This window comes from Tasmannia lanceolata, unplaced genomic scaffold, assembly GCF_043159265.1.
Source record: "Tasmannia lanceolata isolate RefF3 unplaced genomic scaffold, GAP_Taslan_0.1 ptg000008l, whole genome shotgun sequence".
NCBI classification, from domain to species: domain Eukaryota; kingdom Viridiplantae; phylum Streptophyta; class Magnoliopsida; order Canellales; family Winteraceae; genus Tasmannia; species Tasmannia lanceolata.
Window position 1 is genome coordinate 67,151,765 of NW_027518685.1, and position 72,089 is coordinate 67,223,853.

Below are 72,089 nucleotides of genomic sequence, written 5' to 3' on the forward strand. Positions count from 1 at the left end.
TGTTAGATTAGTTTGTATGCTTTATTTTCTCATCACATATACTCAAACTTAATCTAACAAAACCTGAAGGCATCATAGATTGCGCGAACTTATTGCACACACTTACATCACTTTCATCTAAACCCCTGCATCTCACATGCACACACGTCCTATTTTAGGAACCCGGAGTGTTATCTAGCATGGTTGACTGGGATTTCATCACCTGGTGCCTCTGTGCTAGAGAAGCATTCCACCCTTAGCCTAGTACCTTTATGGTACGTAAACGGATCTCTTGTTCACGTACTGATACGCCGGACACTGGTACAGTATATCGAACATGGATTCGCGCTAAGGGGACTCTTGGCCTTACCCCTAGATTAACCCACACATGCATGCAGTATACGAACACATGTGCACCACATGTGTGAACCTAGTTTAGGATATCCTACCCATTTGTGTCTAGATTAGGCCGTAGTCCATCTTCCAATGGCTACGATCGGTCCTAGGTACACAAACAAAGTCATGAGTCGAGATCCTCTCTCCACTCCGCTAGATTAGGATTAGGGTTGATGCCTTCAGGTAACACTGTTAAAATGTGCGAAGACTAAAAACTTTTCCTTTGGGGTTAGGATATAAATCCCATCATTTCTAAAGATCTCATAGGATTAGTTATTCTTGATCTACCCGTTGAAAGTAATCCTATGCAATCTCACATTTTGATCATGTGTCTATCATTCGTCTCTTGTGGGATTCGATTATGTCTTCATTGGCGGAAATTGTGTCTCAATCATTTGATCGTGCAATCTTGATGATCCAATCTTGCCTGTACCCTTGATCTCTTCCTCCTCTAGGGGCTACCTTTTTCAAGAATATTTCTGCTAAATCCTTCAGAGTTTACTCTCATAATCCTTGAACTAAGGGCATTCCCCTCATCATTTGGATTCATTCTATTGTCCCAATTACTTGCTTAAATGTGTAATATTTTTCAGTCATTGAGAAGAAACACTCCATGAATGTCAAGCTCATATACCTCGTGTTCATTATTTCCATGACAGGGCCAAAGACACCATAGCTAACCCTACTACTCCTTGGGTTCGGGTCTCTTCTCGATTGCAGAGGAAATCTGTATCCCCGCCACCTTCTCTAAGAACCCCAGCATCTCCTTCTTTCCCGTCCTCATCCTCACCAATGGCAAACAACCAAGATGGTCTTCCACCCACTGCTATTACCGATACTCTTACCTTGATTCTCCAACAGCTTCAAGAACTCAAAGAAGAAAACCGAGTTATCAAGGCTCAGCTTTCTGAAAAGTTGGGACCTTCGTTGTCCAAGGATAAAGGGCCTGTGCACCAAGCAGCTACTTCAGCAGCACCTGTCCAGCCAGTGTTCATCAATATCCATGATAAAACCGAAGAAGATTTGGAAAAAGAGCAGTATAGCGAGAATCGCAGTAGACCTTCTCAGTCCATGGTTGATAAGTCTGTTATGGAGAAATTAGAGACTCTTACCAGAAAAGTTCAAGACATTCAGTTTCAAGACCAGGGTAGTTTCAATCCCAGTGATCTTACTCTATTTCCCGAAATCCGCCTTCCTGCTAATTTTCAAATGCCCGATTTCGACAAATATGATGGTGTGGGTTGTCCAATCACACATTTACAAATGTTCACCATCATGTGTCAGCCTCAAGGCTTATCTCCTGAGCAAATGGCTCAATTGTTCCCAGTTTCCCTAACCAAGGTTGCTAGGAGATGGTTCATGGTCTTGGACAAGACTCGTTACAGGACATGGAAGGATATCGGCGAGCAATTCATCAGGCAGTTCAAATATGATGATGGGACAGAAATCACCAGAAAGGATTTAGAGAGAACAAAACAAGACTCGAGAGAATCCTTTCTGATTTTTGTGAAAAGATGGAGGAGAATAGCAGCTCAGATGATGGAGCGCCCTTCTGAGGAAGAGCAGGTCCAAATAATCATGAAAAATATTTCCCCCCAGCTCCAGTATCACATGTCGTTGCAGTATTATCCGGACTTCAAACACTTTATCGTGGCAGGCACCCAAATAGAGGAGGCTATGGCTCAAGGTGTGTTCAACCGAAGTAACCCGAATACCAAAGAATTCAGGAAGCCTCCATCAGCTGAAATTAATAACCTTTCCCGCTCCAAGCCTCAGCCTTCAAAACCTCAGAACCCCATGGTGATGGATTATACCCAACCTGCTGTCGCACCTCGGCCACAGGCCCAGACAGAATTTACCCCTCTCCCTCTTCCACCATCTGTGATACTCAAGGAGTGTCTAGCCTCAGGTCGCATAATCCTGCCCGACATTAGGGCTCTTCCTAATCCTTTACCAGCAAATTGGCGAACAGATCAACACTGCGAATACCATAGAAATTCTGGCCATCTCACTGATAATTGCATTGCCCTAAAATTCAGAATCCAGAGGTTGCTCGACAATAAAAGCCTTGTGTTTGAGCCAAGTCCCGTTGCTACCAATAACCCATTATCAAATCATGCAGTACTGCCGCCAGCCGTTCGCAATGCTTAAATAACTGAAGGCTCAAAGGGGCACAGGTCCGGTTGCAATGAAAATCAGAAGTTGAAAGTACCATTTATGAGCCAGCTTTCGCCGAGCCTCCGAAGCTAGACAGTTGCGGCAGTTAAAGTTTTAGTCGTTTATTATTTTATTTTGAGTCAGCCATCATGGTCAGTACAATTGTTGAGTCCGGTTCTACAGTTCAAGGTTAATGCCTAGTCCAGGCAAGTTATCTTTTGCTTTTCTTTTAGAGTTGTGAATCCTGAACATGTTCAGGATAGGTTGTGAGATGTAGTATTTTTTTCTTTAAATAAAATTTCAGTTCCAATAGTTCACTTGTGTCTATTTCTTAAGTGTGCTTCTGATCTTAAAATAAGACTCCCTCCTCAAATGAGGACAAAATTGACGAAACTCCACTTGAGTCACAACGATTACTTGAACAAGAGGAGGAGCGCCAATCTCAGCCTTTCAAAGATGAAATTAAAGTGGTAAACACTGGCACTGAAACCTTGATCCAGTAAATGCCGATTGAAAATACATTACCCTCTGAAAAGTGTGAAGAATTGGTAAACCCATTTTGAGGATAAAAAGATGGTCCGGTAAGTGTTACCATTAATGCCAAGAGAAAGACCCAGATAGAAGGTTCAAGAAAGAATGAAGTGAATATCATATGCTATGCAAGGGGCATGGAGTGGAAACAACTTTCATATTTCCAATCAATGACCTTGGTTCTCAAATTCATAACATGAAGCCATCAAATTCGAGATAAGAAGTTCAAGAGCAAGCATTGGAAAGTGATCATCAGATAACAAGAGTTACAAATCCATAGATGGAGGATGTCGAAGAACAAGTTTCGCTCTATGAAAGTCGAAGGCACGTATTAGAATCTTGAAAGAAGAAGATTTATTATCTCTTACCTGGAAATGCCGTCAAACTCCGTAAAAAAAAGAAAAAGAAAATAAAAAAATAAATAATCAGTACCAGAGGGACTCTAGTAAACTAGATCGACTCCCAATCTGAACATCGGAAGGCCTCCTTTGGCCGAATAAATCCCAAAATCAGAACCCAACGTCAAAAGAATACTGGTTTGCAAACCCTTCGAGCCTAAATGAAATTTTCTTGAAAACCCATCAAACTAGGGGCATTCGCCCCGAACTACGCGAGACCTGATCCCTACACTGGGGTACGTAGGCAGCTCGGTTAAACTGAGTTCGGTCAATTCAAAAAAGAAAAGCAATTCAATCAATCCAAAAAAAAAAAGAAATTCAATCCTTTCAGAAAAAAAAAAAAGGGGACAAGTTCCTAAAGAAGAGAAGTCAATTATTCCAGAAAGAAGAAAAAAAAAAGAAAAATCAATAAACTTTCGAACAATTTATCTTCAAACTAGGGGCATTCGCCCTGAACTATACACGACCTGATTCCTACCTTGGGATATGTAGGCAACCTATTCACAGGTTCGGTCGAAATCTTTGTTGAACCTTAAGCCATTCTTTGAAAAGCCCTATCCTACCTATAAAGTCCTTCCGGTGTTCAGAACTAATGATCTAGGTCCCGAAACAAAAACAAAAAAAAATGATGATGAATAAAAAAAAATGGAGTTTGAAGATCTGCTAGACTGAAAACCTGAAAGGGCGGTTTAGGCAAAATTTAAGATCATTCCCCTGTTAAGTTGAAAACCCGAAAGGGCGGCTTAGGCAAAAGCTAAGGGGATAGCCTGCTGAATCGAAAACCTAGAAAGACGGTTCAGGCAAAAGTTAAGGCTACCACGGTCCGCCAAGTTAAAAACCCTGAAGAGGTGACTTGGTCACGGTAAGAGAATCATTATAAGAAGGCTACAGCCAGTATCAAGACTGAAGATCAACTGAAGTTCAAGCAAATTTATAAGAAGGTTACAGCCGGTATCAGGACTGAAGATCAATTGAAGTTCAAACAAATTCAAGTGACATCCTCAAAACTGGGGGCATTGGAGCTAAGCAATCCTAGGAGTTGTAATTAAATCATTGAGGCATTACTGTTTTAAGGAAAAAGTCCAGTGTTTACCAATTGAAAAAAATATTCCTTGAAAGGATAGACTTACCAAATAAAACGTTAACTAAGTCAGAAGCATTACTGTGTCTGTCAGTGTAGTTAATCAATCATTGTTATTCTATGTTCACTCCTTTAGAGCTCCTCAATCCTTTGAGTAGTGCCTTTTATCTAAGTTTTCTATTTAAAAAGAGTCAATCGTCATCCATATGTCCAAATGATGCAACTGTCTCGGTGAAGGAGGCCCGGCCTCGTCAGCTCCCTGCGATTGTACCTGAAAAAGTTCGAGAATCTAGTCAAACAGCTATATTTCAAAGATGATCAACCCAGAAGAATTCAGAAGTAGAAACATCAGAAAGCCCAGCTTCCGTAAAAAGATCATACCCCAGGAAGGCATCTTAAGCTTGGAAGAGCCTCAGATGCAATGATGGTCGAGCCAATTTCTCAGAAAGATGAACCGTTAAAATTCAGAATTTCCTTCCAGTTAGTTAAATACTTTCCTGGTCAAGAAATGTTTATCTAAACACCTATCAAGAGGCAAGTCCCACTTTTCCATGATTATATCCAAGAGAGCCGTTGTTCTAGATTACCAATTTCAAGTGTCTTGTTCAAGGTTTCAGTCATCCAAATCCCCAAAGACAAGACCAGCAGTCTCTTTGAGAAAAATCTTGTTGAAGTTTCATAAAAGTGTTTCTAATCCATTCTTGTTAGTAATGGTTCTTCGGTTTGCCGTTTCATCATTCGTCAAAGTCCTAGTTTCCGATATCTTTGTCAAGCACGATCTCTAACATCCCCGATTTCATTAAGTTCAAAAAATCAAAAATTAATTAAATCCAATCCTATGTCAAATTCAAGTTCATGAAAAATCTCTAAATTCTTCATTGTTGAATTCATCAATCAAAGCTATCTTGTTTCCTTGAGCCCGTTTGTGAACGGTGCCTCATTTTCTGAGTCCATTTGTGAATGGTCTCGTGTTCTCCTTGAGCCCGTTTGTGAACGGCGCCTCATTTCTGAAGTTCATTTGTAAATGGTCTCATGTTCCCCTTCATCCCGTTTGTGAACGGTGTCTCATTTTCTGAAGTTCATTTGTAAATTGTCTCATATCCTCTTCAAGCCCGTTTGTGAACGGTGCCTCATTTTCTGAGTCCATTTGTTTATGGTCTCATGTCCTCCTTGAGCCCGGTTATGGACGGTGCCTTATTTCTGAAAAATCAAAAATTCATCAAATCCAATCCTATGTCAAATTCAAGTTCATAAAAAAACTCTAAATTCTTCGTTGTTGAATTCATCAATCAAAGCTATCTTGTTTCTTTGAGCCCGTTTGTGAACGGTCCTCTTTTCTCGAGTCCATTTGTAAATGGTCTCGTCTTCTCCTTGAACCCGTTTGTGAACGGTATCTCATTTTTCTGAGTCCATTTGTGAATGGTCTCATGTCCTCCTTGAGCCCGTTTGTGGACGGTGCCTTATTTCTGAAAAATCAAAAATTCATCAAATCCAATCCTATGTCAAATTCAAGTTCATGAAAAAACTCTAAATTCTTCGTTGTTGAATTCATCAATCAAAGCTATCTTGTTTCTTTGAACGGTGCCTCTTTTCTCGAGTCCATTTGTAAATGGTCTCGTCTTCTCCTTGAACCCGTTTGTGAACGGTGTCTCATTTTTCTGAGTCCATTTACGGTCTCATGTCCTCCTTGAGCCCGTTTGTGGACGGTGCCTTATTTCTGAAAAATCAAAAATTCATCAAATCCAATCCTATGTCAAATTCAAGTTCATGAAAAAACTCTAAATTCTTCGTTGTTGAATTCATAAATCAAAGCTATCTTGTTTCTTTGAGCCTGTTTGTGAACGGTGCCTCTTTTCTCGAGTCCATTTGTAAATGGTCTCGTCTTCTCCTTGAACCCGTTTGTGAACGGTGTCTCATTTTTCTGAGTCCATTTACGGTCTCATGTCCTCCTTGAGCCCGTTTGTGGACGGTGCCTTATTTCTGACAAATCAAAAATTCATCAAATCCAATCCTATGTCAAATTCAAGTTCATGAAAAAACTCTAAATTCTTCGAGCCCGTTTGTGAACGGTGCCTCATTTCTCGAGTCCATTTGTAAATGGTCCCGTCTTCTCCTTAAGCCCGTTTGTGAACGGTACTTCATTTTCTGAGTCTATTTGTGAATGGTCTCATGTCCTCCTTGAGCCCGTTTGTGGACGCTGCCTTATTTCTGAAAAATCAAAAATTCATCAAATCCAATCCTACGTCAAATTCAAGTTTATGAAAAATCTCTAAATTCTTCGTGGTTGAAGCTATCTTGTTTCTTTGAGCCCATTTGTGAACGGTGCCTCATTTCTCGAGTCCATTTATGAATGGTCTCATGTTCTCCTAGAGCCCGTTTGTGAACGGTGCCTCGTTTCTCGAGTCCATTTGTGAATGGTCTCGTCTTCTCCTTAAGCCCGTTTGTGAACGGTACCTCATTTTCTGAGTCTATTTGTTAATGGTCTCATGTTTTCCTTGAGCCCGTTTGTGAACGGTGCCTCGTTTCTCGAATCCATTTGTGAATAGTCTCGTCTTCTCCTTGAGCCCGTTGGTGAACGGTACCTCATTTTCTGAGCCCATTTGTGAATGGTCTTTTTATTCTCCTTGAGCCCGTTTGTGAACGGTACCTCATTTTCTGAGTCTATTTGTGAATGGTCTCATGTTTTCCTTGAGCCCGTTTGTGAACGGTGCCTCGTTTCTCGAATCCATTTGTGAATGGTCTCGTCTTCTCCTTGAGCCCGTTGGTGAACGGTACCTCATTTTCTGAGCCCATTTGTGAATGGTCTTTTATTCTCCTTGAGCCCGTTTGTGAATGGTACCTCATTTTCTGAGTCCATTTGTGAATGGTCTCATGTTCTCCTTGAGCCCGTTTGTGAACGGTGCCTCGTTTCTCGAGTCCATTTGTGAATGGTCATGTGTTCTCTTTAAGCCCGTTTGTAAACGGTACCTCATTTTCGAGTCCATTTGTGAATGGTCTCGTCTTCTCCTTGAGCCCGTTTGTGAACGGTACCTCATTTTCTGAATCCATTTGTGAATGGTCTCTTATCCTCCTTGAGCCCGCTTGTGAAAGATGTCTCATTTTCTTTTTAAGAAAAAAAAAAAAAAAAAACCGCTTGAGAACGATCTTTGTTCTTTCTGTTCGGAATCCATTCGAAAGTGGTATCTCATTCTCTCGTTGCCCGTTTGTGAACGGCACCGCATCAGGATTTCTTATTATGTTCTAATTCTAGGATTTCATTTAGGGCCTTGCATTAGGTAGTAAATGTTTGCGTCTAAGTTCCGTTTGTGTAGAGTCTTTTGTCGATTAAAGCTACGCAAAATGGCTCTGTCATTTTGACTTTGGTATTCGATGACTACGTCATCTCTACCAAAGAGGGGCATCTGTAGACACCCCATTTTGCTCTACCTTAATCGATAAAGAAATTAGGGTTTGTTTTCCGTCGGTTTTCCAATGTCTTTCTTTCCCGCATCCGTTTGTTACATTTCTAAATATTTTTGGTCGTTTCCGTCGTGTTTCGTATTTTCCCGCTAAATGTTGAGAAGGATTATTCAGAAAAATCTAAACCAGAGAGAATTGGGACCCGTTTGGTGGGCCCGCATTGGGTGCTTCGATTAAATTTGGATCGAGAAAGTTGGACCCATTTGGTGGGGCCGCATGATGCATTTTGATTAAATTTGGACTCGTTTGGTGGGCCCGCATTGAACATTTGTTTAAAATCGAATCAACCGAGGGCCCACATTGTGGGGCCCGCGTTGTGGGGCCTCAGTGGGGCCTCTTGTGAGGCCTCTTATGAAGAGCAATGATGGTAGCTCTCCACTAAGACAACATGATGGGCCCTCCACTAAGAGCAATAATGATGGACTCTCCACTAAGAAACATGATGGGCCCTCCACTAAGAGCAATAATGATGGACTCTCCACTAAGACAACATGATGGGCCCTCCACTAAGAGCAATAATGATGGACTCTCCACTAAGAAACATGATGGGCCCTCCACTAAGAGCAATAATGATGGACTCTCCACTAAGAAACATGATGGGCCCTCCACTAAGAACAATAATGATGGATTCTCCACTAAGAGGGACAACATGATGAGCTCTCCACCAACATATCTCTCTCTCTCTCTTTCTCTCCCTATATATATCTCCCTTCCCATCCATAAGAGGAAAAGGAAAAAAAAAAGAAATTTATCTTCCATTATCTCTTTCTCTTCCATTATCTCTTCTAATCACTCCCTCCAATCCCTTTCCTCAATATATTCTTTCATCCCTCTCCCTAATATTCTTCTTCCATTATCTCTTCACTCCCTCAATCACTCCCTCTAAACACTCCAGAGAAAGCGAAAGACGGCGGAGCGGATCGGCGGCGGCAGGATTTTTTATATTTTTTGGATTGGGCGGAGATCTTCACCACAGGTAGGTGCATTGTTCTCAAAATATTTCTGTATTTTTCCGAATTTTTCTGATTTTTTCCGCAAATTGTGTTTTAAAAATGGAAAACTCTTCAAAAAACATCTTTTGACGAAGAAAAATTAAATTATATACCAAACAGATTCTAAAATTAATGAAATTTCGTGGGAAAATAATATGTTACTGATTCATTTTACCATGAATTTGTAAAGATTTTTGGAGTTTATTTGGTATATTATTTAATATTTTCTTTGAAACTTATCAGATTTTAGGAGAATTGTTACTAACATCAGATCATCATTAAAATTCATAAAATTTTTACAGTAGTCTTATCTTCCATATTACTTGTTACTGTAAAATTTTCGTGTGATTTGGATCTGTTTTAATATGGGATGTAGTGTTAATTTATAATCTGGTCTGGAAATTGTAAAATCCGAAATTGGTAGTAAATAATTTCTAAAATTCATGAAAATCTCACTGCATGCTATTTTGATTCATATAGTATTTCTGTAGAAATTTCATAGAATTTAGAGTTATATTTCTACTAGTTTATGTGTTAATTGTGCAATCTGGACATTTAATGGTTTAATCAAGATTAAATGTGAATTTAATGTAAAAATATGCAAAACTCATCCTGTAAGCTACATACATTTTCATCTTGCTGCTGTAGAAATTTCAAATCATTTCGAATTTATTTGCAACAATTTCACTTGTAAAACCGCTCATATGCTTAAAATTGATAAAATCCATGGAAAATTCGAAATTAATTGAAAATCATATAAAAATTCCTAAAGAACTTTAAAATTCTGTCACATGTTCACTCCTTAATCCATTGAAACAGAAATTTTAGGATCTTTAGATTCTCCTGGAAAAATGGCCCGTGCATCCATAATCGTATCCCAATTGCAACTTGATCTTTGACAATTTGAATATTTAAGTTATAGCATGTTGTTGGCTCCGAGGTTAGTGTCCACGGAAATCCTGAGATTCTGCCAGGCAATAAGATGCTATAACCTAAGTATTAAATTGCACAAGGAAAGAGCGCACGATTCCCTCCTTTGGATGCCATTCAAGGCCGAAATTGGTGAACCGTAGAACCATTGGTAATCCTTAAATGTCTAGAAACTGAAAATCTTCGAAATCTGAAACTCATTAACCTCGAGAACTTAAATCGATTTATCTTGTGTCTTTCGGAACCATTGGATTATGGTTTCCAATCTAAGAACCATTAGAGCCCAATTTAGGAACACTGGTGTCGTGCCGTGTCCTAGGTTTTAGGGAGTCCTAGAGTTAGGAGTCCAGCCTCATCACGGACGCTTGCTATGAATAGCAACCGTACCATAGGTCTAGTTACACTAGTCACCCGATCTTTCCCTAGGACAAGCCTAGTAAACTAGGATGTAGGCAAAACCTGCATTAGTCTAAGGGACAACTTGCATTCAGATAAGAATCATATAGCATCTTAGATGAAATCCTAAGATAATAAAATCCTCAACTTGAATTAAATAATTCCTCTTAAAACTGTTGAAACAGTCAAATCCGTCTAAGTCGGTGTCCTAGTTGAGTTAGGCATATGTAGCTTAGCTTAGGTGCACCGAACTACGTCGACTCTGATCCCAGTGAGGCTTGGGTACGTAGGCAGCTTGGATGTCTGACGGCATACCACCCGCGAGTCGGCACCACAACAAATTGTGGTGTTTTGTATATTAATTTTCTTGTAAATACTTAATCAAATCAGTTAGGGTTTTCCATGAAATTAGAATTCTAGGAGAACTTTCACTTAGAATGAATCCAGACAAATTAATAAATCAAGATACACATCTAGGATTCACATTGAAATTAGATTCTAGGATGCATGTCACTTAGTTCGCACATTAACATAGAGTTGAATGAGCCATTTAAAATAAATTTAAAAGAGTTAGCTTTTGGAATCGAAGACCGATTATCGGACAAGAATGGTGCATGTGGTGGATAACTCCCCATACCTTCCATTCTCGTAACCAGGTAGCGAGTCTAGATTTCTGGTTAATTATGGGTCCTAGATCCCACATCTAGGTGGCGACTCTGTCAGTCTCTTTCGTGTGGAATTCGGATTGCCTTAGTGATCCCAAGTCCACAGGAAAGACGAATTCAAATCAATATTAAAATGCACACGCCAATCGCGTGGGAACGAGAGACCAAAGGAGAGCGCGCGGCGGCTCGCGCCCCACGCCCCTCTCGCGGGATCATGTCCCACAATAGGCAATCTTCCCCATCATTTTGTTCGCCTTCGCTTTCAATCTCCTCATCCCATGTGGCGGACATTCCTTTCTTGCCTTCTCTTCTCTTGAAGCGGTTGTTTGAAGTAGGTTCATTGTTGAGTGGACAATCCGGGCGAATGTGTCCAAGCTTCTTGCAACCGTAACATCGGGGTTGAGAAGATCCATCACCAACTTCTTCTTTCTTCTTGAATGGAGGATTGGTCCTTCTATTTCTCATGCCTCCCATGTTTCTTTGCAAGAATTTGATCCTTCTTGTTAGGAGAGCTACTTCATCCTCGATGTCTTCCTTTGCATCTTCACTTTCACCTACATTACAAGCAAAAGCAATTCCTTTTCCTTTTTCGATTTTAGTTTCGATTTCGGGTGCTTTTGTTTTGAAAATCATTTCATGTGTGATCAAGGACCCTATAAGTTCATCTAGGTTCAAAGTGTTCATGTCCTTGGCTTCGGTGATTGCGGAGGTTTTGGATTCCCAAGACAAAGGTAGGGACCTAAGAATTTTAGTTACTAAATCTCTATTGGAAAATTGTTTTCCAAGTCCCCTTAATCCATTTACAAGATTGGTGAATCTAGTGTACATGTCGGCAATTGTTTCATCGGGTGTCATTTGAAAAAGTTCGTATTGCCGAAAAAGATGGTTCATTTTAGATTCTTTAACTTGATTGGTTCCTTCATGGGTGACTTCTAGAGTGTCCCAAATTTCCTTAGCCGAATTCAAATTTGATACTCTATTGAATTCTCCGGGAGATAGAGCACAAATGAGAGAATTCATGGCTTTGGCATTATAATTCGAAGCTTGTTGTTCGGCTTCGGTCCAATCATTTAAATTTCTTGTGGGTAGGATATATTCATTATTAATTGCTCTCCACATTTGATAGTCTTGAGTTAAAAAGATTTTCATTTTAGTTTTCCAAAAACCATAATTTGTACCATCAAAATAGGGTGGCCTAGTGTTTGAATAACCTTCATGATGTTGAGGGTAGTTTGCCATTTTTGAATCTTTACTCTAAACCGGTTAGGGTTTTCAAAAAAAATAGAGACGAGGCTCTGATACCAATTGAAATAAACAAGAGGGGGGGTGAATTGAATTTTCCTCAAAATTAGGCCTTTTGAGAATTACCTATGAACCCTAATTGGAATTTTCTTCACTTAATTAAATATTTGGTTAGTGCAAATATAATTGACAAACAAAATGAGATGCCAAACCAAACAATAATGGAAATGCAAGAGTGAGAAATGACACACCGATATATAGTGGTTCGGCCAACGGCCTACTCCACTCTACTCAAGGTCGCACTTGAGGGATTCCACTATAGGAGACCTCCACGATGCCCGGCTCCGAGGCGGTTACAAATCCAAGGGATATTAAACAAGGATGCCCTTACACCTTTACAAAGACTCTCCTTCTCCGCCGAGTTCTAAGCGGTTGCTCTCTAGGGAATTAAAAAAGGGAATGCCCTAGCCACCTATACAAGATTTGAAAGAGAATAGCTTGGCTTCTTCTTGAAAGCTTGATGCTCTTTGTAGACCCTTGATTGCTCTTCAAAGATGGTGATTTGCAAGTGAAAGCACTACTATATCCAAACTCAAAAGATTCACAAGTGAAAGGCAAGTTTGGGATGAAAAACAAAAACTCAAGCTAAAATGGATTGCAAATGTCTTTGATGCTTAAGGATGTTTTTCAAAGATCAAGAGAGTGGAAATAATCCTCTAGATATTGTATAAATAGTCTCTCCTCAAAATATGACCGTTTGGGGGTGTAGATAACAAAAAACAAATTTTAATTCAAAACCCAACGGCTCTTTTTTGAGCTGTCGCAAGGTTCTCGGAGTTCCGAGAACCATTCTCGGAGTTCCGAGAATTCTCGGAGTTCCGAGAATTCTCGGAGTTCCGAGACAACGGCCAGAAGAAATAAAATTTCTACTGGACCATTTCTCGGAGTTCCGAGAAATTTTCTCGGAGTTCCGAGCTCGGAGCTCCGAGAAAAAATCTCGGAGTTCCGAGAAGCCTAAAAATCCACAGATTTTGATTTTTATTGCTTATTTGATTTTTAGCTTTTGGAACTCAACTCCTATGATTATTTTGGAATGTTTATGAGGGTCCCAACATGTTGGTCCACCACATAACCATTCACTAATCCATTTTAAGTTCTTAAGTGTTCTTTGAAAACCAAGTTGAAAACACTTTGAAAACGTTTTGCCTTGACTTGAGAATCTAAAGAGAAAGGATGTACAATGATACCTATGCAATCTTCGATCCCTCTTTAGCTTTGGTCTTCAAATGATCTTCCATCTTTGGATGCTTGCTTGAGTGATGATGTGAGCTACACTTAGCTCCTTTGGCTCTTGTTTGGTACACCTTTAAGCATGACCAAGTTGAGTGTTGGTTTCTTCAATGATCAATCCTATCTTAAACACAACACTTCAAAGCAAATTGATTAGTATTCAAAAACACAATCAATTATGTTTAGAATCATCAAAACAAGATAGGAGAGTAGACCCTTGGGCTTACAATACCCCTAGAACAAGGTGATTTTACAACCTCCTACCCTTAGCCTCTACTTGCCTTTTCTTCTTATCAATGGGCACCCCTACTTGATTGTTTCACTCCCCTCTTCTAAAAAGGGAAAATATATATGCCTCCCCTTTCTTCCTCGGACAGCCCTCTTTAGCATATTTTCTAGCTATAGGGGAGGGGTAAGCAAAAAAAAAGGGGAAGAGTGAATTACTTCTTTTTCTTGTACCTTTTCTTAGGGAAATGATATTGACACACTCGTATTTTGATAACGACACCAACCCACCCGTCTTTTCTTATTTAAACTCATGAAAATGTAATGGTCATTTAATCGTGATTTAAACACAAAAGACAAGGTAAGTTAGTGAAAATATAAAAGCGAGATTGTGTCAGCATCATCTGCACTTGGGAGGTTCGTGCAGAGGGGTGCCAATACCAGAACTCAGGATATTTTGCCTTTTTTGTAAATTCCGGAAAAAAATAAAAATAAAAAAGGGAAGGTCGGGGCGATGGAACGGATGATATCAATGGGGTTTGATTTTTTCAAAAATTTTGGGATTCGGCTCCGGGATCTCGACTCAACTTCGGGATTGGGGACTTTATTCGATTTCGAGAATTTATTCGATTTTGGGGGAAAATGATCCGGTCAAAATGGAGTGTCTACAGTAACCCTTGTGAGGGATTTTTCGTTTCTTTCTTTCAACCTTCGAGTGTTGTATTCGGGCAAGTATTCGGAGAAGCGTAGCTCATTCTCCGTGGTGTGGATAGCCACCAAGGTTAAAGCTATTGGGGTGAGGATAGCCACCAAAGTTAAAGCTATTGTAATTGGCATTCGATCTTCGCCAAGGTTAAGAAGATCAAATAGTGAAGCCATCAACGGGTTTGGTTGGTGGAGTGGAGTAGGCCTCGGATTTGAGGACCGAACCACTTTAAATCTCGGGTGCACTCTTTCTATCTCTTTGCTCTTTTATTTGCATTGCACCATTAGATTTAACTTGTATGCTTGAATATTAATTCTTGATCTCTTAATCTTAAAATCGGTTTAAAAGTTTAAAATTGGTAGATTCTATTTCTTAAACAACCATATTCTCCCTCCTCATTGTGTTGCCAATCAAGTATAACTTGGGACCCCCCTACATCGTTTTTTCAAAACCATTCTTTAAAAAATCCCACAGCGAACTATGCGGACCTGATCCTCCATTTTTGGGGTACGTAGGTAGTCTGGCTAGACCAGATTCGGTCCAAATCCTTAGAACCTTAGGTATTCAACCCTTTCGAACCCATGCTCACCTAGAAAGTCCTTCTGGTGAAACAAGTAAAGGTTCGAGGCGAATGAAAAGAAAAACAGAAAGAAAAGAATGAGAGTCTGAAGACCCACTAGGTTGAAAACCCGAAAGGGCGGCCTAGAGAAAGGTGAAAGTCGTTTTTCTTGCTTAGTCAACAAGCCAAGAGATTGACTTATCAAAAAGTAAGGGTAGTTGTCTGCTGGATTGAAAACTTGAAGAGACAATCTAGTCAGAGGCAAATACTTCCCATGAAAAGTTGAGTTGAATAGAAGCAGAAGGAGTTCCTCAGTTACGTTGAATTCCCAAGTTTGAGTGCAAGCAAAAGTTGAGATAAGTAATCTTTTAGACTGAAAGCTTGGAAAGAAAAAGTTGAGATAAGTAGTCTTTTAGACTGAAAGCTTGGAAAGCAAAAGTTGAGATAAGTGGTCTTTTAGACTGAAAACTTTGAAGACATTAATTTTGACTTCTTCCGAAAAGAGAAATCAAGGAGACCGAGGAGCAACCTCTACACAGGGCAGGATCCTGGAATCCGAGTAGTGTCAGCGAGACTTACTTTAATATCTTTTTAAACTAGGGGCATTAAAACCGAGCAATCCGAAGGGGATATAACCATGACGGAGATCCCGATGGAGGAAATTAGGTCATCTTGACATAGTTTTTGAGACTACTCTGAGAGTGGCTGACCTTACCATTTAAAAAATGATACATTTGATTTAAGAGTGAAATCAAAATTTAGTCAAGTCCCTTGAATATTGTAAGTCTTCTTTGAAAGAGTCCTCAGGAGTCTGTTCCTTGTTTCTCATTGTTTTCTTTTAGAATCCAAAGTGTTTGGCACTGGAGAAAATGGGTGTACACCTTCCGACATGTAAAGAAAAATCTAAAGTAGATCCTGGTTTAAGAAATCAAAGAAGGGCAAGAGATTTGTTATTCAGACCTGCCTGAAACATCAAAGCCTCAAGCACTGAGCAAAATAAATAATTCTTGCGTTCAGCCTTTGTGGAGATGGTTTTACCACTATACCAAAGAAAGAACCCATGCAAACTCAAAATTTTCATACTTACCTTGGTTCTGCTCTCTTAAGACATTGTCATGGAAGCACATCATACTAGGGGCATCTTTTATGACTTGCGTCATAAAAGATATTACACAATGATAACTGGGATATCTATTCTTAGCAAATAGAAACCAGAGAAGCTTGAGCATACTCTTTGAGTTGAATTCCTTGATCAAATTGTTCCTTCAGGAGTCAGTTTTAGAAACTTCAATTCCCAGCGGAGTATAGAATCTACTCCTGCATCCTTCAAACCTCATCAGAATACTTTTCACCTATTAAAGAGGGTCAGCACCTGAAAATCTCATCAATCTACTTAAGTTTTGCTTTCAGTAAAGATCATGCGCTCCTAGTTATTCTCGGTAAGAGATAACTGGCCCATTAGTGAAATCAATCATAGATGGTAAATTCTTCATTCCTTTTGAAGGTTTTTAATAAGGATAGAAATTTATGGTTCCGTGTTCCACGGTTTGGTTTTTCTTCCATGGTTTTAGAAAGTTTTCAATAAAGGAAGAAATTACTATATTCTGTGTTACACGGTTCGATCTTTTCTTCCATCATAAAAAAAAAAAAACCTTTGGTTTGCACTTGTTTTGACAAAATTTTTAATACAGCAATAAAAAAAAAGCAAAGCTCTTTGAGTGATTAGTGTGTACTTATCTGATTTGTACTCTTTGAGTGTTTGGTTTTTGTTTGCTTTGTCAATTCAATGAAAAAAAAAGATAAAAATTACCGAACCTGTGTTACACGGTTTGGTCTTTTTGAAAGATTTTTAATAAAGGAATTCGTTGAACCTGTGTTACACGGTTTGGTCTTTTTTGAAAAGTTTCAATAAGGAAAATATTTCTGATCTGGCGTTACGCAGATTGGTCTTTTCTTCCTTCTCCCGGGTATTTAGTACCCTGATGATTAGTAATGTAATGTCAAGTAGTGACTTACCTAATCATCGTTCCGCAATGTGCAGCTTCCTAACGTGTTAGGAGTCATACGTATCTGCGAAGAGATTTGTATGGGACTGTTTAGCAGGACATACGAATTTGGGTTTACGTGGAACTGTTTAGCAGAACCGCGTGATCCGGAGTGATTCGCTACCTTGAAAGAGAGGAGTCAGAATTACTCTGATAGTTAAACAGATTTATTTTCAGCAATGATCTGTATATCTATCGCCTGGCTTGAGACTTAGTCTCGCCTCGGTATTAGAAGTTTGAGTTTAGCTCAAATATTCGAGTACCCTAATAATTGGTCAAATTTTAGACTGATCTGCATGATATAAAAAAAATGGAAACTCTTTGAGTAATTGAAGTGATTGCCTTGTTTGTTTGGTTTGTGCTCTTTGAGCAATTGTTATGTTTACTTCGGCTTAGCCTGATTAAAAAAAAATGTATGTTTGTGTTTTTATAATCGTTCGTTCATCTTTGTTAACTAGTTTAGATAGTTGAGTCATGAGTATTAGGGAGAGACTATTTCTTTGAGATGTCTTAGTTGCAGAGTTAAGAGTCGGTGAGAGGCTATCTCCTTATTGTTAGTAGAGTTTTACCTTTGTGTATATCTTTTTAAAAAAAAACGAAAACCCAAAAATTTGTTTTGCTTTCGGGTCGGTCAAAATGTGTCGTCTGTTCAGCTTTGCCATTCGCGTGTTGTACATGCTCTGCCAAAGAGGGGCATCTGTAGACACCCCATTTTGACCGGACCCGGGTTCGAGTTGCTTATACAAAGCCTCGTCAAATCGGTGAGTGGAGTCCTAAATTGAACCCTAGGGTAGCTTAAGGTCTCACCGGGGTCCCCGCCAAATTTCATTGAAATCCGACTCGATTTGTTAAATAGGACGAGCCGAGAAGGAAGCGTAGTACGAATCCAAAAGGGAGGGTGAATCATCTTAAAGGGGGTTGTCCACGGAAAAGGAGGACAAATATATCATTTTTCGTAGAAATGGAGGAATGCATTTTCGTTGAAATTTCGAGAGAGAGGAGAGGAAGGATTTTGAAAAAAAAAAATCTCAGATCTGGATCTGAGATTTTGAGAGAAAATCTCAGATCTGGATCTGAGATTTGTAGAAATGAAAGAGGGATTTTCTTGATTTTTCGAAGAGAAGGCAGGGAGAAGGGATTTTTTTCATTTTTTCGAACAGAGAGGGGGAGATTTCTGGTTGGATTACCTCCGGCCATCAACCCCATGCCCGCCGGCCATCTCGTTTTCTCCGAACCCCACCACCATCTCATCATCTTCCCCTCTCCATTTCTGTCCATTTCTCCACCTACAAACCCCAATCGTCATTAAATCTGACCTCTCTCCCGCCGGCCATCTCCAGCCAGCCACCTTTACCCACCTCGAAAACCCGACCGACCCTCTCTACCACCACTTCTATCAAGATCCACCTCCTCTGCCATTTCTGTCACCACTAAACCCACTTCAAAATCCCCATTTTCGTGAGAAACACACACAGAGAGAGAGAGAGAGAGAGAGAGAGAGAGAGAGAGAGAGTCTGGATCTTGTCTCCTTCTTCATCTTCTCCGGTGGCTCTTCCGGCGGCTTAACCGGAGCTCCGGCCAATCGAATCCCACCACCATCACATCCATCTCTTCCTCTTCAAAAAAAACCACCCCACCATCTTCCCAACCCCCTTCTCATTTTTTTATAACCCTACCATCTTCAACTCCACCCAGATTTAAGCCTATTCCATCAAAACCCATCTCAACCATCATCTTCAACCTCAAACCTTTTTCATTTACCTCACCTCCACCATTACCATCCCTCAGGCATGGCATCTCTATCTTCTCCTCCATTACCAAAACCCTATATATGCCCTATTTCTGCAACACCAAAAGATAGAAAAGGGGGATTTGCTCATTTTCGTGCAGTGAAGAGAAGGTTTGAGAGGAAGAGGCGAAAATAGAGGGGAAAGCTAGGTAATTATTCTTGTCCCTTCTCTTGCGCTATTAATGTTGTCATTCTTCCATGATTTGTGAGGATTCATCCCTGATGATCGCTCAAGTAGTATGCGATAGCTGTTATGCTTAAGCTGGATTTGATTTTCCATAGTCATATAGCACAGCTATATGATTATAATTTTGAACAGACTGATGTTGGGTTTAAGCCTTGATAAAACTGTGTTAGTTGATTTCTTTGTGCCTAACAAAAGGATGCTATAAATATGATGAGCTGATTTGAAAATAGTTGATTTACGAAAATGGATTTTAATGTTCTCTTTACTTCCAGTGATTTCAAATGGATTTTGATAATGCTTTTACTTGTCAACTCAAATTCAGCCTTAATGTCTTTCCAATTATCCATAAAACTGTTTGGTATTGGCATTCATCAAAAGGTCTAAATAGTTGTACATGAGCTGTATTGGTTATGAATGCATCAATCACAACCGTTTTACCAGGAGGGTTAGTAATTGGAATTATCATGATGAGTGGAAATTGTCCTTGATTTAATTCTAGATTTTCTTTTCATATGATAATTAGGTTTTAACAGCTATGATTGCTGCTCACATCATGTGTTTGAAAAGAATTCTTATTCTCTTCAATTTAACCCATTTCCTGTTGTTGTGTCCGATGAGGATTTGGCATATGCAAAATAGGAAATTTATTGCCAGCTTGTCGTGTCCTAATAGTTGTGCATAACTGATTTGTTTCAGCCCATGTTTTGCATCATCCCTTTGTTCTTTTTGAATGAATCAATGAAGTTCTGTAGCTCTTGTTTCAGCCTGGTTTTGGGTCAACCATTATAACAACACTTTCTGTTGTGGCCAATCAAATCGGCCATCTTTGCTTATGTTCAGTGCGTCAAATTGGTGTTTTCACAAATCGAATCAATTTCTTAGTGCTTGCATAGCTGCATGTAGCTGATTTCAATAACTTAGTATTTGGAATTTCACAATTCTCTTGATTAATTGTTGACCGAGTGGTAATCTGATCCTTGGAACATAGGGGTTGGGAATTTTTCATCTTTCAGAGAATTAAATAGCTTTAAAGCTGATCTTATAGAATTTTGAAGTCCCTGCTTGTTGCTAATGAACACATGTCTCTTCATTCTCAGTAGGGATAGTGTGGTGGCTATATAGTGGTCAGGTTTTGTCTTCTTATGGGTGTATGTTTGGAGTTTTTAAACTCATCAATTGAATAGCTCTCTTTAAGCTTTGAGAATTTTCCAAAGAAATCCTGATCAAGAGCTCTGTATTAACAAGATACAAGGGCGATGAAGGCGATAGCCCAAGCCCATCTTTAGGGGACTCGCTCAATCCAAGTAGCGCTCCCCTCTTTTGTTTAGTAGGCCTACCCAACTTTTTGGATTTCTTTTAACCATTTTTTAAAAAAAACCCTTCTCTGGGACGTCTTTGTGTTTTGTGGCTCACCGTTTTTTGCACTTGAATCTGCACAAGTTGATGCCCCCTGTTATGCACCAAAATTTATAAAAATCAGAAATATCATTGCATGCAATTTGTATAATTTGTTGAAAATTTAAGATTATTCTTTTATGTTAAGTTTTGAGTTACGTTCTGAAGATGAATGGACTGTTCAGGTGAGACTATCTTGAAAGCTTATCATAATTTATTTTATTTTAAATAAATTGTTTAATTGAAGAAGGAAATCAGATGATTTGCACTATTCAATGTCCTTGACACGAATATCGTCTGATTTTAAGGCGGTTTGTAGAAATATTATACGTGTAGGAAATCAGATGATTACTTTGGCATCATCTGATTTCATTGGAGTCCCCGTATTGGGGTTTGTGGTTGACTTTGAAGTGTTTAATATCATTTTTTTATTTCATTAGGCTACCCAGCGGCTGGTCTGGGCTAATTAATTTTATTTTAAATAAATTGTTTAATTGAAGAAAGAAATCAGATGATTTGCACTATTCGATGTCCTTGACACGAATATCGTCTGCTTTCAAGGCGGTTTGTAGAAATATTATACGTGTAGGAAATCAGATGATTACTTTGGCATCATCTGATTTCATTGGAGTCCCCGTATTGGGGTTTGTGGTTGGTTTTGAAGTGTTTGATATTGTTTTTACTTCATTAGGCTACCTAGCGGCTGGTCTGGGCTAATTAATGTTGTTTATCATGCTATTTGAATTTGAGATTGCCTAGTAGCTCTTTTCTGCTCTCTTGGTGGACTAGCGCAGTCTTCTAGACTTCTTTAGATACTAGAACCTGTACTAGGAGGCATATTCTGTCTCATTAGGAAATCCTCCTTTGGAGGCAAGCCTCTTTTTTTAGCTTAACCTCAGGGAGGTTGCTTTGATTTTGATAAATGGTGCACCCATATGAGGCATGCCTTGCCTCATTTAAAGAGCCTTTGAATCATTCGTTTGTGTGGTGATGTTATCGGGGGAGTCTTTGACTCATTTGATCTTTATTGATGTTATTAGGGAGTCATTTGTCTTGGCTTTGTAAGTAATTAGCCTTTAGAAGGCCTGCTTGGCCTCATTTGTAGAATCCTCTCTGAGGTTGCACCTCAATTCGTTCCTCTGTTAATTAGAGACCAATTTGGTCAATTAGTTGTCTTAGCCTTGCTTATCCCCCAGGGCAATGATAAGGTTACTTGGAGCCCATCTTTGTGTGTGTTTGGGAGACCCGCCCGGTCTCATTCTCTCGCTAGTTCTCCTCTTTGTGCGTCGTTTGGTTTTTGGGAGAACACCCTACTCGGCTTGGCTTCATACTCCTACCCTTATGGGGTACTGGGCGCACATTTGTTGCACCCTAGGGCTAAGTAGCTGTCCGGCCCGGCTGGGTGTTTTACCTCTGCCAAATGTGCAAATTCTTGTTCCTTTAAGGAGTCTCTGACTCATTTATCCTTTGGTTAGTGTTAGTGGAGTTTTTGACTCGTGTTCCTTTTCTTTTAGGGAGTCTCTGACTCATTTATCCTTTAGTTGGCGTTAGTGGAGTCTTTGACTCGTGTTTTCTTTTCTTTTAGAGAGTCTTTGACCCATCTATCCTTTAGTTGGTATTAGTGGAGTCTTTGACTCATGTTTCTTTCTCTTTTAGAGAGTCTTTGACTCGTCTTTTCTTTAGTTGGTGTTATTGGAGTCTTTGACTCATGTTTCCATTTCTTTTAAAGAGTCTTTAACTCGTCTATTCTTTAGTTGGTGTTAGTGGAGTCTTTGACTCATTCATCTTTGACGCTTTCGTCTCTTAGTCCGTTTTATTAGAGAATCTTTGACTCACTCATTTTCTTAGTTGGTATTATTAGAGAGTCTTTGACTCACTCGTCTCTTAGTTGGTGTTATAGAGAGTCTTTGACTCATTTGTTCTTGTTAGGGAGTCTTTGACTCGGTTGTTCCGCTTAGCAGTGTTATTAGAGAGTCTTTGACTCATTTGTTGTTATTAAGGAGTCTTTGACTCCATTGTTTTCTTTAGTTGTTTTATTAGAGAGTCTTTGATTCGTTTGTTCTTATTAGGGAGTCTTTGACTCGTTTGTCCTTATTAGAGAGTCTTTGACTCGCTCGTCCTTTGATAGCAGTATTAGAGAGTCTTTGACTCATTTCCCCATCCCTTTAATTGTTTTTAGGAGCTTCTCCTTAGTGTTGTCGTCGCTTTTATTTGTTTGAGACTTGTCCAGTCTCATTAGAGCTTTGCCTTTTGGGTCTTAGATCATTTCGTTACTTTTGATAGCTAGCTTGTTCGGTTTAGGGGTTTCCCCTGTTAGCCCTAGGGTTTTACCCTAGGGTATTGTTTTACATTTTTTTTCTTAGGTCTTTGACCAAAAGTGTGAAATCAGAAATTTAAAAATCCAAAAAATATTGAAATACTTTAAAATCCAAAAACATGTTAAAACATTTAAAACTCAAAAACATTAGAAATTTAAAACATAAAAAACATTTGAAAAACACTAAAACCATTAAATCATTTGGAATGTTTGCTTTTAGTGATAGTTAGAGAGTTCGTTTCGAACTACATTGGCTTGATCCTCTTCCGAGGTACGTAGTGCAGCTTGGGATTTATATCCCAAGTCCAGCCAAACTTTTGTAAATAATATTTTAAAACCTTTTTGAATAAGCAACCTTTAAAACCTTGTTTTCAAAAGATCCTCCTCTAGAGTTAGGAGTTTCTCCTAGATAGAGAGTTTCAGAGTTAGGAGTTTCTTTTGATAGGTTGTTTGTTTGTTTGTTTGTTTGTTGTATGCTTGTTTTAGAGTTAGGGGTCTGTCCTAGAGTTATAGGAGCGCCTCCGTCCGATCAGTCGGCGATCCACATCGCCGAGTGATGACTAGAGTAGGATATGCTAGTCCACCTTTGGTTTTCCTTAGGAAATACAGCCTAGTTACACATAGGTTGTAGGAACCACCTGCATTAGCCTAGGGCTAATCTGCATTTAGTTAGGGCATATAGGGTGTCCTAACATCCACAATTCACTGGAATTTAAATAATCGTACAATAAACTTTAATAATTGGTCCGGTCTTTTAGATCGAGTCTAGGATAGAGGTCTAGGTGTCTTAGGCATCCTAGCTTAGAATAGGCGCGAAGAACTACGTTGCCTTGATTCTCGTGGAGGCGGGGATACGTAGGCTTCTTTGGATGAATACCAGACCATCCGAGGACTCGGGCTAATAATTTAGAGTCTTAGGATTTGTTGTATTGTTATTATATGTTTTAATGTGTTTTTCTTACTTTATCGTACTGATCCTATACTTTTAGCTATAGCTTGCATGTGTTTGCACATCAGAATTTAGACACCCATTAGGTATGTCACTCATAACCTAGCTATGCTTAGGTGACACATCTTTCATTTTATTTTATGTGTGTTTATTATTTGTATTCTCAGGAAATGCATGCTTAGGTAGACGACTCCTGAGGACTGTTCCCATTTCACATGATTTTTACCCAAACTTCTTTGGAGTTAATGAAAATGGCATAAGAGGCCAAGTGCTTGCACTCGGACGAATTGGGGGTGCTCTCAGACCTTCCCCATTCGTAACCAGGCACGAACCCATATATATTTCTGGTTATCCATTGCACAGAGGATTTGATTTTAGGGTTCCATGGCATATCCATGGATGGCGACTCTGAGTTTATTTCAGGTATGTCTTGGTTTCGAGCCTTGGCTCCGGATCGAGACATATCTCTTTCTTTTTATATCGCCACTCATGCTATGCTATGAGGGTGGCATCCGTTTCGAGAGTTCCTTGGCAGAGCTCTCCATTCACACGTGGATGATCCAGAGGAGGGTGTAGGGACACGTTCCCTCGCTCTCGCCTCTATCTCGGATCGGGGTCCACAGTAAGCTTTTTACTATTGCTTTAAATACTATTTTTGACTTCCTATTCAATCTAAAACTAGTACAATCTAAGTTTTCAAAATCCTTAAAATTTGAAAAGAAATCCAATTCACCCCCTCTTGGGTTGCTGAGTGGAATTTCACTTGGTATCAGAGCATAGGCTCTTACATAGGATTTCTCTTTGAAAACCTACAAGGGAAAGATCCAAATGGCAACATTTTCTCATAGCAATGAGGGGCAATCCACTACTAGACCTCCCTTCTTCAATGGCTCAAACTATCCATATTGGAAAGCTAGAATGAGAGTGTTTTTAAAATCTTTAGATTTTGATGTTTGGGGAAGTATCCAAAATGGATATAATGAACCTAGTGCTGATATGGAACTATGTGATGAAAATGAAAGAAAAGAGTCCACTATCAATGCAAAAGCAATGAATGCCTTGATTTGTGCCTTATCTCCCGAGGAGTTTAATCGAGTTTCTACTCTTGAAACCGCTAAGGAGATTTGGGATATGCTAGAGATAGCTCATGAAGGGACAAATCAAGTGAAAGAGTCCAAGATGAATCTTCTCTTTAGAGAGTATGAACTATTCATGATGGACCCTAATGAAACCATTGCCGAAATGCATACTAGGTTCACAAACATAACAAATGGGTTGAGATCATTGGGTAAACAATTGTCTAGCAAGGACTTAGTTCCCAAAATACTTAGGTCATTACCTAAAGATTGGGATCCCAAGGTCACCGCCATTGAAGAAGCAAAAGACATATCAAAAATGGGCTTAGAAGACTTAATAGGTTCCTTAATAACTTTTGAAATGGTTTTAAAAGGAAGAGAAACCTTAAACAAACAAAAGGAAGATACAAAAAGGAAAGGAATAGCTTTTAAAGCAAGAGTTGAGAGTGAAGAGGAAGAGAGTGAAGAAGACACACAAGATGATCTTGCTCTCTTCACCAAGAGATTCAAGAAATTTCTCAAGTTCAAGAGAGGAGGCAACTCTAGCCAAGGAAGAAATAGGCCTTCAAGCAAAGAGGAGATGAGATGCTATAAGTGAAACAAGGTTGGTCATATAAGGCCAAATTGCCCACTCATCAACAACAATGACAAGGATAAGAAGAATAGAAGAAATGGCAAAAAGGCTTTGTGTGCGGCGGCTTGGGATGAAGGGAGTGCTTCATCCGGAAATGATTCCAATGGAAAGGATGAAGATGACCTTTGCTTCATGGGACTCGCCGATGTGACACAAGATATCTCCGTATCCGAGGTAAATGATGTTGATGATATGTCTCATGAATTCTCTAATGATGAACTAATATTTGCTTGTGAAAAACTTCATGAAAATTTGGATTTACAACTTGCCAAAAACTAAACAATGAAAAAGTCCTTACAAGATATCACTAGGGATTTTGGGTTATTGAAAAAGGAATTCGATTTGCAAACCAATACAAGTGAAAAATTGATTTTGGAAAACAAAGCTTTGAATGAAGAAGTAGACAAATTAATCTTTGAAAACAAAAGCTTGAAAGAGGAAAATGAGAAACTTGTTTTGAAATGCAAAGAACTTTATTTAACATTTAGAAAATTCTCATGTGGCAAAAACAAACTAGATGAAATTCTTGAAAATAAGCTTGTCTCTTTAGAAAAAAATGGTCTTGGTTACCAACCCCTTTCTAAAGAAAAAGCCTCATTAAAAAATAAGTTTATAATGAATTCCTCCCACATCCATGCTAACACTAGTGCTTTTATTCCTACTTGTCACTATTGTGGTAGAATATGACACTTAAGGTTTGCATGCAATGTTAAGAAATCAAAAGCATCTAAATTTATGTGGGTTAAAAAAGATGAGCTTTATGATGTTGCTAACCTTGAAGGACCCAAGAAAAAGTAGGTACATAAATCTTCAACATGAGCTTTGATTCTTGTAGGTGTGCTTGAAAGGAAAACCCTCAAAGGACAAGTGGTTCTTGGATAGCGGTTGCTCAAGGCACATGACGGGAGACGTAACCAAGTTTGCCTTTGTCACGATGAGTCATCAAGGAAATGTCACCTTTGGGGATGATACAAGAAGCAAAATCATCGGTGAAGGTACCATTAAAATTAAGGACATTAAAGTTGAACATGTTTTGCTCGTGGACGGTCTTTCATTTAATTTGATAAGCATTAGTCAACTATGTGATCTTAGTCACAAAGTTCTTTTTGAAAAAGATAGTTGTAAGATTTTGAAGGCTAAGAATAATGAAGTTGAATTTGTTGCATATAGAGATGGCAATATGTATTCGTTAGCATTAGAAGACCTTGAAAATCAAAACATCCAATGTCTCTCCGCCATGGATGATAACCCTTGGTTATGGCATAGGAGACTTGGTCATGCTCATATGGATTTGATTTCAAGATTATCTTCTAAGAATCTTGTGAGAGAGTTACCTAAACTCAAATACATTAGAGATAAAATTTGTAGTGCTTGCATTCATGGAAAACATGCTAAAGACTCTTTTAAACCCGTAAGTGTATTATCTACCTCTTGTCCACTACAACTCCTTCACATGGACCTATTTGGTCCCATGAAGACTAGTAGTAGAGGAGGCAGTAGATATGTATATGTGATTGTTGATGACTACTCTAGGTTCACTTGGGTGTTGTTTTTAACTAGTAAAGATGAAACCTTCAAGAAATTTTTCAACTTGTGCAAGCGAATTCAAACTGAATAAGGGGTTTTCATAACTGAAATTAGAAGTGATCATGGAACCGAATTTGAGAACATTGAGTTTGATACCTTTTGTAATGAAAATGGAATCAAGCACAATTTCTCGGCTCCAAGAACTCCCCAACAAAATGGGGTAGTTGAAAGGAAAAATAGATCACTTATTGAAATGGCTAGAACCATGTTAAATGAGCACAATGTTCCAAGAAATTTTTGGGCAGAAGCCGTTCACACGGCTTGCTATCTTTTAAATAGGGTACTCATTAGACCTCACCTTAACAAAACACCTTATGAACTATGGAAGGTGTCTTTCATGTTTAATATAAAGCATTTACAACCGAAAATCCGATGAAGGTATCTTCTTAGGCTATTCAACCCATAGTAAAGCCTATAGAGTCTATAACAAAAGAACTCAAATTGTGGAAGAATCCGTGCATGTCAAATTTGATGAGTCATTTGAACCTCCTAAAGTCATTAATGAAGATGATGAAGATATCAATTTTCTAGAGCCTCATAGCCAAGTAGAGTCTATTGTTCAACCCTTAGAAAATCTTGATTTAGAAGGTCAACCTATAGAAGAACTTCAAGTTGAAGGTCTTCCCAAACATAGTAGAATCATGTCTAGTCACCCTTCTACTCAAATCATAGGTGAAACCTCATAAGGAGTTAAGACAAGATCTCACTATAGGAATGTTTGTGCCAACATGGCCTTTATCTCCCAAATAGAACCCAAGTCCATAAAAGAAGCTGAAAATGATGAATTTTGGATGATTGCTATGCAAGATGAACTAAACCAATTCGAGAGAAACCAAGTATGGAGGTTAGTTCATAGGCCTAGTGATCACCCAGTTATTAGGACTAAATGGATGTTTAGAAACAAACTCGATGAGCATGGAGAAATTCAAAGGAATAAAGCTAGATTGGTAGCCCAAGGTTACAACCAAGAGGAAGGTATCGATTATGATGAGACCTTTGCTCTGGTTGCTAGATTAGAAGCCATAAGGATGCTACTTGCATTTGCATCCCATAAAAACTTTAAGTTGTATCAAATGGATGTGAAGAGTGTATTCCTAAATGGGTATAGTATGGAGGAAGTTTATGTTGAACAACCTCCCGGTTTTGAGGATTTCAAATACCCTAATCACGTATATAGGTTGGACAAAGCCTTGTATGGTCTAAAGCAAGCTCCTAGAGCTTGGTATGAGAGGTTTAGCTCCTTCCTATTAGAGCGTGGCTTTCAAATGGGCACGGTTGACAAAACCTTGTTCATTAAAGAAAAGGAAAAGATATGCTTATTGTTCAAGTCTATGTAGATGATACAATATTTGGTGCTACAAATGATAAGATGTGTGAAGAATTCGCACAATCCATTCAAAAAGAGTTTGAGATGAGTATGATGGGAGAGCTTACCTATTTCCTAGGACTTCAAATCAAACAATACAAAAATGGAATTTTCATCAACCAAGAGAAGTATACTAGGGAACTCCTTAAGAAATTTGGCATGGATAGCTCACAAATCAAGCCAACTCCTATGAGCACTTCCACCAAACTAGAAAAGGATGAAAGTGGCAAACCGGTTGATGAGAAGAAGTTTAGAGGAATGATAAGCAGTCTATTATATTTGACCGCTAGTCGGCCGGATATAATGTTTAGTGTGTGTATTTGTGCTAGGTTTCAATCGGGTCCTAAAGAGTCTCATTTGAGTGCCGTAAAGAGGATATTCAAATATCTCAAAGGAACTCCTTCTTTAGGTTTATGGTATGAACGATCGAATGAATTCAACCTAGTAGGATTTTCGGATGCCGACTTTGCCGGTTGTAGAATTGATAGAAAAAGCACAAGTGGCACTTATCAATTTCTAGGAAGGTCTCTAGTGTCTTGGTTTAGCAAAAAACAAAACTCAGTAGCCTTGTCTACTACTGAAGTAGAATACATTGCGGCCGACGCTTGTTGTGCACAAATCCTATGGATGAAGAACACTCTCATGGACTACAATCTTGCATTTAGTAATGTTCCAATCCATTGCGATAATACAAGTGCCATCAACTTGACAAAAAATCCAATTCAACATTCTAGAACTAAGCACATAGAGGTAAGGCATCATTTCTTAAGAGATCATTCTCAAAAAGGGGATATTGAAATTAAGTACATCCACACCAATGAACAATTGGCAGATATCTTCACAAAACCCCTTAATGAGGATCGATTTTGTGACCTTAGGAGTGGACTCAACATTTGGAGTTTAGATCAAGACAAAGAATTTGCACATGAAGCATGAATAGAAGACACAATTCTCCTTGTATATATATATATATATATATATATATATATATATAGAGAGAGAGAGAGAGAGAGAGAGAGAAAAAAAGGTTCCTACACATATGTGTAGATAAGTTATCTACACACTAGCTTAAAATACAGTGGGGGCCACATTATTTGGGTGATCCAATCCATTCATTTTTAAGGCCCTCACATAGATAGGGTGTCCACAAAAAATCAGATACATAGGATCATCCTAACCATTCGAACTGTGGAGGCAAAAAATGGACTAATTTGTGAAGGTTTAAAGACATCCATTATACCTCCACAAATCGTAGGGTTGGGATGATCCTACGGATCTGATTTTTTGTAGACACCCTATCTATGTGAGGGCCTTTAAAATGGATGGCTTGGATCACCCAAACAATGTGGGCCCCCACTGTATTTTAAGCTAGTGTGTAGAGAACTCTCTACACATATGTGTAGGAACCGTTCTCTCATATATATATATATATGGTTTTAGATGATCCAACCCTAACTCTAAAACTCACTCAATTGGTACCCATAGCCCACTTCATTTCAAGGGGGAGTCGGTACCATCACCCTTAATTAAGATACCTAAAACCTTGGCCACGTGCCATCATCTAAACCTTCGGTAAGTCATATGTGTAATCCATTACTTGCAATGTCACCTACATGCTTTGTACATGCATTGGATCATGTAACTATGTTCTCCTTACATTCAAAAAAAAATAATAATAATATAAATTCTCGAAACTCCGAGAAAATGGATAGAGGGAACCTGGAAAGTTCTCGGAACTCCGAGATTTCGTCCAGGTGGTCCTCGGAGCTCCGAGAAAATTTCTCGGAACTCCGAGATTCGGGCCAGTAGAAAATAAAAAAAATTGTGTTTTCTCGGAACTTCGAGAATATTTCTCGGAGCTCCGAGAATCGGGCCAGGAGCGTTAAAAACCCTCGACCCGGTTCGTTTTTTCTTACTTTTCTCTCTTCTTTCCCTCTTCCTTCCACTACTCTTCAAACCCTAACTCCATATTCCTTGTTTTTCTTCATTTTCCCCCTACATCCACCTCCCAAACCCTCTTCTCCATTCAAAATCCCTCTTTTCTTCCTCAAATCTCTTTTTTTTTCCCTTCAAACCCTAGGATTTCACCCCTCTTTCGTTTTTTCTTTCTTCCTTTCTCTATTTCTCCTATTTTCCTCCATTTTAGGGCTATTTCTCTTTTTTTATTTTTTCTCCACCCACATTTCCTCTCACAATGCCTCCTAAAACCAAAAATCTCAACATTGGAGGCTCCTCCCAAGTTGCAGACCCCGAATATGTTCCTGAAGACGTTCCTGAGGACGAAGGGCCTTCACGGAAGAAGGCGAAGGCGAAGACTATGGCGGCCGAGGTTGTGTCCAACTCTTATTTCACTGGGGATAAGGCCAAGAAACTCTGGGCCGACGTCGGCACTAGGGGCATTCTCACCGGCAGGTACACTGATCCCCCTGTCCTTCACAATTTTGATTTAAAGGCCAAATTTGATGCCCTTCATTGGACACCCATCCTTCACCTCAACGAACCCGTTTACCCTCGATTGGTGCGTCTCTTCTATGCCAATCTCACCATTTCCCCATCCTTCTTTAAAATCGAATCTAAGGTCAAGAAAACTATGATCAAACTCTCCTATCACACTTTTGCCACACTTCTTGGGATTAGCCATGAGGGCCTCTTACACTATTTTTGGCCGAAAGATGGGACACACTCACTTGATGATATTGATTATGACACTGTCTATGGTCGGATCACACAGCGCTACTACCCTAATATGCCCGTACAATCTGCCGACCTCATTCCGGTTGCGCGCATGTTCCATAACTTCATGTACCACATCTTCATACCTCGTGCGGGGATGCGTGAAGCCCTAAGACCCTTAGAGGCATATCTTATCTACAGCATCCTAGAGGGCCGCCAGCTTTGTCTGCCGTATATCATGTTTCGCTATATGTTTTAGACTCCTGGCCGCTAGCGCTCATTCTTGCCATTTGGCATGATTCTCACCCGTGTCTTCCGCCACTTTGGCATCATCTTGGATGGAGAGATGACCATGACTCCTACTGCCCCGTTTGATGTTCAGACCTTTAACCTTATGGCTCTTAATCAAGCAGTGATTGACATTGATTCGGACGATGAAGGAGGCTACGAAGCCGAGGACGAGGCTGCACCGGCACCCCAGCCGTCACAAGATACCTCTCAGTTCTGCACTCGCCAGGATTTGGCTCACATGTAGGAGGCCATTGAATGATCCATGGCCTCACAGTTTGAGCGGTTGTCCACCCATGTCGACTCTGAGATTTCGGCTCGCTTCCAGACCATGTCTACCCACGTTGATGACCAGTGGGCTGCCTATTATCGCTACATCTCCAGTGGCCAGTGGGGCCAGGCACCGAGCAGTTCTTCTCATCAGTCACCGCCTCCTCCGGAGTAGTAGATGGCTCTCGTTCTCTGATGATGGATCCCGTCTTGCTTAGATTTCTCTTTATATTAGGCTTATCTGTATCTTTCTATTTGCATCAGTCGTCTTGGATTACAAGTTGGTTGTATGGATCCTATTTAGCTAGATGCTTCAATAGTCAGTTGGATCTTTTTTTTGGGATGTATTCTGTTTAACTAATTATGTCACTGTTATGGTGTGTCATGGATGCTATGTCCTTTGACTGGTTGTATGCACTTTTATGTATGTCATTTCACATTATATATATATATATATATATATATATATATCTCTTTGGTTTACTGTGCGGTGTGCTTCTCTGTTCTATTTTTTTTGCTCGCATACCTTATCTTTTGCCTGCTTTCTCTATTGCATTGCAATTCACTTGTTTCATTGGCTCACACCTGCCCTCTTTCCTTTTGTTCCACCTTTTTGGTGATGACAAAAGGGGGAGAATATTTGAGCTCCCAAGTCATAATAACATGCATATATTAAGGGGGAGCAAAGCTCTATGCTTATAATTTTGCAATCAAATTTCAATCATTAAATGTAATGCCTTAAATGTTCAATTAAACCAAACTCTTAGGGGGAGCACAAATTGTTTTATTCATCCCTAAAGGGGGAGTTCCTACCCTAAAATAAATTATGTTTGTCATCATAAAAAAGGGGGAGATTGTTAGCCCAAGGGTTCAACAAGTACTCCCATTGAAATGTTTTGATGATTAACAAACTCAATTTGTTATAAAATAAAGGTTTTATATACTAATGATTTTCATTGGCAAAGTTATGATGTTCATAGCGTAACATCCTCAAGAGTGCATGACAAATGGCAAATCATTCAAACTCAAAGTGATATCAAAGGCACGAAGAAGGCATCACCATCTCAAAGGTATTCAAAAATAAGGTTGAACTCAAGCACAAGAATGGAAATCATCTCAAAAGTTCAAGCTTGGCTCAAGCATCAATGGAGTTGAATAAAGGCATGTCAAAGCCTCTACAAGGTGCCAACAAGATTGAAGACCAAGTAGAAATTAAAATGTAAATGGTCCTTCATGTATAATCTAGGTCTATGGCACAAAGGAGAGTTAAAATCAACCTAGATAGAATTTAATTGGTTAGTGAATGTTCATGGTGGTGTCCCAACATATTTGGACCCACATAACATTCCATTTATCATGTTTAGATTGAGTTCCAAAAGCCCAAATAAAATCAGCAATAAAAACAGATAATTTCTGCTGATTATAGGCTTCTTGGAACTCCGAGAATATTCTCGGAGCTCCGAGAATTGTTCCAAGTTAAAAAAAAAAAAAAAGACTCAAAGCTCCGAGCCCGGAGTCCGAGAAAACCGTTGGGGAGCTTAAAATTTGTGTATTTTTCATATATATGAACCTAGGGACTCTTGGAACATTACTTAAGGAGTTTACAAATATTTTAAGAGCACTAAAAGGCATTCATTCTCCTTCTCCTCAAGATCTTCACTCTCCATCTCTCTCTTATGCCATTTACTTTAGATTATTCTTGAGAGACTTTAGGACTTTTATTTGTTCATCTTGTTCTTGTGAGAGTGAGTGAGCTTTACTTTAAATTAGCCTATTTAGAGGCAAGCAAGCAACAACCTTTCATCTTCTTTGTATTTGGCACAAAGGGCACCATAGAAGACCCTTGGAGCGTGAAGCTGGATTTGTATAAGGCGGAAGGAACGCCGTATTTAAGTTCCTTGGAGAAGATAGTGGAATCCTCAAGGAGAGTAACTTGAGAAGAGTGGAGTAGGTCTTGAGCTAAGACCGAACCACCATAAAAATCTTTGTGTCAAAGCTTCTTTGCCTCTTCACCTCTTCTCTTGTGGTAAGATTTTTACTATTGCTTTAAATACTATTTTTGGTTTCCTATTCAATCTAAAACTAGTGCAATCTATGTTTTCAAAATCTTTTAAATTTGAAAAGAAACCCAATTCACCCCCTCTTGGGTTGCTGAGTGGAATTTCAGAAATCATTGTTGGGAAGGTGTGTATTATCTATAGCTTGTTTATTGTATTATCTTTAGGTAGAGTGTTCGTAGTCTTTTAGGTGCCCTTAACCCATAAGTAGCCCATTCATTGCAAGGGCAAGGAAAGAGTCATCTAGAGCCCTATTAGGAGACATACCTTGTCTCATGAGACAGTTCTCTTTTGAAGACAAGCCTCATTGTTTAGAGTTTATCTCTTAGGGTGTATACCTTGGATTTAGCATTAGAGGAGTCCACCCATAGGAGACAGGCTTTGTCTCATTTATAGAGTTCATCCTTTTAGGAGGCTTGCCTAGCCTCATTTGTGGAACACCCTCATAAGTAGAAGACTAACTTAGTCTTTTTAGTTGCCCTGACCTTGCTTATCATTACAAGGGTGATGATAGGGGTACTTGGAGCTCACCTTTGTGTCTAGGAGGCATGCCTTGCCTCGTTTATAGAACCCCTAATTGGAGACAAGCCTTGTCTCATTTAGAGAGTTTTCCCTTTAGGAGGCCTACCCAGCCTCATGTTAGAGTCTCCCCTTTTTCTAGAGTAAGTTTTTGACTTATTTACCCTTGTTTTGATAGTGTTATTAGAGTCTCTGACTCATTTGTACTCTCTTCTTTAGTGTTGGTAGCTAGGGGTTTCTCCTTTAGAGTTGTTGTCGTTCTTCTTTATTAGAGACTAGCACAGTCTTATTAGAGCTTTGCTTACTTAGGATTTTAGATTGTTTTCTTTGTTCTTGGGGCACTTGTTTACTTGTTCGTGGATTGTTTCATCTTATTTTGGGATACTAATTTGTTGGTTTGGGGTTTCCCCTTTACCCTAAGGGTTTTATCCTAGGGTGTTGCATTGTGTGTTCCCTTTGGCCTTTGACCAAAAGGGTGAAAGCATTTGAAATTTTAAAATCCAGAACATTTGAAGTCTTAAAATCACAAGAATATTGAAATCATTTAAAATCACATAAACATTAGAAATTTGAAACCAAAAAACAATTGAACATTTTAAAACCCAAAAACATCAAAAATTTAAAACAACAAAAACATTTGGAAAAACATTAGAAGCATTTGAAAATCAAAAACATTTGAAAACATCAAAAGCCTTAAATCATTTGGAGTGTTAAATTTTAGTGGTAGTTAGGAGAGTTTGATTTTCGAACTACGTTGGCTTGATCCTCTTCCACGAGGTATGTAGTGCAGCTTGGGATATTTATCCCAAGTCCAGCCAAACTTTGTAAATAAATCATTTGAATTCTTTAAAAAGCACAAAAATCTTTTAAAACCTTATTTTCAACAAGATCTTCCTCTAGAGTTAGGAGTTTGTCCTAGATAGAGAGTTTTAGAGTTAGGAGTTTGTCTTTTGATGTGTTGTGTGTTTTGTTTGTGTTTGTGTTAGAGTTAGGAGTTTGTCGCGTCTCCGTTCAGTCTGTTGGCGATTCACATCGCCGACTGATGACTACGTCTAGGATGCGTTAGAGATCCCATTGTTTTCCTTAGGACACACAGCCTAGTTACACATAGGTTGTAGGAACCACCTGCATTAGCTTAGGGCTAACTTGCGTTTAGTTAGGGCATATAGGATGTCCTAAAATCCACAATCCACTGAAATTTAAATAATTGCACAAGAAGCTTTAATAACTAGTTCGGTCTTTCAGGTCGAGTATAGGATAGAGGTCTAAGGCATCATAGCTTAGAATATGTGTGAAGAACTACGTTGCTTTGATTCTCGTGGAGGCGGGGATACGTAGGCAGCTTTAGATGAATATCAGACCATCCAAAGAATCGGGCGAAATCATTTAGAGTTTAGGATTTGTTGTGTTGCGTCTTGTGTGGTATCAAGTTATATTGCATGTTTTGTTGTGCTTTCATATTTTCCTGTGCAGACCTTATACCTTTAGCTATAGCATGCATGTGTTTGTCCACCAGAACTTAGACACTCATTAGGTATGTCACTCATAACCTAGTTGTGATTAGGTGACACTTCTTACGTTCATCTCGTATGTGCTTATTATTTAATCCCCGGGACATGCATGATTAGGTAGACGTTTTCTCAGGGATATTTCGTTCCCATTTCACATGATTTTGCCCAAAATTCTTGGAGTTAATAAAAAATGGCATAAGAGACCAAGTGCTTGTATTCGGATGAATTGAGGGTGCTCTTCGGTCCTTCTCCATTCGTAACCAGGCACGAGCTCATATATATATATATATATATTTCTGGTTATCTATTGCACAGAGGATTTGTTTTGGAGTTCCATGGCCTATCCATGGATGACGACTCTGAGTTTGTTTTAGGTACGTCTTGGTTTGAGGATTTATCCTTGGATCAAGAGGTATGTCATTTATCACCACTCGTGCTAGGCTATGAGAGTGTCACTTATTTTGAGAGTTCCTTGGTAGAGCTCTCATTCACATGTGGAGATCTTTGAGGATTGTAGAGGATCTCATGTCCTCAGCACCCATCCTCTCGGATCGGGGTCCACAGGTAGCGAATTTTATATAAAGTTATCCTCCTTACCAGTTCTCCATTCCCTTAGCAGCCTAACTCCCAAGTTATGAATGGATCAAGAGCAAAGAAGAAATTTTTTTAGGTGTTTACAGTTAAAATTTGTCTGACGGATTCCACATAACTAAGCTGGTTTCCGAATTTTTTATTTTCTCAAAATTTGAACAAGTAATCACACTCGCTCATGGTAAAGATCTCAAAGTAATGTAGGTTATTTGCATACATTATAGGCTTAATTCAGTCGGTAACAGTGTTCAACTCTATCAAAAAATATTTATTTTCACTTGTATGATTTGTTATTGTCAGTTCATTTTGAGTTTCCTCACTTTTATAATTTCATGTAGTGAAAAGTTGGATCCTTCAAAATGCATCAATGCTCTGGTTTATATTTTCACAAGTAGTTGATTGGATTTACTTTTTCTATGTTTGAAACTTCCTTTGGTCAATCATTGACTCGCACAAATCAACTTGATTTCAGATCTACTGAGTCAATAAAACTCGTTGATCCACCCGATGCAATCAACTCCCTGGGTAAATCATTGACTGCATGATTCAACCCACTTTTGCTTTGGGTTGACTTCTTGAGCAATGATAAGATTTTAAGCACTACCATATCTCTCTCTAAATGGTGTCTTTCAATCACTAGTTATATTTTTAACCTAATTCATAAAACATACCAAGTGATTTTTCTACCTACGTAAGACAAATTTGGGAGCTATAGCTCATGAACTAAAGTAAATCAAGAGGACAGTAAATTACAGTTTTCTTGTAATGTCTATGTCATTAGAGTTTCAGACATGGGCATCTCGTAGGAGGATTTCAGATGCCATACATGTACTCACGAATTAAAATAAATGAAAAAGACAAAAGATTTGGACTGTTCTATTTAATGTCCCAGAAATAGGGATAACATTCCCATTTTCATATGTTGCAGTAACCTTTCCTGATTATGGTGTATCTTACTGGACCAATATACAATATTTGAAAAACTGGAAGTTATTATTCTTTTCTGACTTTGGGTGATGATTCCATCGTCATATCTCCATGAATTTGATAGAATTTTGTAAATTAATATGGTTAAAACATCATCTCTACTAGACACAAACTGCTTCACTTTCAATGTTGACATCTGAATAATTTCACATCATCTTGGCTTCTTTTGCAATTTTAGCTGTACAATGGCTGGCTCAGTGACGGATCAGTGGTCGTGGTGAGATGTCTGAAACTAAAGCAAAGGCATGCTCTTAAAATCTTAAAACAGCAAATGGAAGTAATTTCAAAGCTCAGACATTGCCATTAGGTCAGCATTCTTGGACATTGCTTTGTCACTTATGAGGAATCCCCTAATGCCACTGATACCATCTTTCATGTCTTCGAATACGTTTCAAATGGGACACTGAGGAGTCATCTTACTGGTAAGGGGAATAACCATTATCCTATTGCTTTTCAGCCATTAATATCTGAAATATCATAAGATTTCAATTCTTATAATTTATTTGGCAGAACGACGAAAGTAAGAGATGCTGAAATGGCCACAAAGATTAGCTGCTGCTACGGGAATTGCGAGAGGAATCCAATTCTTGCATACAAGAATTATGCCTGGTTTAAGAAATAATTTTAATATAAAGAATATTTTGTTGGATGAAAATCTCATAGCCAAAATTAGTGATTATAAGCTTCCAAGACCATTTATCAATAAGATCACTAAGGTCAGCTCCACTTAGAGTGAATAGTTCAGTTTTTATTTTTTGTTAATATGAAGTATCCACATTTACTTAATGCACCCCTAATTTTATTGATCTTTTTTTTTGTTTGAACCAAAAGGTCTCAATTTCAGCTAATTTTCATCTTTAATAATGTAGGTCGGTTCTGAAAGCCCTTTCAATGGAGTAGAACTTGGCGATCTTGACAGGTAAACAACCACCTTTTTTTATATAATGCTTATAGCTGGAGTGTGTCTTATATAAAACCCAAATCAAAATTAAGTGTAGTTGATCATCATCAGCCTAAAAAGCATTTATATTTCTTACATGTGGGAGTGTATATAGTGATGACCACCAAGCATGTTACGGTGAATTCAGTGCGAATTGGTTTTTACTTTCTTTATGTGCAGTACTGGACATGGTGATAAAGAAGATGTTTATCAGCTGGGAGTTATTCTACTAGAAATTATTTCAGGAAATCCATCACATCTCAGACAGAATTGGATGTCTTGAAACTTAAGGTAAACAACCCATTCCTCCATTTTACTATTAATGCATTTAGAGAGAGAAATTGAAATGTTTTTTTTTAAACTATTTCTAAGCTATTAATCAGCTATTTCTAAAACATATTTCTAGTTTTTTAAAAACATGGAAATCTCTTCAGAAAATATCCAAGTGTTTGGATTATTTAAAAAAAAAAAAAAAACTCCTTTAATAACTGGAGAAAGAAGGTTTTGGTAATATGTTAACGAAATGAATTCCTTGTATTAGGAAATTTTGAACCCATGATTGCGAGTTGTGACACGCCATTAGACATCAAGATTGAATCATGAATAGATTTTTAGTTCATAATAGTATGTTGAAATTTTAGTAATTTTTTAAAAGTTTATGTATGTTTTTTGTGGTTCACAGCTAGAGAGAGGCCTAGCAGAAGGCCCGAAAAAACTGAGGGGGGAAAGTGATCCTTCCATTAGAGGTACTTTTGCCTATGAGTCCTTAAAAACTGCAGTTGAGATCGTCATAAACTGTCTATCTGAAGATATTGGTCAGCGTCCATCGATAGAAGATGTTCTCTGGAACTTGCAGTATTCAGCTCAAGTTCAAGATGGATGAGCGAACAACGAGAACCTCGGTACACATTCATAGAGATTAATGTATCCTTCATTTTGTATTGATTTTTATCACTTGGTGGTATTTCAAAAATTCGGATCATGATACTAGTTTTTATATTTCTACCCATCCTATTCTCCTATGGTTCTTTCTATTTTTTATGACAGTGATTGATAATGAAGGGAGGATATGTTTAATGAGCAGGGGGAATAAGATGTCTTATAAAACGAGAAAATTCCGAAATAATCCCGAGATTTTAAGAAATATCAAGATATTTTCATTTTTATAATTCATTGTGAAATTAACATGATAATTTAATGATATTTTTTATTTTATACTTTTTTCTTAAATTATACATTTTTATTTAGCCTACTGATGATATTTGTTAGAAAATTAATCAACCTTAAGCGAAAATAGATCGTTACCTCTGCCATGATGATCAAATTGAAGGTGCAAATGATGCACATTATCTGAACGTTGAATACTCTCCTTGAAGAACTTAGTTTTGATGTGGCCTTCAGATCTATCCAAAGCCTTATGCTTAAATCAATGTGAATCCCAAGTAGGGCAACCACGAAACAGGGGGGTGGGAATTGGTTGGCTATTAAAATTTTAAGCTCTTTAAACTTTGATCTTTAATCCTAACCCTTTTGCTTATTAATCTTTAGTTGAGTGGTTAGCCAAGTAGAATGAAAATATAAACACGATAAGCATAACTAAGAGAAAAAAAGAAGATAAGGGAAAGAGAAATGTACACCAATAATTTATAGTGATCCGGCCTTCAAACCATGGCATACTCCACTCTTCTCAAGTTTTGCTCCTTGATGAAATCTACTATTGCTATCCTCCCTAGTAGGCCGTATGTGAGCCCATACAAGCTTGAAGCTTCAAGGGGTTTAATATTGGTGCCCTTCCACCTTTACAATGAAAATGAATGAAGAAGAGCTTTGCTTTGCCTCATTTTAGGGGCTGGTTGCACGATGAAGAATGAAGAAGAAATCTCTCACAATATAATACAAGTTGAGCATAATCCAATCTCTCAAAGGTTTTAGCCAAATCAAGACACAAGAGATGGAGAGAGTGGTTTTAAATCCAAAATAAAACACAATATCTTGTGATATTCATCTCATGATCAAGGGTCAAAGACATAAACACATATTATTAAGATATAATGCATGATTGGTGTGCCTTTGAAATGTTGGATATTTTTAAAATATTTTTTTTTTTTTAAATAGAAAAATGAGATTTTTCAATGAGAAATTTGAAAGAGACATTTCTCTGTGTGAAATTATGTTTCCAACTAGAAGACACTTTAGGTTGTGAAAAAGTATTGTTTTAAAATGAAAGGGTACTTTTCATTTGACGTGGTGCCTTTATATCCTTTTTATTTTCTATTAACAAAAAAAAAAGGCTTGCGGTCTCAATTTTAAGATAACTTTCTCCCCTTTAACTGTGCTCTTTTCCTATATGTAAGGGCATACTTGTCCAAAATTCGGGGTGTAGACCTTGTTCTTGGCATATGCATTATTTTTGTAGGGAATTTAACCGGGTAGAACTCGCCCCTAAAAGCTAGTTGTTAGAAGGAGCGTGCCCATTCCCTTATAATACATCCCATATATCCATCTTACTTAATCGATGTGGGACTATTTTGCTTTTGCGTGGAACCCCAACAATTTTCGTGGGACTTATTTCTGTGTTGCCACCTTCATAAGTGGAGAAAAAGAATCTATAAGAGAAAGCTTCGTTGTGCCTTGCCTACCTCTCTTTCTCTCCTATTATGATTCTTTGTTCTAAAGAGTCACTTTGTTCATCCACCGTTATAATTTGTCACAACATGAAATGGGCGATTTAGATCAACCTAAGTTGACACCCACTATGTCCTAGTGGGGCATGCCCCATTGTCACACAATGAGGTGTGCCCAAATGAAACATATTGACAATACAATTACTCTACTCTACCGCGAATTGAGTATTGGTTTGGTGGCATATTTCTTACTCGGTTATCTTGCATTTTTTTCCCTTCCTTTAAAAATCAAACAAAGTTTGGAAATGCCATCCTTTTTAGGAAAAGATAAACGAAAATGGGTGAAAATATTAGAAAAGAATGGAAAAAGTATTATTTCCCGTATATACTCCAAAAGATTACCAACAATTTCAATGAAAGGTCTCTTAATCTCCATTTCAATTATCCATATCTATGCCGTGTTATACACTTCAGACGACCATCTGAATCACACTACCTACCAAGTTTCCCACCTAACATTTGTGGTGGTGGTCCCACTAATTAGCAATTGTGTATTCCACATTCTCTTTTTGAAGGGAAATGATATCTAGCCCTTTTTTCTTCACTGGCCACCCCTGTTGAAAAGAGTAGTCATAAATACACTAGAGGGGTGGCCCGAGGAAGAAAAGGGGGCGAATATATCACTTCCCATATAAGGACACGAAAGGTCATTTCCAATCCACCATTTTCATCCCCATCCGACATGAGGCAATGTTGCAGGCATGGAATCCAAAGGAAACTACAAAAGTGGGGAAAATCTCTCATATATACAACATCATCGACTCAATCACTCATCAGATCATCATGGGCCCACCTTGATCTACAACCATGCACAAAACACACAGCTAATCATCGTAACCATCAGGTCAAGATCCTAGAAATTAATGATCAAGAAAAGAACAGAAGAAATAATGATGAAAAAGTACATTTGCAGAAATAGTTAAGATTCTTGGCCAACGGTAAGGTTGCTCCAATACTGGTCGGGAGTTCGAGTCATGAAAATAGCCTCTCTGCAAAGCAGGGGTAAGGCTGCATACATGTAGCCCTACACAGACCCCGCAATAGCGGCAACCTCGTGCATTGGGCCGCCTTTTTAGAGATAGTTAAGATTCTGTGAGTGTATTGATCTGTTACATGGTCCAAATTAAATGATATGGGTGGGACCTACATATTCTGATACATGTAGGCAAAGAACACTTCATTTAGGAAAGTACGAGGCAAATGTAAGTAAACGAAATAAAACTTCAGCAAACCCTGCTCAATCGAAAATAAATACACATGCGAAAGATGCCCAGCATTAAAACCCTGTTTGGATTGCAATAAAAATATTTCCGAATGAAAATATTTTTTTCAATATTTTTCTTTTCTATGACCTTGTCTGGTTAATTTAGAGGGATACTATCAGAAATTGAGGGTCCCTAAGTAAAAATTGAATAGGGTTGGTTTGTGTAAAAAAAGTTTGGAATTTTTTGAAATATTTTTCCTTTCCCTACTTTTTCGAAAAATTCTTGCAATCCAAAGAGGGCCTTAATGGAAATGGAAAATGCTAAAATGAAAGACACTTTTATTCGGGAAATGATAAATGCGCTCCTTTCCATCACTTGGGACACCCGACTGCATTGTACGTGGCAATCAGGTCACTTCATTCCTTAAATGTGAAGTACATCAACCCCTTTGCAGTTATAGATACACTCTAGCCAGGTGTCCCATGGGATGAAAATGGGTGCATTTATCATTTCCCTTTTATTCTCCTTTTTAAAAGACATTTATCAAGACCCACTTCTCCTTTGTTTACATGCAAGGTGTCCCAAGGGATGGAAATGTGACATTTTGGTTTTAATGTCTCTCAATGTTTAAAGAAATCAAAAGATTTTATTTACTATTTACTTTTTATGGGTTGAAATGGTGGGAGACATTAATACCTATAAATGAGGGAAAGTGGAAACGTTAAGAGGGCTTTTAGGAGGGGTGGAGACGTTTCATGTTTATTCTTCCGTACAAAATCTCTGTTTCGATAATCTCAAAATGGGAGAAGGACCACTTTCTGGTGAGGTCTTTTATCTCTATAAAAGCTATCTGTTTTCTTCTCCCGAAACTCCATTGATTTATTTTTGGTTACATCTTTTATCATCTTTTGCAACACGGGTGGTGACGAGTTCGAGGGATCGTGTCAAACAACCAGTTGCTTCAAAAGCTTAAGCGGCTGGAGAAGGCATTATTTAATCTTTTATACTTTAACACCCCCTCACTTGTGGCCCCTCTTTTAGGGTTGGCCTACATGTGGCACATGTGTTCTCTCTTTTGGATTTGGCCATTGCATATGGATTTTTGTATTCAAGGAGGTTTGAACTCGGGACCCTTGCATCCGATACCATCTCAAACAACCAGTGGTATCAATGCCATGCCGTGGTAACTCTGGTGTGCCTCTGAGGACGAAAAATCCCTCAGGGAAGATCTCAGTAACCCCGGTATGCCTCCGAGAATGGTAAAATATCTCTCGGGGAAGATCTCGTAGTTCCCACGTTGTCTCCACATCGAGGGGGAGATTGTTGGAGGATCCACGTGAAAGCAAAGATCCCACATCGGAAGTGTAATAGATGTGGATGGACTTTATAAGGGAATGGGCACCCTCCCCTTAACGGCTAGCTTTTAAGCGTGAGTTCTACCCGCGTCCCCACAGATCGATTCCGGAAGAGACCCAACAGATTGTTGTATCTTGGGAGCCGAACGCCGATCAACCCAGTGTAGAAGGGGGCACATCATCTCCAAGGGTAGCGCATTTTTCGGGGCTTGGGTAGCGTGTTTTCAATTACTTTGATTTGGAATATCATTCCGGGGCTTGAGTAGCAAGTTTTCCGAGCCGGGCCGGGCCGGGTTAGGTTAGTTTAGCATAAGCTATCGTTATGAAAACATTTCAAAACAGTTTTCAACATAACTTTTCATTAATCACGTCTCTTTAACTTTTTGAAATATTCGATCGAGAATACGTAAAAGTTATTTTAGAATATATTTGTTCTCTCCCTTCTTCCCCTGTAAAGTTTGGTCCCTTTTCTGTTCTATTTTTTTTATCATGGCAAACATAATCATTTTCCCAAGGCGTCCAGGTTGTTTGAATGCACAATCCTGGAGCGGAGTTTTTGTATCCTGGAGGCATACATTGGAGATCCCATATGTACCATCGATTAGTCGTTTATGAGGGCAATATTTGCCTTATGGATAGCAGATTCATATTCATGCCTCAACTCATTCGATAAGTCACTTCTTTACCAATTGATTCTTACATTACTTTCTTGCGATCAATTACTTCATTTCCGCCGTTTATTAGTATAATCCTAAAGCCCATGCTCATTTTCAATCACAAGTAGGACCTTATAGGGAGTAAAACTTTCACTATAGGTGTAGAAAACTACATTTAAAAAAGAAAACCCCATAAATGTGAATAATCATACTCAAAATATGTACTATAGTGAATAGTTATACTTAAAATGTTATTAGTATGGATAATCACACCGAAAATTTACGATAGTGTGGACACCTACACTGAGTATTTTATAAAGTGCGGATGGATTCAGTGAGAAAAGCTAAGCTAGTGAGGATGGCTATCATATATGCTAGTGTGGATAACTACAATGAAAGTATGTCTTAGGTGTGGATCTCCACACTAAGAAAACCATACGGGATAAGGTTTGGATAGCCACAATGAATTGTAACTAGATTTTTTTTATGGGTGAGCTGGGGTTTGGCGGAACCCCTACCAGTGCATTGAATAGAAGGAAAGAATACAAGAAGAATAGATGAAACTAGAGAACAAATTACAAACAAGAGTACAATTTTCTTTCCCTATCTGACTGGATTATTTCCATGAGCATTGGAGGGATGAGGAGAAGAGGGATATCTTCTCCCTTGCATGGGCAACCTCACTTTGAGAGGAAGTCTGCGGCCGAGTTTGCTTCCGTCGACATGTGAGTTATGCACCAGGCTCTGAAAGTGTTGAGGATTTTTCGAATGTGGGTTATCATTAGGATATTTTCCATGGGGGCTTGGATTTTCCCCGTAATTACATCTACTGCAAATAATTAATCGGCTCTAATCTATAGATTTGGGGTTCCCTATTTTTGCACCCTTTTCACTCCCATGAAAATGGATGAGAGCTCTAGTCCAAAAAACTGTTCTTTCATGACTTCAATGGAGAATAAACCAAGAATCATTCTTTCGTCATGTTGAAGAATTCCATCAATTCCAGCTCCTTCGATATTAATCTTGAGCTCTCCATGAACATGATTCTTCGTTTCATATGGTTTGATTTGGAATATCCTTTCAGTAATATTTTCTAGTGTTAGAGAGTTTAGCATTTTTGACCCTTCGACAACCAACATTAGTTAGCAGACTTATGCCAGTCTTAAGCAAGTGTTGTATTTTTTAGGTGCCTTGAAGTCCTCCTTTGGAATGTATTAAGCTAGTCATTAAGATTCCTTTTCAGGTCTACCTTAAGGCCTTGCAAGAAAAAAATTTCAGATGGAAAAAACTTTCTTCGAAAATTTTCGTCTTTGCACAATTTAGACGGAAATGATATGATTATGGTTAATTTGGAAGGATATTATTATAAATTGTAAGTTCCTCTTAGTAAAATTTGAATAGTGGTGGTTCCAATTAGCTTTTTCATGTGTAAAACAAGTACAAAATCTTTGAAATATTTTTCCTTTCCAAAATTTTCCTCAAAATTCTTGCCATCTAAATAGGGCCTAAAGGATTCCAAGTCTGCTAGCAAGAGCTTGAAGTCTTCTGTAAGTTTTAGAAAGTTTTCACAAGCAAGCAAAGCTTATTACTTTCCTTTTTTCGGTAGGTAAGCTGGGATTGAACTGCCGACCTCTAGGTTATCTTGTGCAGTTGTTGATATAATATATTCTGATGGCTAGAGATAGTTAACAGTTTGACCTCAACCATTTTGGCATATTTTATAGATTTACCATGGGGTGATGATAAATTCGCACCCAATGTAGGATTATTCAAACCCTTTAACGTGAATTGACATAAAAAAAGCGTTAAAGGCTGATGCTTGTTTATGCTTTTTGACACTTTTTGACGTCAATTCACCTTAAATGGGTGCGAATTTATCATCTCCCTTTTCTATATTCCAATGACTAAGGTAAATGTTATATATCTTGATGAGTTTGTGTTATATGGATTAACTATACAGTAGAATGTTTTGAGCAAGGTATTCCATATTGTTTGTTATATATATGTATTATGTGATATGAAGCTAGTTTTGAGTGTGATGATAGATCATACATGTGGCCTTGTTTTCACCATATATTATCTCTCTTTAGTGTGTATGATGTGCCATATATAATCAGTCGATATATCTGACACACAACATCCACATTGGATGTGGCAATTTGTGGAACATGACGAGAACAAGGTTTATAAAGCCCTATTTTACAGAGTGATCTTTTCTTCGTACTTGAAAACTTTTTATATGAGGAAATTGAGCTCTATCAAAAGAAATTTTTACAAGGTTTATACAGCCCTATGGAAAGAAAGTATCAAATTTTATTTTTTCAAAATTTCTACTTTAAAACCAAAAAACTAAATGTCAATTGTTTATTGTCTAAGACTAGATATATGCACCCATTGGCTACATATTACTATTTCCTCCTCTTCTTCCACTTCCAGATTTCATTGGTAGTCGGTGGTGCAACGAACACATCGCAGGAGATGAAAAGATAGGAAAAATAATATGAGAAGAAGATGACAAAATGGTCTTTCGAACCGTGAGACACGCCTCCTAGGTCAATAGTTTTTAAACTACCATTCATCCAGAAATTCAGAAACTTTGAGTAATTACTTAGTAAAATGTCTATATATATAGTGAAGATATCTTAGCTATCACTCTAAGAGGATGTTATAGTCTAAAGAGATTGCTAGGAACAACCAACACAATCTGGGACATCCTCACAATGCAGGTGATGATTATCTAACAATAATTTATTAAAAGTTCAAGCAGTTATTTTTTTTGTGCCATCCCAACCATATAATTGTTGATATGGAGTGATCAACACCATTGTTTTGGGTAGGCGGTTTGATCTTTGTGGTCATAAGCCATTCATTGCAAAAATCAAATTATTAACTTAAAACTCAAGATAAAGCTTATTATTAGTTCCAACAATCATTTTGCATTACAACTAAAGGAAAATTGTACCATTATTTGAAACAACAATTTTTCAAGTAACTACGGAATGCTGAGAGGTTCTCGATCGACCGGTCAATATATGCATCCATAGCTCTGAAGTATTTATGCCTCCCATTTTTGTTGAGGATGAGAAAGCCGATGAATCCCCAAAATCCCAAAGCATATGACATTGCCACGAATGAGTAGAAAATCACAGGATTATCAAGAACCCTAGAATTTTTTCCCTCATCTCTAGGAGGTTGTGAAGGGATTTCCAAGGAGCAATTTCTTTCTAGTGGTGGTCCACAAAGATTTGGATTTCCCTCATAGCTATCCTTACCAAATGTGGTAAGGTGTTTATCAAAAGGGATCTTACCTGATAGGTTATTGTAGGCGACAGAGAAAGCACCAAGTGAATCCAGTTGAGATAATTCATAAGGGATTCTCCCAACTAACTTGTTGTGGGAAAGATCCAAACTCTCCAAGCTTTTTAGGTTTTGAAAGGATTGTGGAAGATAGCCAGTTAGCAGGTTGTTGGAAAAATTTAATGTGTGAAGCACTTCCAAGTCTCCTATTTGGAATGGAATATCACCCTGCAATTGATTCATGGACAAATCAATTCCAGTCATCGAGCCAAAAGGAAGGCCCTTGTAAAGGTAAGTTACACCCTTTGTGGTGAAAGAAGTTGAAGGCCTAGGATGAAAGAATGTACGAGTTAAGAAAACATCAGAAATTTGGATTTGATCTATTTTCTTCCATGAACTTATGTTGTTGAGACAAGAAGGTAAATTTCCAGAAAAAGAATTGTTGGAGAGATCCAAGGTATGGAGGTTACTTAGTTGACATAGTTGTATTGGAATGTGTCCTCGAAAGAAATTATGCGCTAAAAGAATTGATACCAAATTTGAGAGGGAGAATAACCAACTAGGAATAGTATCGGATAGGGTATTTTTTCGCATATCAAGAATCATCAAATCAGGGCTATTTAACAGGCCAGATGGAATTTTTCCAGTGAAGTTATTGTGGCTGACAAATAAATATTGCAATCGTGTCAAGATAGCATCAACTGGGAGAATGTCTCCTTGCAATCTATTACTTGATACATCTAGGTAAACCAGCCGAGTGCAGCTTTTGGTGAGTTGATGTGGTATTTCTCCTGAAAGGTTGTTGCAAGATAGATCCAATACCTGTAACCTTATTATTTCACCCATGGATGACGGGATCCTACCTTGCAAAATATTTTTGGATAGGTTGAAGTAATTCAACTGAGGGAAGAGTGTGCCGATGTTTGTAGGAAGTGGCTCAGACAGATTGTTCTCAGAGATATCTAGAGAAGTGACAGATGATGTAGTGTTGTGGGTAGATTGAGGAATTGAGCCTTCGAGCAAGTTACCCATCAACCACAAGGAATAAATTGACATATTGTACAATAGCCAAGATGGGATGATCCCTTTAAGAGAGTTATGATTCAAAATTAATTGGTGTAAATTAAGCTGAGTTGAAATGAAGCTTGGAATGGTACGAGTGCTCAGTTGGTTGAGTCCGCAATTTTCTAAATTCAAGTACCTGAGTTGAAAAGTAGGAACCCAATGTGGATGTTGGGTTTCGACCACTAATTGGACATTGTTTGAAAGGTCAACATCTAAAAGTTGCGAGAGGTTGGCAAAACTAGAAAATGAGAACACACCGATGAACTGATTATTTGAAAGATCAATAGACTCTATCTTCGTTAGGTTGTTGAAAATGAATGAAGGAATCTTCCCTGTAACTCGATTGTCGGAGAGAGAAAGCCGTCGCAGGTTATGCATGCCTTCCATACATGGATGAATGCCCTCAATTGAATTGCTCATGAGAAACAAGTAACTTAGGTTCCTTAGTTTGCAAATCCCTGTAAGAATAAGACAGAGAGAAAATGGTGACAAAATTAGATTGATGTTGCAAAATGATAACGAGGAAGCCCCATTGTTTGATTATGAGGCAAGATAAAATTCTTCGCTAAAAAACAAGTTTCTAATAAAATTTTATGTTTCTTTTTTTTCCAATATATTAGTGTAAGTCATATTTTGGGAAATAATATTCTCACACCTTGACTCAATGTAAGGCCTATCAAATGTAAGGATAAGATTAATCAAAGGTGGGACCCTCAAGACCACCAACTTCCTCTGGATGACGCCCTCATACATCAAATCTCCAACGTGGGGTCCCATTCGCTATTTCTTCCCTTTTTCATTTTTTTGCTTATCTTCATAAAAAATATTTTTTATATATTTAATTGAATGGATTGGATAGCCAAACAATGGACCCCGCCTTAAGATATGGCCCAGACATTGTATTTGTTGTCTCGTGACTTGTGAGATCTCAAGATCTTAAAAGAGGGGGTGGGAATATCATTTCCCATTTTCTTTATTAAATCTATAGTTTACTTTTCATAAAGCGGGTAGTATTATGTCAGAAAAATAACAAAATCCTGTCAAATGCAGGGTTTGAAGGGAGGAGAGGTTGAGATGGCGTACCTGTTGAGATGGCGCCAGATGTGAATGTCAAATTATTCCCTGATAAATGCAAGGTGTGAAGGGAGGAGAGGTTGCCTAGACATGATGGAAGACTTTGATCGTGAAGATTGTTATCGCTGAGATCTAGTCGCGTGAGTCTCTTCAAGAAACATAAACCTACAAGAAAAATTCTCGAGACATAAAAATCCAAAATCCATTTCATTATTACTAAACAATAAATTGCTCTCAATGGAATATAAAACTAAAAATGCTAAAAAAAATGCTAAAAAATCATCTCAAAGTTGTTGTTATCGGGTGGTTGTTGTTACATTATCGGGTGGTATCTTTTAACCATAGTAAAAAACCCCATTTTCTGTGGAAAATGTTTTAAGCATGTTTAAGATGGTATTAAATACATTTTTGGGAAATAATATTCTCACACCTTGACTCAATGTAAGGCCTATCAAATGTAAGGATAAGATCAATCAAAGGTGGGACCCTCAAGACCACCAACTTCCTCTGGATGACGCCCTCATACATCAAATCTCCAACGTGGGGTCCCATTCGCTATTCTTTTTCATTTTTTTGCTTATCTTCATAACAAATATTTTTTATATATTTAATTGAATGGATTGGATAGCCAAACAATGGACCCCACCTTAAGATATGGCCCAAACATTGTATTTGTTGTCTCGTGACTTGTGAGATCTCAAGATCTTAAAAGAGGGGGTGGGAATATCATTTCCCATTTTCTTTATTAAATCTATAGTTTACTTTTCTTAAAGCGGGTAGTATTATGTCAGAAAAATAACAAAATCCTGTCAAAAAATACTTCACACATCATCATTTTGGGTGAGGAAATGCTACTGCCCCGTACCTGTTGAGATGGCGCCAGATGTGAATGTCAGATTATTCTCTGATAAATCCAGATTTTCCAGGGAGGAGAGGTTGCCTAGACATGATAGAAGACTTTGATCGTGAAGATTGTTATTGCTGAGATCTAAATCCGTGAGTCTCTTCAAGCCACATAAACCTACAAGAAAAATGATCAAGACATAAAAACCCATAACCCATTTCATTTATTACTAAACAATAAATTGCTCTCAATGCAAGGGAGAAATCTCAAAGGGGGGGTCTTGATTACACCCCTGACCATATGTGGAACTTAATGTTGACCCTAGGCTTCATCCTAACCATGACCACTCAAAGTAATAACATAATTAGTCCTGTAAACATGTGGAGATGATATAACTATAAGATTTGGCCCAGCCATTGTATTGGTTGTCTCTGTGTTGTGACTTGTGAGATCCAAAGATCTTAAAAGAGGGGGTGGGAATATCATTTCCCATTTTCTTTATTAAATCTATAGTTTACTTTTCATAAAGCGGGTAGTATTATGTCAGAAAAATAACAAAATCCTGTCAAATGCAGGGTTTGAAGGGAGGAGAGGTTGAGATGGCGTACCTGTTGAGATGGCGCCAGATGTGAATGTCAAATTATTCCCTGATAAATGCAAGGTGTGAAGGGAGGAGAGGTTGCCTAGACATGATGGAAGACTTTGATCGTGAAGATTGTTATCGCTGAGATCTAGTCGCGTGAGTCTCTTCAAGAAACATAAACCTACAAGAAAAATTCTCGAGACATAAAAATCCAAAATCCATTTCATTATTACTAAACAATAAATTGCTCTCAATGGAATATAAAACTAAAAATGCTAAAAAAAATGCTAAAAAATCATCTCAAAGTTGTTGTTATCGGGTGGTTGTTGTTACATTATCGGGTGGTATCTTTTAACCATAGTAAAAAACCCCATTTTCTGTGGAAAATGTTTTAAGCATGTTTAAGATGGTATTAAATACATTTTTGGGAAATAATATTCTCACACCTTGACTCAATGTAAGGCCTATCAAATGTAAGGATAAGATCAATCAAAGGTGGGACCCTCAAGACCACCAACTTCCTCTGGATGACGCCCTCATACATCAAATCTCCAACGTGGGGTCCCATTCGCTATTCTTTTTCATTTTTTTGCTTATCTTCATAACAAATATTTTTTATATATTTAATTGAATGGATTGGATAGCCAAACAATGGACCCCACCTTAAGATATGGCCCAAACATTGTATTTGTTGTCTCGTGACTTGTGAGATCTCAAGATCTTAAAAGAGGGGGTGGGAATATCATTTCCCATTTTCTTTATTAAATCTATAGTTTACTTTTCTTAAAGCGGGTAGTATTATGTCAGAAAAATAACAAAATCCTGTCAAAAAATACTTCACACATCATCATTTTGGGTGAGGAAATGCTACTGCCCCGTACCTGTTGAGATGGCGCCAGATGTGAATGTCAGATTATTCTCTGATAAATCCAGATTTTCCAGGGAGGAGAGGTTGCCTAGACATGATAGAAGACTTTGATCGTGAAGATTGTTATTGCTGAGATCTAAATCCGTGAGTCTCTTCAAGCCACATAAACCTACAAGAAAAATGATCAAGACATAAAAACCCATAACCCATTTCATTTATTACTAAACAATAAATTGCTCTCAATGCAAGGGAGAAATCTCAAAGGGGGGGTCTTGATTACACCCCTGACCATATGTGGAACTTAATGTTGACCCTAGGCTTCATCCTAACCATGACCACTCAAAGTAATAACATAATTAGTCCTGTAAACATGTGGAGATGATATAACTATAAGATTTGGCCCAGCCATTGTATTGGTTGTCTCTGTGTTGTGACTTGTGAGATCCAAAGATCTTAAAAGAGGGGGTGGGAATATCATTTCCCATTTTCTTTATTAAATCTATAGTTTACTTTTCATAAAGCGGGTAGTATTATGTCAGAAAAATAACAAAATCCTGTCAAAAAATACTTCACACATCATCATTTTGGGTGAGGAAATGCTACTGCCCCGTACCTGTTGAGATGGCGCCAAATGTGAATGTCAGATTATTCTCTGATAAATCCAGATTTTCCAGGGAGGAGAGGTTGCCTAGACATGATGGAAGACTTTGATCGTGAAGATTGTTATCTCTGAGATCTAGATGGGTTAGTCTCTTCAAGCCACATAAACCTACAAGAAAAATGATCAAGACATAAACACCCACAACCTATTTCATTTATTACTAAACAATAAATTGCTCTCAATGGAATATAAAACTAAAAATGCTAAAAAAATGCTAAAAAATCATCTCAAAGTTGTTGTTATCTTTTGACCATAGTAAAAACCCCCATTTTCTGTGGAAAATGTTTTAAGCACGTTTAAGATGGTATTAAATACATTTTTTGCCCAACTTTCCAACTTTATTACCCCCACTATATTTTTGTAAATGACAAAAGTTTTAATGCATTTTTTTGTGTTTTCATTTTTTACTACATTTTTTGAACCAATATTGTATTAAACTCGAATTTTTCCCATCCCCGTCCTTTTTGTGGTGCCAAATCACGTTTTGCTAAGTACGCTTTTAACTTAGGTTTCGAGCGCGGTGGATCACGTTTCATCTGGGACGGTTGCTCTCCAAAAGGCTAAGAAATTGCAAAGGAACAAACGGAAATGGACGTGCTTTGCTATTATACTCCTTCTCATAATCGTGGTTATCATTGTCGTTGTTGTCATCAAGCCTTGGAGTAAGAGTGGTGCGTGATTTGGGTAGTGTTTGTGTAATATACATCAACAAAAGCCCAACTAAAATCTTTCATTTTTTTTCTTTTTTCTTCTTTCCCCTTTTTAGTGTGGTTTACTTCCCTGCATCATTGTTATATATTCTTTTATATATTCTTTTCTGATCTATGGGTGCAAAAATTGAACTTCCATCTTAGGTATTGTATTAGTGTATATTCTAGGCTACTAATGTTGACACTACTATGTTTTGATAATTGCACTAACTCATCTTGTCTTTTATCATTTAAATAGCTGTCAAAGGTTATTATAGTTCCCCAAAAGCACACAAAGCAATTAAGGAAGAAAAGACAAGCTGAGATTCTGCAATTATGAAAACAGAGTAGTGCCAAATTCCATTGTCACAAGGTTGGAAGATTATTTTAGGGGGACTGATATCTGCACTACCGTATTTTGATAATGACACTACAATATTCAAGATGGTATAAACATCCACTCATAAAAGGTGCAAAACAAAGTGAGTAATGGGATTATCCAAATATGGTCTGCCAGTCTGCCTTAGTTATACTATATCACATTATCACTGTACTTGGTTAAAGAAGCAAAAACACCGCCCGCATGTTACAAACTTATATCATCTTTTAAAGCACCCTTAGATTTTTTTCCTATTGATCACTTTCTGGGCCCACTGGTGCCATGTGGAAGTTGATCAATTCTGTTGATTTAGCTGACAGCCACAAAAATGGGCTCTTTATCATTTTCCCAATCTTGATCAGATGCTATTTTCTTTATTAAATGTATAGTTTACTTTTCTTAAAGCGGGTACTATGACAGAAAAATAATAAAATCCTGTCAAAAAATACTCCACACATCATCATTTTGGGCGAGGAAATGCTATTGCCCCGTACCTGTTGAGATGGCACCAGATGTGAATGTCAGATTATTCCATGATAAATCCAGCCATTCCAGAGAGGAGAGGTTGCCTAGACATGATGGAAGACTTTGATCGTGAAGATTGTTATAGCTGAGATCTAGTCGCGTGAGTCTCTTCAAGAAACATAAACCTACAAGAAAAATTATCGAGACATAAAAATCCAAAACCCATTTCATTTATTACTAAACAATAAATTGCTCTCGCTGCAAGGGAAAAATCTCGAAGTTTTATATTACTTGCATGAAAATTGCTAGAAAAATCACCCTTAGATTATTCTTTTCCTATGATTACTTTTTGGACCCACTTGTGCCATGTGGACATCATCAATTCTGTTGATTTAGCAGACAGCCACAAAAGTGGCTCTTTATCATTTTTCCAATCTTGATGAGATGATCCTGAACCTTGATTTAGGAGGTCTCACACCAAAAAGCCGCTAAAGCTTTCATATTTGTATTCAATAATTAATCTTACTGATGGGATGTGTATTTGTGTTATTTTAAAAATTGAAGGAAGGAAAATTTGTTACTTTCCGCAGGAGACATGATACTAGCCTATTGATCAATCAATCCTCATTTTTATGGTTTCTCCAAAAAGAAAAAACAGGTTAACTTTTTATTATTATATTTTTCATAGGCCTATGACAGTCATTATATGCCGTGATCAGTTTGCCTTTCGAAAATTGAAAAAGGGTGCAGCTGCTGAAGATCCCCAGATACCCTAAGGACTATACCAAAAGCGTATTTTATGCATCATCTTATCATTGAAATTATGAGATAAGTGAAAGTGAAGAGAAAAACTACTTCAACCATCATTATTTCGGATGAGAAAATACTATTGCCACTCAGTACCTGTTGAGATGGCGCCAATTGGGTTTCCAAATATTCCAAGGACGAAAGGTTTCCTAGACATGATGGAAGACTTCGATCATCAAGTTGGTTTGCGCCGAGATGTAGAGTCTTGAGTCTCTTCAAGCTGCATAAACCTACAAGAAAATGATGAAGACAAAAACATATGACCACATTTAATTTATTACCAAAAAACAAATTCCTTTCAATGCAAAGGGAAAAAATCAGATTTCTATATTACTTAAAAGAAAAAAGCTAAAAAAGTGATTCTCAGGCCTTGTTTTCTTTTGGATAGACACATTGTGAGATGTTAGAGATCCAAAGCAATGCTAACGAAATAAACGGATTAGATCAATCAAAGGTGTGACTCTCATGACCACCAACTTCCCTGCGATGATGCCTGCATGCCTCAAAGCCCCAACTTGCCTCCATAGTAGTTTTATATTATGTGTGGGCCAATGGACCCGCGTTCCATTTCTTTTTTTGCATAATTTGTCCAAGAAAAAAAATATTTTTAATAGCCAAAAAATGAACCCCACCTTACAACAAAAATATGTTGTTTTAGCTAAAACCGAATAGACAATTTTCACTAGTTCAAGAAAAAAAAGGTAAAAGACAGCTTCTAAGTCCTAGATGGGCGTATGTGGTACGTAGAATAACATAACAAAAATATTTGGGGATGTCCTCCTACTTATGTGGAAGGAGGGAAATCACTTCTCATACAAAACATGAAGCATTAGTGTCAGATCTTTTCTTATAGTATTGAGGCAGAGTTTGTTCCATGCTACAAGACTGCGATACAGGCACTATGGTTGTAGAATTTTATTACAAGGCTTGGAGTCGTACACTCATATCTCTAGGCTATATCTTATTTATTGGGATAATGCTACAGTAGGTTTCTTCTCTAAGGAGAAAGAAGAGTGACAACGACAATAAGCATAATTACTTAAAGTATCATATTGTCAGGGAGAACGTTAGGGATCATCATTTGGGTATTAAGTACATATACACTGTGATGATAGTTGCATACCAAGTGACAAAAAAGGCTTCCATACATATCACATAAGGGGCATGTAGGGCATATGGGATTCTGTTATGTTTGAGACAATCGTGAAAGAATATGCTAAAAAAATATGGAGATGCTAACCAATCAAGCCTTGTTTTAAGGATCCTACTAAAAGAAGCCAAAGCTTTGATATATATTTAGAGGCCTTAATCTGAAAAATGGGATCTCAGTTAGGCATAAGACTTGGACAGTACGGATTGACTTATGATGGTCAACTTGATCAACGGTCTTGATTACACCCCTGACCATATGTGGAACTTAATGTTGACCCTAGGCTTCATCCTAACCATGACCACTCAAAGTAATAACATAATTAGTCCTGTAAACATGTGGAGATGATATAACTATAAGATTTGGCCCAGCCATTGTATTGGTTGTCTCTGTGTTGTGACTTGACTTGTGAGATCCAAAGATCTTAAAAGAGGGGGTGGGAATACCATTTCCCATTTTCTTTATTAAATCTATAGTTTACTTTTCTTAAATCGGGTACTATGCAGAAAAATAACAGAATCATCATTTTGGGCGAGGCAAAGCTATTGCCCCATACCTGTTGAGATGGCACCAAATGTCAGATTAGTCCCAATTAAATCCAATTCTACCAAGGAGGAGAGGTTGCCTAGACATGATGGAGGACTTTGATCGTGAAGATTGTTATGGCTGAGATCTAGATACTTGAGTCTCTTCAAGCCACATAAACCTACAAGAAAAAACGAACAAGACGTAAAAACCCAAAACCCATTTCATTTATTACTAAACAATAAATTGCTCTCAATGCAAGGGAGAAATCAAAAGGTTTTATATGACTTATATGAAAATTGCTAAAAAAATTCACCCTTGCGCCATGTGGAGATGATCAATTCTGTTGATTTAGAAGACAGCCACAAAAGTGGCTCTTTATCATTTTCCCAATCTTGATCAGATGATCCTAAGCCTTGATTTAGTAGGTCTCACACCAAAAGCCGCTAAAGCTTTCATATTTGTATTCAACAAATAATCTTAGGGCCCGTTTGGATAGTTGATATTGTGTATTTGGATTTGGAATTAAGTTTTGAATACAAAATGAATGATCCGGCAGCTCATGTTGAGGGAGACAGATTTGTGGATTTCCAATTACTTATTACCACAGCATATTTGGAAATCTGATTTTTTTCACTGTCAGTAGCTGATTTGGAAATCCAAGGATTTGATCCGGATCCAAATCACAACACAAAAAGGGCTGCAAATGTGAGAAATCCAAATCAAAATCTTCTGGGTATCCAAATGGGCCCTTAGGATGGCCGTTGGGTGTGGTGCTAGGGCCTTTCTCTGGCCTAATGGATTTTGACCTATATCTTAGATTCTCTTCTGATCGCCACACCAATGGACCCACTTTCCCTTTCTTCCCCTTTTATTCCCTTTTTTTTTTTTTTTTTTGCCTAAATTGTCCAAGAAAAACAAATCTTTTTTGGATGGCATTGATCCACCAGCATATGAGCATGAATTGAATGGCTCGGATAACCAAACAATGGATCCCACCTTACAACAAAAATATGTTGTTCTTGCTCAAACCAAATAGACAATTGATGTAATGGGTATTTTTGTTATTTTAAAAATTGAAGGAAGGAAAATTTGTTCATTTCGCCATGAGACATGATACTAGCCTATTTGTTAATTTCGCCAACGACAGTCATTATCTGATCTCCCCATCCATGTGGACAAGATGAGTTAATTTGCTCTATTGTCAAAACAAGTTTGTGCCTTGATCAGTTGCCTTTCGAAAATTGAAAAAGGGTGCAGCTACTAAAGATCCCCATATACCCTAAGGCCTATACCGAAAGCATATTATATGCATCATCTTATCATTGAAATTATGAGATAAGTGAAAGTGAAGAGAAAAACTACTTCAACCATCATCATTTGGGATGAGAAAAATACTATTGCCACTCCATACCTGTTGAGATGCCAAATGGGTTTCTAAGATTATTAAATGATAAATCTAAATGTTCCAGGGACGAAAGGTTTCCTAGACATGATGGAAGACTTCGATCATCAAGTTGGTTACGCGTGAGATCTAGTTGCATGAGTCTCTTCAAGCTGCATAAACCTACAAGAAAATGATGAAGACAAGAAAATATGAGCAAATTTCATTTATTACCAAAAAACAAATTCCTTGCAATGCAAAGGAAAAAAAATCAAATTTCTATATTACTTATAAGAATAATGCAAAAAACAGTGATTCTTAGGCCCTGTTTTCTTTTGGATTAAATCAATCAAAGGTGTGACTCTCATGACCACCAACTTCCCTGCGATGATTTGTTACTTTTGCCAAGAGACATGATACTAGGTTCTTTAACCAACCCTCGTTTTAAGGTTTCCAAAAAAATAAAGTTAACTTTGTTTTATTATATTTTCATAGTCTACGAGATAAATAGTCATTATCAATTCTTCGCATCCTTGAAGACATATAACTTCCCGGGCTCACATCCTGGGCCCTCCACTTGTGCCCTGTGGACGTGATCTGTTTTGTTAACTAACTGGCGAACATAAACCTGTCACATTATTGTTTGCCCAACCTTGATTGAATGATCCTAGCACTTGAGTATTAGGCTTCGTTAAGGTTTTCTCTATCAGAAGCAAAAGCTTTGATTATTTATAGCAGTTAATTGGGTGAATGGGATGTCCATTAGGTACGGGACTAGAACCATATGGTTTTTCCTCATCATGTTTCACCAGATCAATGATCTTGATTCCACACCCTTGTCCCTATGTATGACATGATGTTGACGCTAGGCTTGATCGTAAGACTCATTTGAGGTTTTCCTTGAGTGATGTTCTGTTTAAGGATCAGTCACAAAAGGCTAACCTGCTAATTTTCTCTTATAAATACAATACCTCGATCATATGAAGTCTACTTTAGGGTATGTCCTCCTAGTTATGTGCAAGGAGGGAAATCTCATCTCATAGAAAACATGAAGCATTAGTGTCAGATCTTTTCTTCTAGTATGGAGGCAAACTTTGTTTCGTGCTACAAGACTGCGATAGGAGCACTATGGTTGTAGAATTTCATCACAAGGCTTGGAGTCGTGCACTCATATCTCTAAGCTATATGTTATTTATTGGGATAATTCTACAGTAGGTTTCTTCTCTAAGAAGTAAGAAGGGTGACAATGAAAGTAGGCATAATTACATATAATATCATATTGTTAGAGAGAACATTAGGGATCATCATTTGGGTATTAAGTAGGGGTGGACATGGTCCGGTTTGGTTCGGTTTTGGGCTAAACCCAGGACTGAACCATATATAATTGATTCCCTGAAATTGGAACCAGAACCGAACCGAACCAGAACCATATATAATCGGTTCGGTTCGGTTCGGTTCTGGGTTTACCCAACCTTCACCAATGGCCCTGTTTATATATGAATTACAAGCACTAACAGTAACAGTAACAGGCGCAAATTTGGGCAATGCAAAACTTATATGAAGTATGAAGAAGTACAAACAAGTGGGATAATCATGCACAAATTTTGGCAATGCATGAAGCCATGAACTACAAATTTGGGAAATAATAAGGCCCTAATATTCAAAGCAAACAGTCCCTAATATCCAAAGCAAAAATCACATTAAACCAATTCGGTTCTCGGTTCCGGAATCCCAAACCCAGAACCGAACCGAATTTGCACCGGTTCCCGGATTTTTGAACCGGAACCGAACCATATAGAAATGGAACCAAACCGAACCAAACCAAACCAAATGTGCCGGTTCGGTTCGGTTCCTCGGTTCGAACCGGAACCATGTCCACCCCTACTGTGACGCACATATACATTGTGATGATAGCCGCATACCAAGTGACAAAGAAAGGCTTCCATACATATCACATAAGGGGCATGTAGAGCATATGGGATTGATTAGTTCATTTAGGCCCTGTTTGTTTTGGATTTTAAGAATCGTTTGTGAGTCCCAAACTGATTATTGGACTCAAAATTACATTTAATTTTTAGTCCAGCAATCAGTTTTGAACTCACAATCCATTCTCAAAATCTAAAACAAACAGGGCCTTAGTGTTTGATCGCGATTACGAGACACTTTTAACTTTAGTATTGAAACTAAATTTGATGATTCGTATCATAGGTAAAGTTTATACATTTGGATATAGTCAAAGGAAGATTAACCACGAGCACAACATAAAGTTGGAATGGAATGGATATTAGTTAGTCTTATCATAAAGAGTGCACCACATTAAGTACTCATAAAAGGAAATCATTATTTCCGTGATATATGGAATGTAATGCTCGTTATTTGGGTATTTGCTGCCATGATCTATATATTTAGTTCTTTTTACATGAATGTATATTTTCCCTGGAAGACTAGACTAAAGAGATTATTTGTTAAAGGAAATGATGTATGCCCATACTTCAGAAATTTAAAGTGTCCAAAGCCCGGTCTTTTTTTACCCAGAACATAGCAGTGTCAATATGGACCTCTGGGAGAATGCTGGAATAATCTCTCGTGAGATCTAATAGGGTAGCCGACATTGCCACTTAGAATTTTTTATTAATCCGTGTTAGGATTTTTGCTAAAATGGATTTTAGATAAATTAAAGATTAAATCTATTAGAAGTTCAACTTTAAGAAGGAAGGTGTGTTTCACTAGGAGGGTTAACCCTATTCTCTTTTATTAATATGGGTTTTTGATTGATGGGAGCAAGAGATATTCAGATCTCAGGATTTTATTATGATTTTACTTTGATATACCAAAGGTAAGGCCAGAGATTCTATTGATCTGAGCATCATAACTTGGCTATATTGCAAAATCATTCCAGTGATCAACAATACTCGAAGATAGGAGCATTTTCAATAGTAGCACATATCATAAAGCAATGTCAATATGATCATCATGGCAAGAGGTACGATCAATTTTCCACATTTTTTATTTGACTTAGATACTAACACAAATTTCTATATCACTTCTATGAAAAATGCTAAAAAGGTCACTCACACCCCGGTTGTTTGAAGCTAAATTTCGATGGTTCTAGCGTTGGCAACCCAGGTTTGACACGCATCGGAGGCCTTATTAGAGACAAGACTGGTGGTACTAAGCGAGCCTTCCCTGGGCCTTTTGGTATCAAGGAATCTAACAAAGCGGAAGTGAGGGATGCTTTCCAAGACATCAGACTGGTGGCATGGTTTTAAATTTCAGCCGAAATTTCAGAATTCGGCCAAGACCGAAAAAAAATTCACAATGAGTCATTTGTTTTACACGGTTTCATTGAAATTCCAAATTTTCATTTTCATGCTTATTTATAAGATTTCCACCTAGATTTTAAATATTCCCATCGAAATTTTAAAGGTGTCCACCAAAATTTCCATATAAATTGTCGAAAAGTACACCAAATTTGCGGAAATTTTGTAAGCGCAGTGGTTCAACGATCACCCCTGTTTTGATTGATCCCAAACCCAAATTGATTGAAATTTATAATCTAATGATTCGTTTGTTAGTATTGTGGATTAAGTTCAGGTCAATATGAGATTACTCCACAAGCAACTCAAATGGAAAGCCTCATGACAAGCCAATCAAGGAGTGACAAAGTCCTTCTTTGGTCGCTCATATTTCCTCCATTGAGAGTTTTACAGTTTTCCATTGAATTTATTCACAGAATAAAAAAATAGAGCATCACACATTGCTCTGCCTCCATTGTTTTTTTTTCCTTGGATCATACCAGGAAAACCATCCTCGTCACACGAACTGCAGCTTATTAGGATACTTGAGGAATTCTCTTTGTTTTCTTTGAGACTTGGAGTTTTATAGATTTAGCAATTGGAGGAGAGCCTCGTTGTTCGATTCCATATCCTTGAGTGTTCTTTTTCGCTTTGTTCTGGACGTGCAATCCATTCGGTCCTCTCTGCCTTCATTGCTGGACTTCATCTCTGAGATCTTTCCTCATAAAGATCTAATAGATCAAAACAGAAAATGCATGAATCTATTCACGTTTTTCATGAAATTTCGAAAGCCTTCCTTGAACAGAATTGAAATCGGGAAAGGAGTCATCTAGGAGGCAATAAAACCACTGTGTTTTTACACTACTTCATGGCAGATAATTCGTCTTTGGGAAAACTAATCATTCGTCTTAATGGAATACAGAGTGTCAACTGTTAACAACAAGTATTGTGGATCCTATACTTATTATCTTCTTACATCTGTACAAAACAACAAATCCACTTGATCTTAAAGGATTCAACTTTTGTTTCTTATATTCTAGAAGAACACAGAAACAAAGTACCACCGACACTCTGTTTTTGAGAAAATTCTATGCTTTCTGGTTGTTCGATCCAAACAGGTATTTGAGAATTGGTATTGATGAACCTTTGATCCATTTTGAGCTGGAAGGAGAAAAGACATCGTGCTATGTTATCATGAAAATCAACTATGTGGAGCTTGAGCTGCCACCTGCTTGTCGTATCCTGGCTTGAGGCGATAATTTTCTGAAGCTGAGCTTCGGTCCACCTGAATACAAAGGCATTCCAGATCTACAAGTTCCGGCTCTCCACTCTAGAATTCTACAAGCTCTAGGTCCTATTGCTCCTTCTCTCTGATTTGCATTTTTCCCCTCCAATACTTGGGTTCAAGTGCTAGATCTGAGTTTCCTAGAACAGGAGAACTCAGAGCTGAAGGTATTCAGTTACCAATTTGATACTTCTTAATATCTTCTCTGGATCTACTTCTCCTCTTCACAATAAACTCGAACCAGTTCAGTGAGTGAAGGAAACCTTGCAGAACTCCAATCCAACGAGCTATTGTCAAACAACAAGTGAGAGGATCTGGCCAAATTGAGTTTACTAAGGAGCAATCATTGGAGGAGTTTGTTTCAACCTGGAGCTTGCAAAACTGAGATTGCTTTGCAGCTTCCATCACTGAAACACAATGGAATCCTAAAGAATCAAAAGTCCTTGGTTAGAAGAATCTTCAATCTGAGAGTTCAATCTGAGCAGCAGTATAGATTCGCAAGCATTAATTTCACAAAGAATAAAGTGATAGCGAAGCCTCTGCCTGACTAGAATTCTAAAACTCATTTCTGAAGAGTGAGTACATCGAACTTCATCACTGTTATTGAAAGCTTTGCATTTAGATCCAAGTCTTGAAGATCAGATGTTCAAAGTTTTCCGCTAACCTTTGGGAAGTAGCATGACAATTTGATCTAAAAGTGGCGATCTACGTCAATTGATGTGTGTACATGAGCAGGTTGATGATAGATTCTTGTGTGGAGACAGGGGATTATGACACACAAAGTGAGATTTGTGAGGAGTTTGGTACACAAGTTGAGATTTGGGAGGATTTCTAGTCTGACGTAGTAGATACAAGGAACACTTCATAGAGGATGATGGAGAGTCGATGGCATTTGCAGAGGACGACCAGATTGTGCTCAGGGGTGTGGGCAGTGGACGGCATAGATCTTGAGATGACAAGGGACCATTTTGACATAATAGAGCTTTTCTTTCACGATCCTTTTCTAGATCATGATAGAACATTATGGCAGAAACATTTAATTCGTGAGGATAGCCTTGGGGCATAAAACTTTCTTGAAATTCAAGATGGAGATAAAGACAAGGCACCATTAGAAGTAGCCTGGCGGTGCGATACACCATTTACAAAGAGGCAAGGTGTCGACAAGGATCGGCCCCGGGCGCCTCGTAGAACCTGTGTCGAGTCTGCCTGGAGAAAGACGTGAGCTTGAGGGAATGTTCTTTTGAAGGGGGAGAGTTCGAGGAGCGTGGGTTTCTTTTTAGCATAGAGTAGTCGTATTTTTACTTTCCTTTATGCGTACGGGGTGTTAAATGTTGTAATATCAATGTTGTCATGTGAGAGGCAATATCGGGTAGAAAGGATGGTAGGGCATAGTCGGTTGGGAGGACTGATTGTTAAAAGCGTTAAAGCACAATAACACACCATGTGTCACTCAATTGGGAGCCTAGAGAAGGCGAGAAGGGGGGCCTTTGAGCAAGAAGGGACCACATGATTGAGAGCCTTACAAGAAGCCATGTGGCATGCCACTTCAGCAAGCCAGCTGGCTTGAGCTGTCATAAGATGGCAGCAGCTTCTAGTAGACTTCTCTTCCTCTATAAATAAAGGAGAGGAGTTTCATTTTTTGCAGTTTTCAAAGGTAAGGTGCTCCATTTTATCTCCTTTATCTTGAATTGCTTTGAATGTAATCAGTCCCACGCTTGTAAAATTTATCTTTCATGTCAACTTTGAATCTGCTAGGGTCTTTCCCATCTCATGTCATCTCTATGCTCAGATGACAAGTGTGAAGAGAAATTAAGGAATCTCCTTTAACTTCCACCTACTAAATCAGTTCTGCATCCATAGTGATCAGATCCGATCTTTTCTCTAAGCGGTCAGTGGGCCAAGAAAAATAGAAACATGTTCTTTCATGAGTTGGAGTTAACGTTCTGTTTTAAGTGTTTCTTTCCGGCCGGTCGGTTTTGAGTTGTTATTGATAAATCCTCATTCATAACAATGTTCCAAGATAGAGTGTGCTGTTTCTCTAAAAATTAAACTTGAATTTTGACCTAAAACACCTCAGTCTATAGAGATTAAAGTTTTTCAACTTAAGACCCATTTCCTACTCACCTGTTCCACATCACTAATTCTAAATGGAAAAAATCTACTCTTTGATTTTTGACACTACTTCAACTAACACAGAAATGAAATGGCAAAATGCAAAATACCAGGTAAGTCTCCTTTCAGGGTTTTTTTTTGAAATATGTCTCCTTTCAGGTTATTCGTATATAAGAACAACACTTCCAATGGAGAGAGCTTGCTTAGCAGACACGGTGGAAGTGCTTCAAAATTGTTGTAGCTAAGACCCAAATATAGTGGAAACAAGCATTTTACAAATGACAAAACAAAGAAGAAAAGAGTAGAAGATGTTTCATACAAATCATAAACGTAGTTCAATTTCCATCCAAAGCAGGTCGTTAGAATATGATTATATCGACTGTTTGTAAGATTCGATCTAGGCTCTATACCTGACAAGGATTGGCTGCTTTGTTTTAGCATATTTCCCCCAAGATTCAACGTCTTTAAGTTTTTCAGTTGAATGAACCCAGCAAAAGGAAGAGACGATGAGAGAGTGAGGTGCTGATGACTATATTTCCTCCCCTTTTATAATAATACTAAAACATATATGGGCCTCATGGCAGGAATGATTGTTGGATACCACTGCTTTCAAATTACCATTTGTCCATTGTTGTTTTTGTTCTTTTTTCCTTTTGGAGAATTCCAGAAAAATATATAGACGGTGAATCCATTTTAGGTCTTTGTTGAACTAAAAGAAAAACCTGATTTGCTAAGCATCCATCAATATCTTTGAATTGCCTAAGAAAAGAGATTGAGGGTTTTTATGCAATTTGAGGAAGTATTTTATAAAATTGGAGGAAACGAGCATTACCTTCTGGCATAACCCATCCACCGATCTGATTAAAATCCAAATATAGTGACTCCAATTCTTTGAATTGGGCAAACATAGTAGCATTAGGATACCACACTCCTAATGAAGGATCCCTTACATCGTCAAGGTCGATTCCTATCACGTGAGATGAAGAATTAGAGCATGATACACCCCCCCATTGACAACAATCCTCTCCAACCCAATCTTCCCAGAAAAAATGAGTAGCTTTATTTGGAAAGTCGTTGACGGAGTCTTTCAATTGTAAGAGAGCTTTTCTCTCTTCCTCCAAACATGCTTGGCCCCCGTAAAAGCAGCAACACACACTCACAAACCACAACACCCCAACAATACTATACGCATGTAAACCCCTCATATTTTTAACAAGTTTATCTCCGAACTCCAAACTCCAAACTAAAAGCTCGGCTGTAGTTTCAGTCTGAACTTAAACATAGATATATATGTAGAAAAGGAAAGGTGGAAGGTGGATCCAAAGTCTTCCCAGTCTTCGCCACCTCACCGTTCATAAATCTGGACCGTCCAAATGTCTAAAGTAGAAGCTGAGGTCACAAATAAGGAAAAAATGCGTAGTAATAGTGACATCTCATAAAGAGTGAGACCCACAAGTGTGACAGGAAAGGTGGTCTCTTTTTCTATCCGTCTAACATGAGAGTCAAGAGAATACTTCCACTGCGTGCCTCACACTCTAAATCACTCATCAATAATTACAGGATGGTAGGTCTCACACTCATTATCATTTTCTTTATTTATTTTCTATTTATTTAAAGAAGATGCAGGTATATATATATATATATATATATATATATATATATATATATATATTACAAATGAGAATTAGATCAAAGACACTTTTGGTCAATCTAGACCGTCAAAAAACTACAGAGCTGTCCATGATACCAATCCCGTTAAACCTACCGATGAATTATCCACAAGTTGAAAGTTTGTTTTTCACCAAAAATTGAACAGGTTCAAGTTATTTTGTTCATATAAAATCAAACAATGGCAAAGAAGGAAAAATTGGATAAGTGTTCCTTTCATTTTTCATAAAATTCCTGCAATCCAAACCAGGCATATACATATTGTAATACATGCATGCAAGAAAGATTATGAGTAATTGAGACGGTTGTGTCTAGTGCGGAGTGCGGGTCGGACTGTATTTAATGTCTTCCAGTCAAAAAGCAGTCTTGTTGATAGAGATTTAAACAATCAAAATTTAATAGTCAATGTCGTGTCATATAAGGGAAAAACGCGTAGTAATAGTGACATCTCATAAAGAGTGAGACCCACAACTGTGACAGGAAAGGTCGTCTCTTTTTCTATCCGTCTAACATGAGAGTCAAGAGAATACTTCCACTGCCTCACACTCTAAATCACTCATCAATAATTCCTTCACCTTACATTAAAGGAGTAGCTGTGCCTTATTTATTTTTGTTTTTATTTTAAAAACAAATAGTTGAGCCGAAGTTTGTTTACAGATTTATGAGGAATGATAGATGCAAGGGCGCCCTTGCATCTATCATTCCTCTAGATGTGGATCAAATCAAGGGCCCTTTCCAGCTCTTTATGCAAGGACATCCTTGCATCTATCATTACTCTAGATTTAAATAATTCGTTTGGGTCACCTTAATGTAAGTAGGTTGTGCCCCAAAATTCTTCCCCTTAGGTTGATCCTAACCCTCCGATCTGTATCATTTTCTGTAATGTTGTCGTTCTGTTGATCCGAGGTTAGGATTATTGAGGAATGATAGATAGGGTGTGCCCCAAAAATCAGCTCCATCGGATCATCCTAACCCTTCAATCTATGGACGAACCTTCAGCTGAGGGGGCAAACCTTAAACAAATTGAAACTACAGGGGTGTATTTGTCACGTTTTAAACTATAGGGGTGGAAGCGGATGTGTCAGAAACTAGAGGGGGTGTAAATGTAATTATCCCTAAAATTTAATTGGGACTTCTAGTGAAAAAGCAGTCTTGTTGATAGAGATTTAAATAATTAAAATTTAATAGTCGATGCCATGTCATATACGCCACATGACCATCTCAATCACTCGTTAGTAATTCTCTCACTACATTCAATGAAAACAGGCCCACATGACTCAAAGTAGTCTCCACGGTATCTAAAATCCAAGAGATATTTTGGGTATGATCAAGAAAGTATAATTATTTTGTTTACCTTCCAATTTTTTTTTTTTAGGCAGTTTAGCAATTGGAGTTAGGGAGGAGTGGGGTCGGTTCCAATTTGATTTTTTAGGCCATTTAGCGATTGGAGTTAGGGAGTGGGGTCGGTTCGACTTTTTATTCTTATTACTTTTCTCAATTTCAATTAGCATGGGTTGCCGTCTCTCTCTCTCTCTCTCATCTACTTTCTTTTTCTCATTTTCCATTATGAGTTTTTATATGTTGCCCGACCGTCAAGCAACCTAAATAATGTACCGCCCTTGATCTTTGATCCAACAGCAGCCCACTTTTTAAGAGGCTGCTGTTGGATCAAAGATCAAGGGTGGTACTTTTGAAGTACCACCTTGACGCTACTTGACGGTCGGGCACCATATAATTTCTCTTCCATTATATTTCTCTCATGAAAAGAACACCCCACCAAATGTCTATGCCATGCCATATACTCCATATGACCATCTCAATCACTCATTACTAGGTCTCAATCACTCCAGTCTGTGGGACCCTCGAGGGAAGAATGGCACCCCTCGATCTCCACATCCTTACATTCAGAGTGAGTTTGGTTGCACAAAAGCAGGGGAGGCTTAGGGATTTTGCTTGGCATCCGTGTGTCATGTCAGCAAAATTCTTCATTCTTGGTTGCAATATAGCATTGAACTCCTTGGAGAATCCCTAACATGTCGCCTGGGTAATTATTGCATGTATGTTGATATGACATTCTTGTGCATTGTAACATACAAGAATTTTGCTTGTAGATGTGGCTCTTGGCTTCAGGTTAGTGGTATAACTGTAAGTGTATTTTCGAAGTAAAAGTGTTTTGAAAAGGTTTTATATATAAAAGTGCATTTGGTTTGTAAAAGTGGGGGTGCTTTGGAAAAGAGGTTAAAACCGCTTTGGGGGGATAGGCCCACAATGGAGGTTCAAAGAGTTGGAAAAGGGTATAAATAGCGTTATCCACTTCTCTCTATTGTTTTGTTGCACAACAGGTGGACCCACGACAAGGTGCAACACACCTTCCGCACGCGTGGCGTGGTCTGTAGGCTGCTAGTGGCGCTCTTTTGGCACACTTGCATCATCGCTAGGAGCGACTGGAGAGTTTAAAATTTACCAGATTTGATATGAGCCGTCTAATAAAGACCAGTTGATCGGTTGGATTGATCATGGATCGGTCGCGTAGGTGGCCGAATGAACCGTTGGATCAAGGTCCCACTCGGTCGGGTTGGGCCATGGTTTTAATCATATGGGTGGTCAATCTTTTGGTTCAACACACTCCAACGGCTAGTACTTGAGCGGGTGCTATCCAAAGCTTCAGATCGTGGTGTAACGGCTAGTGGGTGATAAGGTGTGATGAGGACTGTTAGATTATGTCCCGTCACGTCCCAACGATCAAAAGCCAAAGGGTGCAATCTGCACCGTGGATCATTGATCTAGCAGTTAGAGGGGAGGACGGAGGTTTTACACAAACCAATAATCACTCCAAGATTGCTCTGGACTGTAGAATCGTGGATTGGCGCGATCTAACGGCCAAATTTCAACATGCTTTTAAAAGGTGCCCTTGTAGGGGTGCAAATCAAACATAAAGGTTGCCAAATACTCTATTAAAAGAGTAGATAACAACCTTTGAAATAAAATACAAAAATTACACTTGTGGGACTTGAGTTCGAGTAAATCCATAGCCAAAATTACTCTCTTGGAAGTTTATCAACTTTGTTCTTTGCTTTCTTTTCACAAATCCATTCTAGTGTACTGTTTTCTGCAGAAACAGTAACCGGTGTCTCAAATACTTGTTTATCCAAAGGTGATTTAGAGTTTGTTTTCGCTTAGTACAAAGCGTCAACAAACATTAGATACAGATAACACCAGGCTTCATTGTATGTTGGAGGCAAATTCGTGATACCCCTTGCACACTAACTAGTGGGAGCGAATATTATCTTCAGGAAAGTGACAACGCGCTTTGAAGCATCTCTTTCTTTTCTATTTCCCACCATCACCACCGACATATTTTCTCCAACAATAACTACTCAATAGGGAGGAGACAAAAATTTGATTTACCTAGAATTTACCTCCTAGAATAGTGATAAGTAGTGCTTGGTTGCCAACCTTGTAGAGTAGTGGGAGGGGTGTCATTACTAGTACAAAAAGGAAAGAGAGAGCAAGAGAGAAAGAGAGAAAGAGAAAAGGCGTTATTCTCCGAGCCAAAATCCACCTTTTTTGAGAAATTTGGTTTGGAAGTTATAAGGAGGGGAGATGGATGCCATGTCACCAGACATGGGTCGGAAGGTATAAGGGTGGGACATGGATGCGATGTCACTAGACATGCAATAATGACCTATGAATCTTGTCTTGTAGTAGTATCCAGAGATTTCGTTGCTACATTGGCAACCAAACAAGAGATTTTGCTGATGTGGCACCCAAATGCAAAGTAAAACCCCTAAACTATCCTGGCTTTGTGCAATCAAACACACCCAAAAAAGGTGGAACCGTGCTCTCTCTCTCTCTCTCTCTCTCTCTCTCTCTCTCTCTCTCTCTCTCTTTATGCATTGGTAATGACACCCCCTCCTTATTCCCCTACTCTCCGCGCCTATGCTGCGCAACCGAAAACTTTCAACGACTATTCTTCGAGGTAATTCCAGGTTGTCCGTGTGGGATCTGATGACCAAGACAGTCAAGATAATCTCTCTATGGCATGCTACACACTCCACATGACAATCTCAATCACTCTTGGAAAACACTTCAAAACGGGATCTTGTGCCAAAAATAAATAAGGGATGAGAATAACCAAAGGATTTGGAGATTTTTACCCTTTTTCTTTTGGATTTGTGGGGATACACGCTCTCTCTTTTTGTCTCTTGAGCACGTGTAACGATAGAGGATCTTGTGCTTTTTTCAGCACGGATCCCATCTTGCTAGCAACCCCCATCCCATATTTTTTAAGGGTAGTGATATTTTCACCCCCTTTTTGTCCTTGGGCCACACCTTGGGCAAGATCCATATACTAAATTAGATTTTATTTTCGCTTACATTGTTCCTCATCCTTCGAATTCCAGAGTTTGATATTGAGGCTAAGCTCTAGATCTTGGGAATTCAGGTTTGAATCATGTTTAAAAGGGTAGGACAGACTCCTAAAAGAAAGGACAGACTCTTATACTTTATAAGGCTAGGACAGACTCCTAAAGTCTGCAAGAGTAGGACAGGCTCCTAAACTTTGCAAGGGTATGACAGAATCCTACGACTCTATGACAATAGGACAGAATCCTATGACTATAAAAGTAGGACAAAATCCTAACTCTCTACGATAGTAGGACAGAATCCTACTGAAGAACTAACTCCTAACTAGAGGGTAGACTCCTATTCTATGGGGCTGACTCCTAGTCTATAAGCTCTAAAGGGAGTGCTAACTAGAGTAAAGCAAGTCTCCTAGAAGAAGAGGAGACAAAGAAGGGTGCTAGTGAGACTAAGCAAGTCTCCTAGACACAGAGATGGGCTCCAAGTATCCCTATCATTGCAAGGGCAATGATAAATAGGATATGGCAACTAAAAGATTAAGCTAGTCTTTAACTTAGTTAGGGGTGCAAGTTATGAGACTTGGATAGTCTCCTAAATGAGGGTACTTTTTCTAATGAGACAGGGCTTGTCTCCTAAAGAGTAACTTACTATAGAGACAAAGCATGTCTTCTATAGGGGGCTCTAGATGACTCTTTCATTGCCCTAAACCAATTGGAAAGACTAACAGATATCTTGGATAAATCCTAAACCAAAGTAGACTCCATAGGACAACTAAGAATTCGAGAAAGGATACAATTACCTTGGAAAAGATGAACAGATTACATATGATTGCCTAAGATATAATAACATCATTATGAAAGTTAAATATTGCTCTATTTTGATAACTACCACCTGTTATCCAATCCAATGAGTATACACATGCCTTTATATTCTTTTGAAAAACCTCCTGAAAATGAAATACATGGAACACCCAAAACATACCTCAAGTTCCTAAAGAAAAGTAAACACATGATTTCAATGAAATGTACAACTGACCAATAATCATCAAATAGACACATTTTCCTCAAACCCTTAAAGTTTACATATTTATACAGATTTCAAAAAAAAATGTAAACATCATCTACCTTAAATGACAAATGATAACTAGTTTTACAAAACAAATGAAATGGAACTAACTCTAATTGAACAGAATCTGTTTGCAAAAGAGAATGCGGATAAGATATAATAAAATCAATGGTCTAAACCATTCATTTCTATAGAATGAAGAAGGGTAATACTTTACACAGACAATATGAACATATTATCATGACATGCCATGGATGATTAAATTGGAACAAGTTAATAGAAAGGAAATCACATATAATTTTAATTCACAACAATCATGGAACAAATTGAATATAATAGGTCATATATACCCTCCAAATCATCTATCCATCTATCCAATTGAAGAATTTGTCATTCAAGCAACCTAAATTCCATTCAAGTAGT

General features: G+C 38.2%; 2 protein-coding genes across 2 annotated transcripts; one reads left to right on the plus strand and one right to left on the minus strand.

The window, feature by feature from the left end:
- The first annotated feature begins 36,840 nt into the window (after positions 1-36,840).
- On the plus strand, positions 36,841-39,090 carry LOC143883764 (putative LRR receptor-like serine/threonine-protein kinase At1g14390). The gene is made up of 5 exons (XM_077387079.1): positions 36,841-37,669; positions 37,758-37,963; positions 38,117-38,166; positions 38,368-38,478; positions 38,870-39,090. Exons 2-4 carry the CDS (start codon positions 37,775-37,777, stop codon positions 38,468-38,470), a joined length of 342 nt encoding a protein of 113 aa, XP_077243194.1. The 5' UTR covers positions 36,841-37,669; positions 37,758-37,774; the 3' UTR covers positions 38,471-38,478; positions 38,870-39,090.
- Positions 39,091-47,051: 7,961 nt separating this feature from the next.
- Positions 47,052-52,227, minus strand: LOC143883238 (uncharacterized). The gene is made up of 6 exons (XM_077386586.1): positions 52,149-52,227; positions 51,832-51,987; positions 50,976-51,131; positions 50,389-50,544; positions 49,533-49,688; positions 47,052-48,907 (listed from the first exon to the last, which is right to left on the minus strand). Exons 1-6 carry the CDS (start codon positions 52,225-52,227, stop codon positions 47,052-47,054), a joined length of 2,559 nt encoding a protein of 852 aa, XP_077242701.1.
- Between the last annotated feature and the right edge of the window lie 19,862 nt (positions 52,228-72,089).

Excerpts from the sequence above, each read along its gene's own strand:
- LOC143883764 (XM_077387079.1), top strand. The coding sequence starts at position 37,775 with ATGCTGAAATGGCCACAAAGATTAGCTGCTGCTACGGGAATTGCGAGA. Across the intron at positions 37,964-38,116 it reads TTATCAATAAGATCACTAAG|GTCGGTTCTGAAAGCCCTTT; the intron begins GTCAGCTCCACT and ends TTAATAATGTAG. Across the intron at positions 38,167-38,367 it reads GAACTTGGCGATCTTGACAG|TACTGGACATGGTGATAAAG; the intron begins GTAAACAACCAC and ends CTTTATGTGCAG.
- LOC143883238 (XM_077386586.1), bottom strand. The coding sequence starts at position 52,227 with ATGGCTGGGCCAAATCTTATAGTTATATCATCTCCACATGTTTACAGG. Across the intron at positions 50,545-50,975 it reads ATCTGGCGCCATCTCAACAG|GTTTATGTGGCTTGAAGAGA; the intron begins GTACGCCATCTC and ends TTTTTCTTGTAG. Across the intron at positions 49,689-50,388 it reads ATCTGGCGCCATCTCAACAG|GTTTATGTTTCTTGAAGAGA; the intron begins GTACGGGGCAGT and ends TTTTTCTTGTAG.